We start from the raw sequence: 72089 nt of genomic DNA, 5'->3' as shown, positions 1-72089 counted from the left end.
CCCTGTGAGGGTGATGAGACACAGGCTGCCCAGAGAAGTTGTGGTTGCCCCAGCCCTGGCAGTATATGTCTATATATTTCTGTAACATGATCCATTTATCACTCATATTTTTCCTTTTAAGACACACAGATGCTTCATTTAAAAAAAAAAAAAAAAGCCAACAAAGCTCACGTTTGGTCATCATTTTTTTTGCACAAGAGAATTGCAGCCAACAGTTGAACTAGTATTATTTTTAAACATCTGTAATATCCATTTGTTAAGCTGAAGAATACGTTTCCATGAGTTGGATGCAACTATTTTTAGGATAGAAAATTGTCATTAATAAGTTTTAGGCCTTTTGAGCATGCTTCTATTCTGGCAACATGAGACCCTAGTTGTCGGTCAAACTGAATTTTTCACCCCAGTAATGAAGGTTGATTTTTTCCTTACGTATTTAGATAGACAACTGAAATGCTGCCATCTTGTCCTTGAGTGCAATCTGGTGGCTTGTAGCATAACTTGTGGTTTATGTTGTCCAGTCCTCTGCCATGACTTTGCTCCCTATCTATTCAATATTGCCTGTGACAAAACAAGCAGTGCTATTTCTGGCAGATGTGTGCTGGCTTTCCCTTATTCCCAGTCCAGTTAGAGTGACCAAACCCCCTGGTCCCTGACCTGCAGACCTTTCCACCATGCTTCAGAAACAACAGGACTAAATTTTGCTAAGAGCGTGTAAGTTATTCAGAGTATACAGTCACTCTTTTTTAGTATTATTTCTTTCTAGTTTCATGTCTTTTTAACCTAGTACAATTAATATTCTATTCCAACAAATGCATGACTAAAATGTTTCTTCCCACAGAATGACCTAAAAAATCAAACTCCTATATGACACATTTTATAACCAGTCTCTAGTTCATTCCTTTTGATATATGAACATGAAAGCTTTCAACAATAGTAAGTAGGACTTTATTTTGCTTCTGGATCCTTTAGTATCATAAAGCCAAGAAACAGATTTAAAATAGATTTTTTTTTTTTTTTAAAGCTAAAAATACAATATTATCTTTAGGACACTTTATGACTTCTCTGTTTTGACTTCATTCCTGATGCTTATCTCTATAAAAGCAATCAGATTATCACAGCAGTATTTACAGTTACATCTTCATATTTTATGTGAACAAGTCAGATACTATGTACTGGCAGTGAGGAACTACTGCTAGAAAACAGACAGTCATAGCTCTTTAATGAAGGACTCTTGCATCAACAAAGCATGAACTCATCCAGACTGAAAAAAGAATGCCTTACAATACTGTTTGCATGTAAAAAAACATTTTGCAGCATGCCCAAAGACAGACAATTGTTTGCACAAAGACTAATGACAAATTCCTAGAGAGAATGGTTATTCAATAACATATGTGACTGAAGTGAATGTGACATAACAAAGAACCTGAATGCTAACAGGATTGCCAAAAAATGCCTCAAAACAGATCAAAAGTGACAATGAGGATCAGAGCAATGGTGAAGGAGTCAGAGGCTCAGATGGTATTTTCATTAATCCTTCCATCAAGGGTCAAAGGATCAGACCAGGACAGATTCATCCTACAAATGAAAGTAAGGCTGTGCAGATGGTTCACCAGGAGGACGTTAGTTTCCTTGACTTTGAGAAGGCGTTCCATAAACAGTTGGTAGAGGGTGGTTTCTATGTCATGAAAAGGATTTACTCATCTTTGCATAACATGCACTGGCTTTACAAGAAGAGACTTTTCAGCTGCAACCAACTGGGAACAAAAAAGTGCAAAAATCTTGGTGAACTACCTTAAAGTAACAAGGATAAAATTATTCATAGCAGCATAGAAAGAAAATAAGTTTAATGAACTGGCTCACTATTATATGTTTATGATTCTGTGCACAGGCACAAGAAGATTCAGAAACAATCAGGAAGGGACGTTAAGTATTAATTCAAAATTAAACCAATGATTTGACTGACTCAACAGATGTTTGTTAGGAAGAGTGATGTGGTTAGAAGGAAAGATTTAGGAAATGTCGACATGCAAGAAACAAGCAAGTCCAAGCACTGGTGGAACATAGACCTTGTACAGTCTCTGATAATGATTAAAGCAATTGACATGTTCAGATGACTGAAACGCGGGATTTCTAAAAAAGGAGAGAAGAGGTGAGGAGAGGTGAGGAGAGGAGTGTGGAAAGGAGGGGAGGAGATGAAAGGGAATTAATAATAGTTGTCAAGGATTTGTCAGGAGCAAATTACGTAAAACCAGTCTAATTTATTTTTTTTTTTCTTGTGACAGAGTAACATACTTTATGGATACATCAGAAGCAGAAACTGTCATCTTTTTATTTAAGTAAGGCCTTTGACTCTGTCTCATATAACATGTTCATAAGCAAGTTAACAAAACATGTAGAGAATAAATTGCTTAAGGTAGGTGCAAAAATTAGTAGAAAGCTGTGTTCAGACAGTAGTTGTAGTTCTCTGTCTTAAAGAAGGAACTTACCAAAGCTGAAGGTATATATTCTGGTCCTGTAATATCAACGTTTTAATGAATGATTTAAATGAGAACATATGTTTTCTAGATTTAGCATAGACTCAGCAAGCTAGTGGGGTCTACACGCATTCATAGGACAGGATTGAAATTCAAAAGGATCCTCAAAAACTGAGTGAAAAAAAAAGAGGAAGAGGAATGAAAAAACGCAATGAAGTTTTAGAAGAGTTAAGTAGGAAGAGTCAGCTGAAAATAGAGAAAATAAAAACCCTCCTGGGCAGCAGTCCTACTGGCTAGTCTGGAGGCTGTAGTGAAATCATAAGGCGGACTTCAGTCAATAAGGTCGTAAAACAACCAAGCATAATTTGGAGATACATGACAGGACTGTAATTTATAACTACAGAATTAATTTCTCACCTTCTACCTCTACGCCATTATGGATGCATAGTGTAAAGTGATCTGTTTTAGGCAACAGGTTCACAGAACCATTTAGGCTAGAAAGGACCTCTCAAGGTCATCTAGTTGAATATCCAATACAACACTAGCTTTCAAGCTAGGTCAGATTGCTTATCATTCTGATCAGATGAGTTTTGAAAATCTCCAAGGAAGGAGGTTTCACAGTGTCTCAGAGCCCCTTATCAGTCCTTGAACACTGATTCCTGCTATCCAGTTAAAATTTCAATTGTAGCTACTTGTGTTCACTGACCACCTCAAAATAATTTGTCTCTCTCTTCTCTATACAGTGTTAGGTCATTAGCTAATGACAGCTAATTAGCTGAAGACAGATACTCGTTCCTATCTTCTCTGGGCTAAACAAACTCAGTTCCCTCAGCCTCCCCTTATTTATGTTGAGAGAGTGGGGAGAGGTGGGCTGTGGAAACAAGCAAATCTATAGAAATATTTTAAAGGAAAAATGTCAAAAAGTTCAGAGGAGAGCAATTGAGAATAATCATATGTCTAGAAAATGTGACCTGTGGGGAAAGATTAAAAGAATGGGTATTGCTTAGCTGAAAGATAAAACTCATAGGGGAACATGGTAGCAGTGTTAAAACTTGCGAAAAAAAGGTAGAAAAAGGGAGAGGAAAATACCATGTTCTCCACATCTCTGGCACTTAGAACAAGAGGCAAGGAATGTAAATTGCATAAGGGAGCACAAAATTAGACTGGGAAAAATCTTCCAATGGTAAGGAAGATGGAGTACCAGAACAGGTTGTCTAAGGAGATTGTCAAATATTCACCACTGACATAAACACATTTATATACCTGTTGTGAATGACCAATTTGTGGGGAAAAGTTTGATACCATGCAGCGTAAGAAATAGGGTAGATAGAGGTGGTATGTGAAAGGTAACAATGGTTAAAATGAAAATGGTTAAAATTAGAAACCATGACTTCTGGTTAGTGGAGCAGAACCTCACCAGAGGCCCATCAGGCAGCACAGCATTAAGAAACCATTGATCAGAGGAGCAGAAAGGTGCTGCTTGTCAGTATACTTCTTGTAGGTATGGGCTGACATGAGAAGAACAGGTGGCTCATGCTCTCGGTTGAGTTACATTCCACCTCGTTAATGGTGTGTTTATTCTGTTTTATTCTCCTCAGCAAAACCCTAAAAGTGAGACATGAAATCATGACGTACTTTCAAGGGAGATAAAGAAAAAGAATATGCCAAAAGATACTTTTAATTAGACCATCTGTATGATAAATATAATGGAAAGGATATGGCCCTCTGGAAAGAATTTGTGTTTATGACAAATAAAACTTTGGTCACTTCTGCGTTAAGCATCTAAAAAGGTTATCACATAAAACAAATGTCACAGTAATGTCTGTCAATAAACTAACTGAACTGATAGTAAACCAAACGCTCCTTTGGATATCAATCTGCCAATATTATGAGATCTTCTGCAGTAAAGGTGCATTAAATGCCATATATCTTACATAAAGCTTGCAAAGTTAAACGTTCTGTTTAAGCAGGCATATAACAACATATTATTGAAAGCAGATACTTGTATTTGACAGTAATCAGTTAAGATTAATGTACAAAGGCATATTCTTTTATTGCTATTATAAAGAGGAGTGTCAGTATCAGCAAAATGAAATTTCACATCTCTGTAAGTAGGGGTAGTTGACAACATACTGTAAGTTTTTTCTGTTATAGAGCTTCAGCTAACAGTAGTTGGGGAAAAAAATTGCCAGATTTTGATGTTTAAACTTGGATTTGATGTATAAATTTGGAAACATGATTGGTCTAGATTTCAAATACTGCAGGTGACTCATCAAGGATACATTTAAGCTCCAATTAATTTGCTTAAAATAAACATTTAAGAGTTATTAACAAGGTGAAGTATTTTCATCTTCACAGACTGCTATTAATTAATAAACCCATTAAAAGATATTCTAGGACTGAACACGTTTTCAAGAACTCTCAGTATTTCAGTCCTGATTAAGACTGTGCAAGGTTTTTTGAATCCCTTTTCCCTTTGTTTTGTTACCTTGCAGTAGCCAGAATACAAGAAAATGAACACAAGTTAACCAAAAATAGTAAGAAAAAAATTTCTTTCCCTTAAAAAACCAACAAAACAAACCATAAAAACCACCAAACAACTGTTTCCATCAGCTTCCCAGCAAAATGCCCCTCACTGTATGACCCCTTTGCTTTTTGGCATGAGTATGGTCTTGTTCCCTTTCAACTGTCAGCTAGATAATAAGTTCATTGTTATGGAAATAAGCTCATTGCTGGTAATATGCTCTGACTTCTGGTCACTTTACAGAATACAACTTAAATTTTAAAAATGGGTTTAATTGTGAGACAGAATTATAAAGCATGCCTAAAATGCAGATATCAAACAGATTGGTAAAAAGTGCAAGTATTGAGATGTTTGATTTAGGCATCTGGTGCCACTGTGTAGGATTTGTTAATTCCTGCTTTAAAGTACCATTTTCAGGCCATGTGAGGCATTTTTATGTAACTTTTTCTTTGTTTATAGATGAAAAGTAAATTCAAAGATGTTAGTAAGACCCACTCCTAGCAAGCAACGCTTTTCTCCTTGTTCTAAACAGCCAACGATAAGGTATCCTCAAAAACTGTGGAGGTGGCTGGGTAAGTCCTTTATGGCCCAATCTTTCTGATTGGTCTCACCTGAGATAGGAGTGTGATTGACATTGCGAAGATAGTGTCAGCACAAGTGCTAGAGAATCCCATGCTGGCAGATTACAGAGACTGAGATAAAAGATTCAGCACTGCACCTGCTGGTCATGCTTCTTTAGATGCAGCCCAGTATATGGTTGGCTTTTTGGGCTGTGAATGCAGACTAAAGATAGCTCATGTTAAGTTTCTCACCAATCTTCAAGACCTTCTCTGTGGGGCTGCTCTGAATCTCTTCTCTGCCCACCCTGTAGCTGTGACTGGGATTGCCCCAACCCAGGTGTAGGACCTTGAACTTGGCTTGGTTAAATTTCGTAAGGTTGGCACCAACCCACCTCTCAAGTGTGTCAAGGTCACTCTGGATGGCATTCCTTCTCCCCAGCACATCAACCGAATCACACAGCTTGGTGTCACTGGCAAACTTGGTGAGGGTGCACCCAATCCCCCTGTTCGTGTCACCAACAAAGATGTGAATAAGACTGGTCCCAACACCAACCCTTAAGTGATGACACTCATTATTGTTTTCCAACTGGACATTGAGCCTTTGACCAGAACTTTTTGCGTGCAGCCATCCTGCCCCTCTACTCCACTCTCGTGAGACCTCACTTGGAGTATTGTGTGCAGTTCTGGTGTCTTCAATATAAAAAGGACATGGAACTGTTGGAACAAGTCCAGAGGATGATCAGAGGACTAGAGCACCTCCCGTATGAAGATAGGCTGAGAAAGTTGGGGCTGTTCAGCCTGGAAAAGAGAGGGCTGCATGGAGACCTCATAGCAGCCTTCTAGTATCTGAAGGGGGGCCATAGGGATGCTGAGGATGGACTCTCCACTAGGGATTGTAGTGATAGGACAAAGGGTAACAGGTTCAAATTTAAACGGGAAGTTTAGACTGGATATAAGGAAGAAATTCTTTCCTGTTAGGGTGGTGAGGCACTGGAATAGGTTGCCCAAGGAGGTTGTGAATGCTCCATCCCTGGCAGTGTTCAAGGCCAGGTTAGACAGAGCCTTGGGTGATATGGTTTAATGTGAGGTGTCCCTGCCCATAGCAGGGGGGTTGGAACTAGCTGTTCTTAAGGTCCTTTACAATCCTAACTATTCTATGATTCCATGAAAATTTCTGATCAGAAATCCATGAAAAGGCACCCTGAACATCTTATCTGGTCATATAATAACTTTTCAATCAGCAGTTAAAACTTACTATTTTTTTAACCAACAATCTTCTGTCTCTGTTATGTTTGCTAGTAGTTTAGCAAATTTATTGGCAATAATATTAATTACAAATATGGCAAATTAATTAGAGTAATTCATTTTCAGGGACCCATGAATAAACTTATTACTCATCTAAATGGGTTTCCAACTTGAAGAACCCATGAACTTTGTGCAAACCATAACTTATGTTTCACTATCTTGGAAATGGATCCAGGTATCACAACCAGGTCATTTTAGTATGATGAGAAAAAAATGAAACCTCATCTTGCAGATATAACAGAAAAACTCATCAGAGCTAGAGCAGCAAAGGCCCATATCATCTGCAGGAATACATATAAGAAGCTCTGAATATTTATTTGAAGTAATTTGAGTTAAAACTACTGAATTCTACCTGAAGTTGCTGGTCCAAATTTGGTCCCACTACAGCTCCTTGAAAACCAAGCTACATTGCACAAAATTAGTTCTACACATTGCTTTCATTTTAATCGAGAAACTTTACGATAAACATGTTTTTTCTTTCATTGCATTAACTTTTTTATATATTTACTTTCATATATACCTCAGTATTTCTGTGACAGATGACTGGGAACAGTCAAGTCTGCAGTATCAGGGTTCACCAACAACAACAAAAAAACTTTTGGCCTTGTTCTACTAGCACTGCAGACTGGTCAGTGACAGCTACAGAGGAATGACTGGTGTGGTTGTTCATTCCTCTGAAATATGTTTCCCTTTATTTACATTGAGGATCAGACATCCTGAAAAATGCAATATGAAACTTTTTTTTCTTTAGGATTAAAAGGAATAAAAAACTTGAACCCATACTTAATTGTTTGATTTATGCTCTCCAAAACAAACCAAAAAAAACCCTGCTAGAATGTTAACTCAAAACTCAAAATATCTGTAAATGAAAAAAAGTATATCTCTTTGTAGATACACATGGTAAATTGTGTAACTTAGATTTTCTCTAATCAACCAAACTAACACTTTTCTGATTTCTTAAACTCAAAATATTAAAAAAAAACCTTGTGAAAACTATAAGCAAAATTTTGTAATAGTATGCAGTATGCAAAAGCCATATGCTGCACAGCAGTAGACGAAGTATATTTTGAATGAAGAGCACTGACTTTTCAGTATATTTGCACTTGGATTGTTTTGAGCTTAGACAACAAGGCATAACACTCTGGCCAAGGTCGTGACTTTAGACATGTGTGTGCAACTTCCATGAAAATTAATGAAAATAAAGCACAGACATCTAAAGTTAAAACTAGGTTTTAAAGTCCAGATGCAAAACTCACTGAAGCCGGTGGAAGTCTTGACTTAAATGAGCTTTGGATCAATGCCAAGAATTTACTTGTTAAACATTTCTCCAAGTAATGTTCCGGGTACAAAATAAGCATTTCTGTACTATTTTTTCTAATAAAGAATTACAAATGTAAACTGGGAGGATATTATTGTTGAGATGGAAGCAGCTTTGCATGGAATTTCATTTCCTTTAAGGAAAATACAGGCTTGGTTCTGCAGAAAGTGTCATTTCATTAGTTTCAAATACCAGCTATACACAAAACACTATCTGATGGCTGAAGAAACTGAGCCAAGAACACAGATCAAAGAGAGATCTGTTGAAGCTGTTATTTCAGACTCACAAAATGGTAACTGGAAGAATGCCAAAACCACAAAGCTACAATCAAACTATGAACTTCCCTAAGTTCAAGGTCACTTCAGCTGAGAGGTTCAACTGAGCCCAGCCCTGCAAGTAGCTCATTTGTTTCTCACACAGCATTTGGAGGTCTAGTGCAAGCAATTTGCCTTTTTAGGGACCTAATTGTAAGCACTGGTCCTTGCGTGATAACATGGATTGAGAACAGTGGCTGGAAAATCTATGGCTACACCCATACATCTTGTGTGTCTGTGGATGGTTGTGATTACATGTGTCAGCACAGCTGCATATTCTTTTTTTAAATACTTCCCTGTCTGCTGCCAGTGACTGTAAATTTAATGAGAGCACCTGCTGCCCTTTTGCCTAGTTAATTCTTAGTGATCTGCCTGAACTAAAGGAAATTTCAAAAAAGCCTCTGTTCTTCAGTAACAAACTGCCAGTCCATATCATGGCCTAAAGGGCCTTTGATTCATGCAATATTACGCTTACATTAAGCTCTGCTGGCAGCAGGCACATTTCCCTAAGTAGACTGGGGAGAAGGGAAAAGAAGCAGGAGGGAAGAGGGAGGAAAAGAAGGCAAGTGGTTGATGAGATCAAATAAAAGGAGATCAATAGCCTGAATATTGACAGCTGAGGGAGGTCTTTGTCCTTGACCTCTTACCCTGAGGCATTTATTCAGTATGTGTAAAAGCCCTGGCTATTAAAAAGTCACAATCTCCATTGACAAGCTACAGTATGGGATATTTTAATACCTTTTCCTTAAACAAAAATGTAGTAACTTCTTTATTCTGAATTTCAGATTTAGCTCATGTGTATCAGTAAAAGGAATGTTATACCATTTAAATAGTAACTTTATAGACTGAATGTAGTAATGCAAGCACCAATTATATTTGTGTAATTATTATGCAAATATTACTATGCATTTCCTTAAAACAGAAGCAATAAGTCAACAAGCTTCTGAGAAAATAGTTCTGGAAGAAAGAATTTATTGGGGTGGAAGAAGAAAGGCAGGCAGCTGAAGCGAATATAAACCAAAGAGCATTGCAAAGGGAAATAGATCAATTATATTCCCCTGGAAAATTATGTGATGCAAATGAAAAGTTACAGGCACATTAAAAAAACCCACTGAAATCTAAAACATAAGAAGTATCCAAAAAAAGATTTATGTGAAAGTAGAAACTGTGGAAGCACAAAGCATTATAAATAGAATATTTCATATCCCACAGTTTCTGAATCCCTCAAAATTTGTCTTTGAGGAATTGGGAGGTTCTGACTTCCACACTTCACTAATTTATGACCTACACATAAGGCATTTTGGTTCATAACTGGTAGGTAATATACAGGTTGTATATTACCTTGTGTATATACACACCAAGTAGTATCTCCACAAGAAGTAGTATCTCCACAAGTAGTATCTCACACACATTTAGTAGTAACTGAATATGGGTGCATATGCCTTAACTTTAAACATACGCAGGAGGATTTTCAGGACTGACTAGAGCCCAACTGAATGATCTGCACTGAGTATGGAACTCTACCAGCTACAGAAAGGTGAGAGAAACAGAGACAAAATAAAAAAAAATGTGTGAAAGGAAGCAGTAGAAAAATCATTCAGTGACTTGTTTTTACTTGCCTCAGGCTCATCTTTTATTTGATACAAACATCCATCATAAAAAGAAAATCCAAAGAAGCAGTTTATCCTTTGAACAAACTGTTAATCCTAAATTAACCATGTACTTAGATGATGTTATGTTGTATGCAACTTGAAACATAAACTTGAACATAAACTTCATGCCTGTTTCTGCATCTATTTTCAAGTATCTTTGTATAATAATAAGGTTTAAAAAGTTTTCTGAATAAAAGTTATAAAAAAAACCAAAATAGCACGAAACTCACAATTACAACACAAGACTTGACAACAATATAATTTTTTTGCCTTACGATGTTCATAGATGCTTTCCTTATTCTAATGTATGAATAAATTATTACCTACCTGGGCCAGTAACATGACAAATTTACCTCACACTCAGAACACAGGGATGCAAACATCCACAGCAGAACATTGTCTCATTTTTCATAGCACTCAAACACCTCTTTGACACAGAATAACTTGCGTACACACACAGAATAAAGTGCACATAAATATTGTGAGATTTTCAAGCTACTCTAAGGCATACTCTACTTGCACCAGTCCCAAATTTAAGACCCTGACAGTTGTGGGTTTTGTTTTGTTTTGTTTTTAAGAGGTGTGGGATTTTTCTTTTTAACAAAGTTTGCTGTAGAGTTAACTCTCTCTTCAAACCAGAGCCAACAGGACATTGCACATAGCCACAGGAGGGTGAGAAAGCTCAGACATGCCCTACCATCACTGCCCAGAAGAGTGTAATGAAATTACAGGAGTGGATGGATGTGTAAGGGGTAATTAGAAAGTGCAATAAATATGATCTAGTACCCACAGGTGCTATCATGCAAAACACTGTAAGTAGATGAGGGCCTAGATTTTAGAAACCTCCTTTTTACTTCAAGTAAAAGACTGAAAACCCTCTCTTACTTATATTAGGGACCAGTAGCAGCTTTGAGTGTCCTTGGCCCGTTTTCATAAGCAAGTGAATTGTGACACACACTTCTCAACTGATACTATAACAGATCCCTTTTCCTTGTATTGCACCAAAATTATCACTGATTTTAAGGGTTTCCTTTCTGAAGTAAACTGAGAATGTGGGTATCAATACTGGTCTCAGATACAGCAAAAAGTGACCATGAACACAATCAAAGAAAATACCTGCTTTGAGAGCTACACCCGTACATCCACCTGTAAATACTACATGCAGAGAAAAAACACCTGGACACACAGGAATGAGATGTTAGGTAGGTCAGATCTTGGTGTAGAAAAGAGCTTCCACAAAACATGTCACACAGCCTGATGTAAAGTTTTCTTTCTCTCTCCTCTTTACACTGACCTCTCCTATTATACCATGTCTGCTCAGCATCTTGTTTTACAATCATTCTTATACTATAGATGTAACATTCTGATGTTTGTGTTCTTTTATTTGACTCAGTGATACTAGCTGGGTGAAGCTCATCTGTGTAGGAGACAATGGTTTTGTTGAAGTCATCTCAAGACTGCCTTTCTTTTTGTCCAAACTGTCTTACTTCAGTACAGTGCCCTGTACACAACTGAATCACTGGCTGGAAGGAAGTCCACGTGCACCACAGTGACAAACATCTCTCCAGAGTGAGTGTCCTACTGCCATACTTCAGCAGTGTTTATAAGAATGATGCAATACAGGGACTGTTACAGAGTGGACGTTAAAAGAATCTTAAGTCTCTCTGCTGTCACTGTTGTTATCCTGTTGTGTTCACCATATAACATAGGTTTTACATGGTTCTATTTTCCAAAGTGCTAAACTTCTGGCATTTTTCCTTTTAAATAAAAAATGCTGCAATACCTGTCATAAAGTTACTGACCCCAGACTAATCTACTTTCTGTACACAGGCAGTCCTTTCTCATTGTTACTAGGTGACTAGATTTTATGTATACACTTTTTCTACTTCAATGAATAAAGTCCCAAAAGGCTAGGTAGCCACACACTTTGTAATTCAGCTAGGTGACAGATTGCAGAATTTATAGCTTGGTTCCTGCGTGGTGCAAAGTCACATGGTGCATATAGAATAAAGCTGAAAACCTGAGAGATTAAGAGACATCTAGTCTGTCTGATTTCATTAAAGAAACTCCAAGTATGTAGTAAACTCATTTAGATCCTATAAAAAGTATCTGCATCCATTAAAATTTTGCCTTGACTACTGGATGAAGTCTGATTTCTGTGCTTCCCAGCTATAGGTTTCTATTAATATGTACACACCCTCTTAAAATATGTCACTGAGAACTTGACTGACATTCAGTCCTTACTCAAAGCTAGTGGTAGCTCCATCACATTTGCACAACTGTCATCATTCACTCGAAATGGAACTCTGTAAACCATTAGTTAAGTAATCAAATTAGAAACCAGAAACCAAGAATTAGTCACAGCACCTAAACAGAAAGCCAATTAATAGGAACTTAATTCAAAGAAAGAAAAGAATACTAAGATAAATGATATACAAAAGCAAAACACTCATTAGGAAAACAGTTTATATCAACATCAGCATGTATTTACTACACACAGAAACATACAAAAAATATCCTTGTTGCAACACATTGCAAAGTTTACTTCACTTTCAGAGAAAAATTAAAAGATCAGTGCTCTTTCACAATATTCCTTTTCTACTAACACATTGCAGTATATAGTATATAATACAAACCTCACTTTCCCAGTAGTTTCAAGAGGTAGAACCTACCCTTTTCTAAATTACTGAAAAGAACCTGATTATTCAATTGAATCAGATTATCAACTAAAACAAAAAAATACCTCAAAGCAGGGAAATAATGTGAAACAGTTCAACCTCAACATTTTGAAAATTGGAACTCAGTCTTCAGAGGACTAAAGCTGACTTAACATTTTTGCCACAGTAGGTATGCATGCGAAACCAACAACCAGGCACATGTTCACATACACACATATACATTACACAAATTAAATTTCTCTTTCTAATGGAAGCCACTATCTTACGATGTATGTTCTATTTACATTACAAGGACTGATGTGTACAGCAGCTGTTCTCTATAGCACCAGACAAGCCTCAACTTCATTTTTCAGCGTATTTCACTGACAGTCAGGGGTTTAACCCCTGATCTGAAAAAAACTGTAGTCAAAACAGAATTGGTCATACCTTCTTCCCACTTGAACTGCCACTGGCATCTCTCCAAAGCATACGTTCCCAGTCTGAAAATTTATGCTGCAAATTGCTATGTAAACCAAGCCTGTCATGTAAGTTGTTGCAGCATGTACTTCCTGCATTTATGGCCTTTTGCTCTTCAAGATGTAAGCAACACCCAGCCACCCTGAAGAAGTTAATAGCTAAGGGGCTCTTCAACAGGCCAGAGAAAAGGGATATGGCATAGCTCTCTGCAAAGAAAATAATACATCTACTGGAGACTCAAAAATCCTTATTGATCCTTACAGTTCATAATGCAAGTCTTTATTCCATGTCCTTCCATCTTGTCCTAGTATTTCTTCCAGAATCAGAATATTCATACACATTTTATTAACTTAAAGGATAATTTCTAAATTTAAACTTAAGATATTTAAATTTTAAAACCTGAAAATTTATAAATTGTCTTTTAAATTTTTCCACTTTCAATTTTTTAAGTAATTTCCACAGAACAGAGGTTTGACCTGTAACAAAAGCTGACTATTTAATGGGTCATAATAGTCAACTAATGTGGATGAGGTTTTTGCTGTTAATTTTTCATACTTGCAATAATCACAAAATAATATGGAACAGAATTTATCAGCTACATGATCTGATCAAACAGAATTGTGTGAGAAAAAAATGATAAAATGCTGCTTGCAACAGCAATCAAAGAGCTTTGACTTTTTCTGACTGCCAAAGGACACCCTTCCAGTGGCTTCATTTTTTATGGACTTTGATTAATGATTTGGGGAGAAGTAAACACACTTTTCTGGGACTTAGATTATAAACAGCATCAAGTTCTGCAATTTTAAAAAGAAAGCTCCTTTTCAGATTACTAAAATTGCCTCTTCAAAAGGTGGTGTTACCACCTGAAAAATGTGGTGATGCTAAGACATTCTGACATCAAAAAAAAGAATTGCCACATATTTTTTCACTTCCAGTTTACGAGAGAACACTAGAACTACTAACCTGGGACTGCAGTTACAGATTCCGTTCATGTCTCTTTGGCTTTCCAAAAATGTGCATCTGCAACAGAAAATCCCACACTGCCATTCTTCCAATAGCATGCCATCCTGACTGAAAGCTTATTAAACAGACTCAGTTGTATCACAAAGAACAACTGGAATCCAAAGGATGTTTTCACAGTGTTATACAAAAACGTTTAGCTAGTGTAATGGACAACAATAGAAGCAATCAAAGAAAATCGCCATTGTCAACAATGAGAAATAATGTCTCTTAGCAACCAAGTGTCAATTACTCTTTGTTTGCTAACAAGCAACAAGATATTTAAGGCTGGTAGCTTTATTCAGTAATACATTATCAAAGACAGTAATAAAGAGCTCCAGTTTTAATCAGCTCTGGTTTCCAATCAAACATTTTGCAATTAATTTTATTAGTATTTTAGAACTAATTTACTTTGAGTAAGTTCTAAGTATGATTCCTTATTACCATGCATTAAATGGAATTGCAGTGTATAATAATTATTTATTTAAATAATAGAATCATTGGCATACAGATGATAATCCAAGCAAGAAAAAAACTTATTACCATTTATAATAAGATTAAACAAAAATTGTGTTGAAGAATAGATCCCAGGAGAACCCTTCAGCTATTTTAGGTGAAGTAGAAATAATATTGCTAATTAAGACAGTATACTGGCCGTCATAAAGATAATAGCTTCCTAGTGAAAAAATGAGTCTTCGCCTGATTGATAAAAATGATCTAACTTCAACCTACTGTATCTATTACCAAGTCACTGAAAACAGTTACCTTAATTAGATGCTCTGCTTACTTTCTTACCCCCTCCAACCCATGATCACCAAAGTGTTGAAATTATGTAATTTTTGAATAAAATATCTAATTTTGAATTTCTTTCTTCTTTCTTCCAAAAGAGGTTTTAACTGAACATGCCAGTAGGTGCTTTTCTTCCTGGTGGAGTGGCTGGAGTAAGGCAGAGATAGCTAAGCCCTGAAACCAGCTGGTCCGTTTACTCCATCTGTTATGCCTGTGCATGTTATGGAAAAGAAGGGTTTCTCATTCTCCCATTTCTTCATGGACAGCACAGGAGATTTTATTCAGAAGTCAAATATCGGAACAGCAATAGGTAAGGAATCAGAAGAACAGCAGAAGTCATGAGTGGGAAGAAGTGCTAATACTGGATGGACTCTGCAGGTTAAAACATCCACCATCCCTGACTGACTATGTGGGGGTACAGCTCCTATTCTGGAGGAGGCAGATACCCTAAGCGGTTCAACAGTTCCCAAACAAAGCTGTGTCAGCTGTAGAAGTCCATAGTACAGTGTGCATGCTAGTGAAGGCAAGGGGCTGGACTCGGCATCCCGTGGAACAGAGGCCACTGTACCATGGACATCCCACAGCAGCCATTCCCCATGTGTGCTGCAATGCCCCATCATTGCTACTGGATAAATATTCTTTCTTCCCTGCCTCAAGCCCCCAGAATGGTTACTCCTTTCCTTAGTTCAGACCTGATAGTTTGTTTTGTTAACATTTTCCCAGAGCATTGAGTCTTGTGGCTTCACTGTAACCATTAGACATTACAATGCCCATACTAACAAGCTGCAAGAAAGATAAATGGCAATGATAAAATTCAGTTTCTGGAGCTCAGATTTTACACTGCAAGAGTGGATTAGACCTTATTCTACCCTGAGAAAAACATAATTTAACATGGCATCAGTCAAAAATTACTTGGATTGCAAATTCTTCTTGCTCTTAATGTATAAAGAAGTGACTGTTTCAAGCTTTCACTTCTCCAGTAAGAACAAAATAAATAAATTAATAATACTTCATGTGTTGATTGCTTTCTTCTTAAATTTTATTAAGCATTCCCTTCAAAATTATATTAAAAGTACATTAAAAACGTTTTGGCACCTGTATGCCTACCCAACACACAGCACAAATGCTTTTGTGCTTTTTCCAACATATGACAGAGGGAAACCCAGTATACAATCAGTGGTATTATACATTTCTTTTAATTGTTCTGTTCACATGCCGTAGTCAATCTGGAGTTAACAATTCTAACATGTTCATTTAATCTTTTGTTTAAGAGGAAGTTAAGAAGGTTCTTTAATAGCACCAATTAAAGAGGTTGTTTGGCTCGATGACTGCAGAGGGACTGAAATGTCTTCAGTACAGGCTGTCTAACAGGACACAGCTAAATAACGAGTGATGCTGTCTCAGACAATCCATACTGAATAGTGTTAGCACCATGGACCTTGCTTGTACTATGGATTCTTGTAAGCTGCTTGCCATAGTAAGCCAAAATTTTGTGGTAGTGTTTTCATGGGAGTTTTTCCTAAGTGAAACTTGAGAAAATGATAAGGTTTCTGACCATGTAATGAATCAAATCAAGGACTTGACTGTGAGCCATGCGTTTTCAAACCACCCTCTGTGCCACCCTGAGATATGATCAAATTCATGATGCAAATTAAGACACTTGTTGCTTCTCATGTATAGAAGCAACCCTGTAATTATTTCCAGATTTCTAGGGAAAGAGTACCTCCCCCCTCCTCCATAGAAATTACACTGATCCAGTATTTAGCTCACAAGAGTAGTCAGTTTTGTATTAGTACAATATTATAACTCAGATCAGCATTTGTGGTCCAGATTAATACTCTTTAAGAAAGCATAAAGACTGCTTTTCAGTTTAATGAGATTTTGGATCAGATGCTGATGAGCTAAGGATTCCTACTATCCAAATCACACTGATCATTCTCTGCTCTTCCTGCTGACTCCTGTTGCATTATTTTTGCTTTAAGCCAGCTTCCATTGTTCAGCTGTTCTCTCAGCTATAGGGGGGTCCTGAACTTTTGACAATGAATGAGATGTGCCAAGCTAGGAGTAATTATTTTATTGACGTCACTTCAGCCTTCAACCCACTTTTAACCAGGCTTCTACTGTTTGAAACAGTAGGTCATCTGTAGCACATTATGCAAATATTAAAACTAGTCTTTTGCATAATACATAAGAACTCAGTTTGTGCATTAACTGATTTATCTGACTACACAGGAGCTATGAATGCTGATTTTTATTAGCTCTTCAAAACGTGTGCACATATATATGTATTTATATAGTCACAGAATGAAATTACTTCAAAAGTAGAAACAATCACTTGATATATGGTCTTTGTCGATTCCACTAGTAAATGGGGACTCCATTCACAAGAGATAAGCAGAATCTGGAAAATTTCTCCCTTTGCAATAAAGAAACAAATGAATGAAGACATGAATATCTTTTCAAGACACTCTGAAATTGTTATTATAAAATATAAAAAATGTGCAGATTGCCACCTATCATACAACCCTTCCTTCAATTAAGTCACTGCAAATTGAATTAAATCTCATTCACCTAATCTGTTGTTTTTTTCAGTATGGGAGAAGTGGAGGAAATTATGAAAAATTTCTTTTTATTTTAAATTCATTTCTTTAGATTTCAAGGAAAAATTATTTATTATTAAATATATATCATAAATTAATAGCAAAAATAACTAATGATTTCTAGGTTATGTATTAACAAAATCAGATATCACACTACATACAACTCATGCTTAATCAGATTCATTTAATTTGTTTTGTTAACCAAGAAGCATAACAAATTCACACATGACCTCCTAACTGTGAGCACAAGGCCACAAATTCAGCTCACCACCAAGAAAATCCATTTGCCAAAGATAGTAACTAAATGTTTTATTTAACTTGAGCCAAGAAGTTTACCGTAATGACAGGAAGGAAAGAAAAAGAAAACCAACAACAAAACAAAAAACCCAAACCAAAACAAAAAACCCCCAACCCACAAAACAAAAACCCCATAACACAATTCTTTCAGTCCTTTAAAAACACCAGTAGAATTCAAGGAGTCAAAAAAAAAAAAAAAAAATCAACACTGCCTCCATTTCTATGAGTTTTGTTAAGTAAGGATGTGTCTCTGAAGGTAGACAGCTGTAGCAAAATCTAAATGTAAATTTTTTGTATTCTATGAGTGAGAGATAATCACTACAGTGTCAGCAGCAACTACATAACTTCAGTCAAATACCTTATTAAAAATATTGCCCTGATTTGTGGTGGTATTGTTTGTAGAATTGGTTTGGAATGTGTTTTATTCTCTATGTACCACATTTGAATTTCACCAATAAAACCATGGTCATTTTTCAAGATTCAAAATATTCAGAATACAACAACCCAATTCAGCAGTGCTAGATGAGTCAGGAAATTGTCTTAAATTTGACATCCCCCAAAGAACTCTGTTTGAATAAATGATTAACTGTGATGACTGTGATAGAATAGCATAACAGCTCCTGTGCCTTGCAGTTATCTTGATTTTCATAGCAGTAACCAACCATTCCTATAGGACAGAAAAACAGTGTTGTATTTTTCAGTGTTTCTGCTTCATATGCTGTCTATAGTTAACCTTGTTGACTTTATTGACATGGAATCTTTTAAACATTCCACTCGAGAAGAAAATATGCAATAATCCTGTGGTACCTACACCTAGATTAGATAGTATGGTAGCTTTGCCAGGGGACAGAAACAGATGATTAGTAGTCATACAATACTGCTCTTAGTTGCACTATTTCAAGCGTGCGGCAAACTGGAAGAACTTCAGCACCACATCTGGACAGGTGACCTCATATGACAGTAAGATGGACCATGTACTTCACTTAGGTAGTGGCCACAGCTTGGCTCCGATGAGGTAGAAAAAAAAGAAAATTTTGAAGTGCATTTTAAAAATTAAATATTAAAAATAAAAAATCACTATATGTTTTTGAAGAGCGGCAGTCTTTTTTTCTGCCAGATCAGCTGATTTTATTTCTCTATTACCTAACACATATTTATGAGAAGATATTTTGCTTCAAACCCTATTACTGGTGTAGTCAACAAGAATTACCTCGAACAGAGCCAGCAGGGTTTTATTCAGGAAAATGTGTATGTGTGTTTCTCACAACACAAACTTTGTTGCCACAAAATAAGACATAGTAATGAGATAGCTGAGCATAAAGACTCCTCCTGTCTGAGTATAGTTGTTATTACAAATATTCTAAGGTTTCTATTGTCAGTATTGAGACAGATGTCCTTTGTTAAAGTTTACAGCCATGATTTTTCTAATTTATGGTTGATGTTTTTACCACTGTGCCCTTAGCTTCCTCAGAGCATCAGAACAAAAACTTGTTTCTTTGAAGAGCAGCATGAGAATTGAAAACAATCCAAGGTTTCACCATTAATTCAGCAGCATACAGGTAGTCTTATTACAAAAGCCTGATTTTTCTTATAATTGAAGTTATTCTGTTTCTTGTTGTTTTCTTTCATGCCTGCTGGCGCATAAACCATGATCTACCGAAGCCAGTATATTGTGTTCACATTCACTTCATTTTTTTCAATAATGTCCTTTAAGATACTTAGCTTTCTCTAGAAAGTCCTTCTTTAAGGGAGAGTGGGGAAAATGCACATCTTTTTGCCTAAACAAATTCGTACACAGTTCTGTAACATATATAGACACATACACCTTAATTTTAATTTAAGCAATTACAGAAAATATCTTTTCCAGCAATTTACTTTCATTCTTCTTACACTGAAGAAAACATTAACTAACCCTTTCACAGAAATTAAAAGTGTAAGAAGACTATGCAGACATACACAGATTTGGAAGTCATTAATATGCCAACCCAAAATTATACAGTTTTTTGGGATAGCAACCCTGAGAACAAGCAGCGCTATCAAGATTGACCTGTAACTCCACTACAAGGTCTGTAGCGAAACTACCTGTATTTTTAACCTGCTTCAAAGGTAACAACTTGTGTTTCCCCCCCCTCATATGAGAATATCATCACTATTAATTGTAATATTCCACAAGGAGCTGTTCTTTTGAGTGGTAGACTTTTGCTGCCATACACATCCTCAACAGCAACCTGTAGAAACTACAGACAACTTGGAGATCTTCAAAACTGATCAAAACTAAAAGCTGCTGTAGGCACATCCAGTGATTTCCCCAATGGAATACTGATCTTCTCTGATTCATAAGCTTGTTTTAGGGAGCATCACTGAACTGACATTAGTCATATAATTACAGTCGTCCTTTATAGATTTGTTCCCTCTTAAGAAATTGTGTTTAGTTATGAGAGTTTATACATGGTATAAAAGCTGCAACTTTTTTTTTTTTTTTTTTTTCATGAAATACCACTCGAGGTTCTTATAGTCTCTCAAAGTTTTCTTAAGTAATAGATGTATCAGCCTTAGGGCAAAATCAAGTTATTACAGGAAACAAGTTTGGATATGATTAAACTCTTTCAGGTCTTTTCTACTTAGTGTTAAGAGATTTCCCTGAAACACGTCATACCTACTAAAATCAGAATAAGTAATCTTTGGTTATATAATTAATTATTGTATCATAATACAAGAATAAGAAAACCTTTTTTTAACAAGTTTTCATTGACATTTCAGTAGCTTACTTGCAATTTTACTGTTCTTGTGATAGTACACACTTGCAAACATATTATGAAGGTTGTTTATGACTATACTCCCATTTTCCTCTGTTTTCCATACAAAAAGACTTTTCTAACACAATTACATTATTTAGGTAATACCAAATGCATTATGTCTCAGAACTACATACAGTGCAGACCTGCTAAAATCCTTTCCTACTCTTTAATGACTGGGAGAAAAATGGCTTTGAGTCTATGAATATGAAAAGCCCTTACTGTCACATGTATTTATAGAGGTTGAAAATACTTTGAGGCAATGAAAATGCCCAGGCTAACCCTTGTTTTAGGTGGCAATGCAGTGAGGCTAAATCTTGAACAGGACTGTGAAGGAAAATTAGCCCTCAGCATCCAGTCCAGGCTGCAGAGCACACCACTGCACAAATTGCAAGGGAGCTGGACTTCTCTGCAGACTATCTATACATCTTAACCTGCATTTCTGAGGGGTTTTGGGATCGCTTTGGCTGATGTGAAAGGATAAAGAGGCACTGGAGCTTGCAGACAATGAGCCTTCACTCTTCATCTTCTGGCTGGAAACAGAGTACAGAAATTGATCCTCCCCAAAAACCAACTTTGGTCCAGTGAGTCTTCACATCACTAGCATGCACCCTATTATCCAGCCTTGTAGATTTCAGTGGCTGAAGACTCAAATGAGACTCATGAAAATGCAATACTGTATCTGATATAATAATGCCTTAAAATTTTTAAAAGCAAGTATGACAATAAAAATAATTTGACGTTTTGAAAATATAATTGCAGAGAGCAATTATTTTCTACAAAGTATACCTCTTTTCTATTTCAAATTTTAGTTATCAATATTAACAGTTCATGTAATGTGGCAAAGTAATGGGTAAAACATTTAGTAAACTTAGGAAGAATGTAATCTAATAGAAGAAATATACACTGCCTTCTTAATAACTGTGTAATAATATTCTAAAATATCACAAATTAATCACCTTTCAAATAGGAGTCCTTCTTTGGGATGATTTTTTTAGGATAGCCAAATTCAGAATCACATTATGGTATTACAGGGAAGGAAATATCCACAGTAAAGTACCCCTGCAGGAAAAAGTCTGAAGGCACTTTTCTCCTCTAAGAAACTACTAGTACCAGCCATCCTGTCATAAGGAAGGCATCAACGTACTCATTAAAACCACACTATAAACCTGTGACCTAGAAAAGATATTTTGTACCCCAAATCTCATCTGTTTTCCTGAATGTATAAATAAGCCTAACCAAAAAGGACACAAAATATGGTTTTATACAAAAAATATTTTTTACAAACTTAGTAACCCAATCTTAATTCTTACCAAATGTTTCTCTCCTGTCAGAAAAACATTTTTCAATCTTGAATACATGAATATATCTAAAGTCTTATTTTCAATTGGGAATGAGATAATGAAAATATTTGTAAATGTCCCATCTGAATTTTTTTGGCATGAATAACAGCTGCTAAAACTTTGCCATTAAAACGAAACACCAGGCACCCTGATAATAAGGGTTTTTTTAAAAAGGAAGAGAACAAGGAAAAAATATTCTTTAGCCTTTTCCTGAGAAAAGTGAAAGCAATTATATTCATATGTAGCTCAGAGACCACATTATGATGTAAGCATAACCACATGTTCAGCAAGCACATCACAGGACAAATATGAATACACAAATAGTTGCTCCTAGTGAAAAATCTGCATGAGATTCAGTGAATTAAGTTTCTCCACATAAAATACGGTCAAAAAATTCCAAACAGCAAATAAGGAAAAAACTCATTTGCAAATAATTTGTGAATAAAATTAGAGTCTAAACATGTCAAATAAACCGTTGTGAAAATTGCTTGCTTGGGAGTGTAATTTAAACATTTACTACATTAGCAGTATTCAAACTATGGCAGTTTTATACACAGTGATTTTGTTTACAAAACATTCCTGATTACATGCTCAGTAAAACAGAATGAGAAATGCATGCTCCCTTCTCATTGGTGGTAATTTCCCTTCATTTACTTATTCCTTTCACCATCTACCTGTGAACTCAGGGGTGACTGAGGTGGGATGTTGCCACCCAGTGCACCCATTTTGCTAGCTTAAACTCTGACCCCCACTCCAAAGGTATGGCTTTCTTCAGTTAGTGTAAAAAATTCTGTTTAAGCTACCTTACTGCTTAGAAAATCTTCAAGAAAAGATAAAGCTTCAGGACTGTCTTCAGAAAAGCTGCAGATGTCATAGTATTACAGAAAGATTTGGGTTGGAAGAGACCTTAGAGCTCATCTAGTTCCAACCTGGCCTTGAACACTGCCAGGAATGGGGGACTCTCAGCTTCTCTCAGCAACCTGTGCCAGTGCATCATCAGCCTCACAGTAATGCCATAGGCTCAATATTTTTTGTTTTTAGAATTATTATTAAAGTATTTCAGCAGATGTTAACATACAATTTAGCTTTTTTTTCTAGAAATATTATGAATATTGTGTCTAAAAATATTATGAAAACTATGTCTACTCCTATCCGCACCTTATTCTTGCAGACATAATTTCTTACAACAGCTGTTTCAAATCTATTTAATATACATTTGAAAATATTTTGAATATAGCTTTCCAGTCTATATTTTGAATAAAAATTAGTATCTCTGTTTTCCCTGTTTCACTAGAGACATTCATAGCTGAGATTATCACCTCTAGGCAACACTCCACGATGAGAGACACCCTTCCAAGATACAGTTATAGGTCTGTAAAAGATCACAGCTCAACAGATGATCTTTCTTCTTCTATTTCTATCACTATTTTAATCAAAAGAAATTCAATTTATTAAGAATTACTTGTCCAAGTCCATCTGTAGTTCATACTTTGTATATTGCAAATAGCAAATGCTATCAGAAGAATTTTGACATAAGCAAGTGCAGAAGTGCTGCACCATCAGCACAACTTACCACCTTAAAATCCTCTAGAAATGCAGCCACATAGTCTCTCAACATACTATAAATGGGCTGATGGGTTAGAAAAAATTATTGTAGTACATGAAGACCTGTTCAGATGATACATAGATTACACCAAATTGCTGAAACTGGTACCTGAACAGGAAGGAGAGTAAATATCCATCCCAGGCCCAAGGTGAGCTTCTGAGGAGTGAAGAGATAGTGTTCCCATCAGCACTGCTCACCTGCTGGTGCTGACCCTGTCATACCTGCCACTTACTAGTGTCAGGCAGCCACTTACTTTGCGACTCCTTTTCCCTTAGGGACCTTTTATTTACACCTAGTTATCACTGCAGCCCTGCAGTTACATCTTCTCCCTGGCAGTTTCCTCAATGGATTGTATTTTCCAGTGTTCTGCAGGACAGGGTTCAGTGGAAAGCAGCTTCCAGTGTAATGGAGTGGACAGGGTTCACACTGCTGAGGGGCCAGACTCTTCTTAACAGTCACCCCCTTCACCTATCTCCACACAATCACAGCTCACTGCTGCAGGTACTGCCATATCTCCTTCCACACATGTATTAAGCCCTATATATTACAGTTCCAAGCTTTATACATGTAACAGTCAGACTAGAAAGCCTACATATGTAACAACCATATAAAAATATCTTTCCTGCTGCACAAATACCTCGAATCAGAAAAACATACTGAAATCACAACAAAATAAACCCCATATTTATTAAGTATTGCCTAGAAGTACCAAAGGGAGCAGTCTGTGCCACAGCAGCATAATATGGAACATGCAGAATATAGGGTGGAATCTGTCTTTTTGGAATTGAGGTGAAATCAAGTGATAAAGTAATGATAAAGTTGTTTAACAATTAATTTCATGCAGATTTATTCCCTGCTGCACATTTTAGATGTCACGTAGATTTTAAGTGTCCCTTCATCAGTCAAATAAGGCTGGAAAAATCACTAAGAAATTTCACTACTACAGGAATTTGGCAGCAGCATTATACATGGCATTAATCTGGTCACCAGCAGTGGTGTTTCTGGTTTTGTTACCCTCCCTGTACCTGCTCTTACTTCACTTTCTTTCTGAGCAAGTGGTCAATCCTCACTGCGTGGCAATTGTGCTTTCAGGCTGTTCTTTCCTGATTTATTTCCAAGCTTGGCTACGTGCAAACAATGGTAGATCACTTTTGCTGACTTGTGATTAGAGTCAAGAGCTGTTGTTGGGATCAGGGACTTTAGGTTCTCTGGAAACTCTTAATTGTTATTGGCAACACAACGCAAACAAGTGTTTAAACCTGAGCACAACCTTCAGTCTTGCAATGAGTTAAAAACATCAGAAATTAGTTTTGAGACAAAATAATAACCTTGGCTGTGAAGACCAAGGAGGACTAAGCATATCCTCATGTTTCAGCTGTGCACTTTATTGCTGTTAAGGTGGGCTTTAAGTCTTGGACAAGAGGAGAAAATCAACATTAATCCACTCATACTTGTAATGGAAGGATGTGTTTGCATAAGGTATCACTGGGTAGTGCAGGACTGAAGCCTGAGTTTGAAGACAGATGCTATAGTTTTGTTATGGAAACACTAGACCATAACAACATATCTGATATGGAAAAATCAATCACACTGATACTAGCTGGAAACTTCTTCTCATTGAGGAAAGAAAATAAAGTACTTCAAGCAGTTGTTAAAGAGAAGAGGTTTTATAATTATTTAATCATTTTAGAGGTCAAGCCAATTAAAATACCATTTGTCAATATTTTCTCTGAGATTTGTTTCCAGGAGCAGGGAAGAGGATATTTCCTCAGTGTTCATTGTCTTGACTTAAACAGTGACATACAGTGATAATAACTAACAACACTTCGAGCCCAGATGCACTATGTTTATTTCAGCTAGAAACCATGTCAGGTTTTTATTCGGAAACTAAGAAAGATTAAAAAAAAAATAAAAAAAAATTCATGCTGTTCCCTACAGCACAGCAACAGCTCTGTGTTCTCTGGATTGAGAAAAGGTATCTCAGAGAATATGTGATGTCAAATAAAGAGTAACCATGAAGTCTTACAGGTTCCATGTATGATGGATGCTGGTATCTTCAGTATGTCTTGCTACACTAGGCTGATTCATTACCAAAGCACCTACTGTTTGGCATAAATTGCCATTTCTTATAAAAAAAACAAACAGCCCTTGCTACGTGGTTATGTAACTTAACTGTTTCATTCATGGCAAGCCAGGTGTCAGTGACATTTACCTTGGATAACCTGTTCTGAAAGGGTGAAAATTTCCCTCAAAAACTGCAAGCAAGTTACACTGCATTTAAAAACACATTTAATCAACTCTGGGAGATAATCAACAGATCTTTGTCCATTTCACAGCTATGCTTCCCAGTTCAATACAAATAACCCAGATCTGTACAAATAATAGTAATTCTAATTTTGTTGGCATCAATAATCAACTGATGAAAATCATCAGTGAGAGACGCTGTTTAAATAGGATGATTTGCAGAGAGTTCTTCTATAATACTACTGAGTCTGAATTACAAATTACGAAAAGATAACAATCAGAATCATAGGATCCTAGATTCATAAAATCGCAGATTCATAAAATCATAGAATTGTAGTTTGGGTTGGAAGAAACCTTCAAAGGTAATTTAATCCAACCCCCTTGCAATAATCAGGGACATCTTCAACTAGATCAGATTGCTCAGAACTACATCCAGCCTCTCCTTGAACGTCTCCAGGGATGGCTCATCCACGACCTCTCTGTGCAACCTGTGGCAGTGTTTTACCACCTTCATTGTAAAAAATCTTTTCTTCACATCGAGCCCAATTATTCCCTGGTTTAGTTTAAAATCATTAACCCTCAACCTATAGCTACAGGCCCTGCTACAAAGTCTCTTCTCATCTTTCTCATAGGTTGCTTTTAAGAACTGAAAGGCTGAAATAAGGTCTCCCCAGAGCCTTCTTTTCTCCAGGCTGAACAGATCCAACTTTTTCAGCCTTTTCTCACAGCACAGGTGCTCCAGCACCCTGGTCATTTTTGTGGCCCTTCTCTGGACCCTCTCCAAGATGACCATATCTTTCCTGTGTTGATGACTCCAGAGCTGGATGCAGTACTCCAGGTGGGGTCTCACAACTGCAGACTAGAGGGGTAGCATCACCTCCCTCTACCTGCTGGCCACACTCCTTTGGATGCAGACCAAGATATGGCTGGATTTCTGGGCTGCAAATTCACATTGCTGGTTCATGTCCAATCTTTCATCCACCAGTACCCGCAAGTCCTCAGCTGTCTATCTCATACTCATCCTGGGAATGGGCTAAAGATGTCTGAGGATGGCCCAGCTCCTGTTTTCCCTAACACAAAAAATAGTAATTCTCAAAATTCACAGCTACTTGGGAATATATTTTGGTACAAAATGGTGGATTTGCAGTTTTCCTGTGAAAAACATTTGCATAAGCATATCTGGTAAACAGCAAATTCATGAATGCCCAAAGCTGCTATTCTTTCTGACTCCTGAAAATAGAGTACATTACACTACTAATGATTATACACCCAAAAGCAGTCTGAAAACATAATTACCCATGTTTTATCTATATATTGTGTTCTTTCCACTCCTTTTTCAGACAATCAGAGAGAACACTGCTAGCTAACATAATGTAAGCAACCAAACAGAAACCGTGAGTAGCAAGTAGTTAAAGCAAACAGATCACAGATCTTCCTCACTATTCAGTGCATATTCGCAACCTGCAAAGGAACTTAAGGATTAAAGTTTTTGTGATATTTTAAAAAGGATCATGGAAGATAAGATACTTAAGGGTCAATCTTTTAATGTCTTCATCACATTTCTCATCAATTGCAAAAAAAATTATAACTTCTGCATAATAATATGAAGCATTCAAAGCTGTTACATGTATATGTAAATGTCTTGTTTTACATACATGCATATATGCTCCTGTGAGTATCGGGTCAAACTCACTGACATTTTTTCCGTTTTCACTTATTTAAAATCTTTTCACTGGCTCCTGTCCTCAGTAACACATGTGTGAAGAGGACTGGGAAAAAGAAAAAAAAAAGAAAAAAAAAAGATGCACCATAGAGGCCAACTTTGTACTCTGAAACAGGTGTCATTGCCACTGAAGTCAATGGCAGCTGTGCATGGTTTTCCAAGTACAGAGTATGCATACTCAAGCAGCTAACACGTCTGAAGGACCGAGGCTGACAATCTTTACAGTGGAATGAGATAACCACACTTTCTTTGAATAAATTAGTTAGCTAAATGAACCCCATTTTTTTTGGACCTGTCTCTGAAGAGGAAAATAGGAACAACACTTCCTTTTAAAATGATGACAGTCTTTGTCCAAGGCTACATGAAGCAAGAAGGTGAATGCTGGGCACTTCTCTATAAACAGTTCAATCATTATCGAATTATTCTTTTTATTATTTAGAGTCAACTGTGTAGAAGAAATATTTAAAAATAAACATGATATTCCTGAGCTGTTGGTAAGAATGGTCCTCCACCTTTTGGCATTATTTGTATTTGTATCAGGCACTGAAACACAAAAAGATGTCGCATTTATTTATTTATTACCCTTTTTTTTTTCTTTTTTTTTACTTATATTTGCTTGCTAAGCAGGTTTTTCCTCAAGGTCTTATAAGCTTTATTTATTATTCAATTAGTTATTCATTTATTATTCATTTAATAAAGAAGAGAAAATTTAAATATTTATCCAGAGGATATCATATTTTTAAAATACTTTCTACAAGTGCCAGATACGCTAAATGTCTAAATCCTTTCTGAAAGAACCAATATGTTTATCTTCTCTGAAATCTCACTTTAAAATGGGTTAATAATTAAAACATTTTTCTCTAAGCCCGTTAATGGGATGAAATAGCTACTTGGAGAGAAACTGTGGACTGAGCTTCTTTCATTTCATCACGCTTTTGTTTTAATTGTAAAGAATTTTATTCTAGGTCTAAAAATATTAATCATTTCTGGGAAATCCTAACACAATGACAGACCTCACCATGCTAAATGTTTTACAAGAAAGCTGTTTCTAACCATAAGCTGCCACCATGAGCAAACAACTGGAGGCCAGCAGTGTTTTTGTTAGACTCTGACAAAGGAATCAATAAAAAGATACGAAAAAGGTTCAATCAGAACAGACATCACTAATATGAATGGCCTTTTGGGACCCACAGAAGCGTGGAACTGCTTTTCCATGTTAATTTCTCCTTGCTACCCTTGGGGTTATCACCTTCTTTGGCCCCTGTTAATTAAAAATGGCCTCCATTTAAAGTTCTTTGGCAGGCATTCACCTTGTGTCAGCCCATTTTGTTGGCTGCTGAGAGAGTAAACGAAAGGAAGGGGAATTCAGAAAATGCCACGTGAAACATTGCCGAAATCATTCCTCACAAATGCCATTTAATGCAAACATACAGATTTCTTTCTTCATCCTTTCAGATCCTGAGATGAACTCACACATGATTAGTAAAAGGCAGATTTTAAGTAACCATTAGGCAGCTCTCTCTTTTTATGAGGCTAGGGATACAGAAGTAGACCTGATTATATCTGTGTAAGTAATTGATTTTTCAGATGGGCAGACAAACAGGAAAAAAAAACCCAACCAAAACATATGCTTTTTATGCAATCAAATAAAACTCATGTACTATTTTTTCTTTATTTTCTATCTTACAAAAGTGAAAGGTACAACTCTACTGTCACTCCTCCCAGGCTGCTCATGTTTAATTTTACCCACAGGGAAACATTTCATTGCTAGCTAGTTCATAAGGAAAGCAAGAGCAATGAAATGACAGTTTCTAAGAATGGGAACGAACAGTAGTGGCTCTATTTTACTTAATAGTTCAGTGATTAGAGCATTTATACTGCATGGGTTCAATCTGACCTCTGTCTGAAGGCATTTTGATCCCTTCTGTCCCAGGAGACCACAAAGGTATTCAAAGATGGAAAGGGTTTCAGGCCATGGTACAGCTGTTATTTCCTTATGTATAAATAATTAAATACTCATTACACTAAGGACTCAGCCACCACTGCTAAGATTTCTTTCCTCTTTATTTTATGGAAAAGTGCAAGGTCTCCAACCAAGGGTACTGAGGAAGCCCTACCCATAATACCCTATAATGCCACAATTCAGGCACGCATAAATGGAAATGTACTTGTAAGCTCAGACTGAGCTTCAAAGCAGAGAGGGAGTGAAAACTCCACTCTTGAGGCTTCCAAGGCTCCACCAGATAAGGCTACAGCTGACGAACTAACCTGATCCATAGCCAGGCTCTGAAGAGCAGGCTGGGAAAGATGACCTCCAGCGGTCCCTAATATCTCTAGATCCCTGCAGGTCTCCTGTATTCCATAACGTCACTGGAAATGCCAGGCTGACCAAGAGTTTTGAAATACTTTTATGTTGCTATTTATCTCCAAATTTCATTTTAGAACATTTTCTCTACAACAATAGCCAAGGGGGCTATTTTGTCACCTTCCTTGCTTAAGAATCCAGTGAGTCTAAATCTTCCTTTTCTAAGACAAAGTAGCTCTCATTATTTTTGCTTCATTAATGTGTAGCACATAACTATCCTTTGAAAATTTGACACATTGTATTCTTGGTATCTATAAGACAAATATAATAGATCCAATCCTCATTTAATATACACATGGGAATCCCATCAGTGTCAGATTTACACCAAGAACATGATCTATTGTAATAAAATTTTGTATTTGACATCAGTCATCCATAGCACCTGTATTATGTTGCTGAGAGTGTCAAGAGTGTCAAGAAGATGATACTGGTAAATAATCATTGTCCTAAAAACTTATCCTTGCATTAAAAAAAGCTTTTTTGATAGGACTCATGATTTGATTTCAAATGCAGACATGGAGCAGTTTGTTGTTGTGAGATGGAGTTGTAATATCAGAGGTGAGTCAGCTGACCACAGCTCAGTGGCTATTATGCTTGCTTTTTATTATAATGTAAATGACACTTTTTATTCACTATGTGTGAATCAGATTAGTCAAAATAAGCAATAAGCATTTTCCTGAACCATTGTTAATTCTTAAAATCAAGGGGGGGGGGGGGGGTGGTAATATTTATTTATTTTTTTTTTTACCTTTCAGTGATTTTTTTTTTTCCTAGAAAACATTCCTGCCTCCTACCCACAGACTTATGGTCACAATGTTGAGTCATCTAGAAAGGAATAATCTAAACCTTCCCATTCAATATTTAACATAGACTATGAAAAAGAAATTTTCAAAGATGATTGCATACATTCATTCTGTAAAACCTGCATATAAAGGCAGGATCAACTGACTTTCCAAGTAAACTAAGAACTTACATGTCAATATAAGCACTTTCATTTGAAAATAAAGTCATTTGAATAATCAAGTATTTTAGCTTACCAGTTACTCTTTTGCGTACACATTTTATGCCTATTTTTTTAAATGTTGTGTTAGGGAAAATCAAGTGACGTAAGCAAAAAGGGAAAACTGGCTTGTAAATTAATATGAAAAGACTGAGGTTTGTATTTCCTGTTTTGGCTTCACTTCACTACGCGGGAGAATGAGAGATTCCACTTTTTTTTTCTTCTTTTCCTTGTTTTGTAGGTTTGGTTTTTTTCTTTGTTTTGGGTTTGGTTTTGTACTGGGGGGGGAGGGTGGTGGTTTTTTTGTTGAGTTTTTTTTTCAATGAAAATAAAAGACCTTCAAGAATGAAGGAGGCTGGCTGTGTAGAATGAAGAACAATTCCTTTTCAGTACGACTGTACACTGTACACTCAACTGATTGCTACTTTTTGATCTTCTTGATTAAGAACGCATTCAACCATGTAGCAGTTTGAAATTTCATCTGTTTGTGTGAGCTGTTGAAGTGGAACTATCTGGATTTGGCAAGAGACTCATGAGATTTTTTTCAAAGTAATTATAGTGAGCATGCATTACCTCCGTCCTATAGTATCTGTTCCTGGAAGGAAAGGTCCAGTAGTCTGGCATTTCCAAGAAAGGACTGGTAGCTGCTTTTGCATTGAGCTCTCATGTAAATGAAGAAAGCATTGTGGGAGCCCAAGCAAAATAAAACAGCTTTGAGGAGACAATCCTCTTCTTCAGCCAGTGAAAGACAAATCATGACCACTAGCAAATTTGTTGAATACTTGTCAAAATAGCTGAAGTAAATGTTAAAATTCTGTCATGGCATGCTTAGAAAAAGGTTGGGAGGACAATAAGTAAGAGGATGTGCATTTTCTGAAACACTCCCCCAGGTTGTTTACAGACAGCTACAGCTGTGAGGCAGCAAGACAAAACTGTAGTTAGTCTAACTGCAAAGTTGTGGCTGCAGCAGCACTTCCCTGTTGTCCCACAATCCTGATACAAATAGCAGAACAGAGTACAGCCCCAATACTCCAAGTACAATCTTCTCCTTTGTCTCTTTTTATCATAATGTCTGAGAAAAACGTTCAAGCATATTAAAAAACTCTGGCTCTTAAATGCTTTGAGGTTTGATTTTTTTTAAACCCTCTAATTCCTCACTATAAAGGCTAAAACAAAACAGTAGTAAAGGAAGTGACCCATCTATCTGTTAATATCTTGGTAAGCTTTGGGGTTTAGTTTGAGCAACAGCTAAAAGTTGATGCAGTGTTTATTTGAACTGACTTGCTGCAAAATCTCAGACATTTAGTTTGCTCTGATTATGAGGTAGAGCCTGTGCAGATCTGAGAGCATAAACACACACATTTGGTGCGTCTGTACTCTTCTTTGTGAGCAAATATATATGTGTCTGTTCAGTCAATATATTTATGTGCTAGAGACCACCACGTTTTTCTATCCTAACACAACTATGTGTTATTAAACTGCATTATAAAAACACACACTTTGAAGAAAGGTGTAGGTCTAAGAATTACCTCTGCCAAGCCTGGAAAGTACCTGAAAAGGCAGCTGCTGAGATTTGAACCCCATGTTATTTTATGTTTTATAAATTCTAATAATGCAATATTTGCTGTGTGAAACCCACAGCACTGCATCAAGAACTGTTTATAATTTTAAATATGTGTCTGCAGGATCCTCTATATTTTAAATGAATGTTCCCCATCAAAGCTCACAAAAGCAAGTAATATACATCATCAGCAATCACACATCAAACCAAGTTAAATGTTTGACTTTGCATTCACTGCAAGATAAGTAAATAGTTCTAATGTTAACAAATAGACAAAACCCCTTTCCTTACTCAGAAAGGTAAATAAGGTTATATTAGCTCTAAATAAATGGCAATAATGCATAGGATGAATCCTGTTTTATTTTTACCTTCACAAATTTAATATTTTATTATAGTAGAAGGGGGCAGAACAGTTAACTCATCCTCTTCTAACAACCAGTTTCTTTGTCTAATTTCCATTAATTTATTCAGCAGCTAAAAAAGCTTGAAATGACCTTCTCTATCATGAAGAATGAATTTTTTATTTTTTTTTCCCCTAGCCTTAGCTGTCAGAGTGATTAGAATTTTAATTAATAAAGCAGTGAGGAGGGAGGAAATTCATGGAAAAAAGCACATGAAAGATTCACCAGAGCAAGGGAGACAAAGAGGCATCAGAGGCAGCGTCACAGCTTGCTTGTTTCAGCAGCAATTGCAGGGCCATGCTCGAGTCTACAGCATTAACACAGCATTGTCCTTTAGACCTCTGACAACACCAGGCTTCTGGGCTATTAGAAAACATTTTTATCAGTTGTCACTCAGAGTAAGACAAGGTTTTTTAAGCACTCCTACTAGGAGCTGCTCCACTGCTGAGCTCATTTTGGCATTTTGATCTGCTCTGCAGGATTCTGAGCTCAGAACTCAAGCTGCAAATGCAAGATTGTCAATGATACAAACTGCTACCATCCAACTATTACGCCAATTAATATTGCAATTATGTATCAGCATCTGAAAATCAGTATCTGATTTTCATAAAACAAAGAAAAACTCTAAATGCCAAAGGGTTGATGGGGAAGAGAAACAGCAGAAATCTTTCAGTGAACAATGCTGTATATTTTGATTTGCAATAAAAAAGTGTGTTTTAACAGTAGAAGCGCTGTGACTGGTTGTTCAGCTGTCTGTGATCTGCATGGGAATTTTGCCTTGACATTGTGCCTTAATGCCACAGTTCAGCACAAGAGGTAGCATGGACTGGGAGAAACCTCTTAAAGGCTAATGAGCCAGCCTTTGGGTTTGCACGTGGCTGCATCACACCTAGGATCTGGTGACCCACAGATCCTGCTTACTCCTCACCTTGAGAGCCTTCCCAGGTTATCCTCACCCTCTCTTCACTTACATCCAATGTTTCTGCGTAAGTCTTGCTACTGCAATGCAAAAAGGCCAGCTGCTGAAAGAGACCCCCACCTCCTGGTGCACTGGTCCTCACTAGGTCTGTCAGCCCTATCCCTGCTACTACTATCACTGGTGTCGCTTGTATTATAAGAGCAAATTCAATTGACAATTAAGATCAGCAGCACACTGTGCATGGCAAGGTACATGCATGTTATAAATGCAGGGATGAATATGTGCTATTATCTATTCAACAGCAAGACACCTCAGGAACTGAGGTGCTGAGTGGCAGAGGGAAATTGAATCCTATTCCAGTGTCTGAGCATCAAATTTCTTCTTTCTAAACTCATATCCTCTCAACCCAGTCCTTGTACTCAAAGATGTTTTCATCAGCTGAAAGCAAAATAATTTTCTGTCTCTACAGGGTCTGATCCTCACTCACATGACTGATTTCCTTCATGTGAATCCAAGCTTTTGGCAGATAACAACAGATAAATAACCAGAGACCTAAAACATTTTAAGAGGATTATCAATCCCTACCACTGATGTCTTAAAACAACTGTGTGTGTAATCCTGTTTCACCAGTTATTGCAGAGGTTAGTCATTCACAAAATGTTCACTGGGAACTTTTGAACACTTTGTTTGACAGGTATTTTACTTATATTCCACAATCAGCCTTAGTTATTATTCTACCTAAAATAAAAGACAAGAATTACAACAGCCAGCTTCTCACAGAGAATAGTTGTCCAATCTCTACCAAATGTTTCGTAGGGTATCAGATTGGCGCGCTGACATTTTGTATGGTAACATAACACATATCATATTTGTAATTAAAGGAAATCAATCCATTGAGAATTTTTGGTTTCAAGTAATTATAGGTCTGTGCAAGATCCAAACAAAAGTGGTGAAAAAGTAATTGAGTAAGTAACGCAACAATACAGATAAGCCCCAAAAATGAGGTTCAAAGCACTGACCTGAGTTGTACAGTTGTATATACTCGTAAGAAGCCAGTAATTACAGCTTAAAGTCAATTGCCAGCTGTTTTAAAGCACAGCATTAAAAATAGCATTGTAATTGCTACCTCCCAGTCCTGGCTCCTAAAATAGCAGACAAGAAACAGAGGACTAAAATCCAGACCTTTAAAAATAGCTCACAATTTTTTCCTTTGATTGCTTGCCTGCTCTGAAATCATTTCTATTTTATAGCACATTTAGTGACAAGGAAGATTTTGTGCAATGCTTTTACCACTATGATGATCTCGTTCGAAAATATCATTATGAAAACCAGATGCATTTACAGAAATTCTAGGGGAGCTAATGTTTGAGACTTGCCTCCAGCTGAGAGCACCCAGTGGGTACAAAAGGAGAAAGAGGTAATGGAAGGCACAAGGAATCATTTTCTTCTCCCTCATGACTGGGCAGATCTGCAAATACACCAGATGATAAGTGTAGCTGTTGATGCAACATATGTTGGAATAGAGAATCATCTTCTACTCCTTCCAGTCTGGAACTTTAATTCACATCTCTGGGTGTCATCACATCCCTATTGTCCCACTAGACTTAAATCCCTAAATCCCAGAAGTCTTACTAGCAAAATCAAGTACCTGCAAGGATTAACCCAATCTGTACTTTCACAATGGTAATGGCATTTAGAATTCCAAAAATAAACAGGAATTTGATTTATGCTTCTTCAGCCACAGAGAATGATTTCATATATATTTTAAAAGTTGCCTCAGGACTTTTCTTCTAAAAATAATGTGGATATCCTGCAGAGGGAAATCCCTTCTTCAGTATTAACCTATGCCTTCCCAAGCATGATATTTTTGCATTTCAGGCATAGGATGAAGGCATTCAGAGGGGATTAAAGTTCAATAAATGGAAACAGAAGATGTAACACCAAAAGTTGAGTATGTTCCTATCCAGGCTTATCTTCAATGCCTTGACAAATCTGTGGAGTACACAAGGAAAAGAAGCTGAGTTAGCTCTTCTGGATGCATTTACAGTAATAAACTGTGTAAAGACAAACGGTGCTATGTCAGTTCTGAGACTTCACAACATCCCCCAGAATGATTCAAACAGCAGTGTACAAAAGAAGAAACACCTAAACAGCACCAGCACTTCTGATTTTACTGCCAGTCACAGTATTTCATATATTCCAAACACCTGGAACAAAGAAATTTCAGGAGTGTCCTTTTAAGAGGCTTTTTTTTATCTTTTTTTTTTCTTAAATATACATCTCTTTCTGGACCTCACAACTGTGAAAAATATTCAAAAACAGAAAAGAATTGTGTCCTGGGTTCAGCAGCAGCAGTCACTTTCTCCTCAATAGCTGCTGCAGTGCTGTGGTTTTGACTTTCAGCCTGGGAACAATGCTAATAACACCAATGCTTTTAGCTGCTGCTCAGTAATGTTTACTCTTAACAAGGACTTTCTCAGTCTCATGCTCTGCCAGGGAGCAGGGGAAGCCAGGAGGAAGCAGAGACAGGACACCTGACCCAAACTAACCAAAGGGGTATTCCATACCACAACACTTCATGCCCACTGTATAAACTGGGGGCAGCTACCTGGAAGGGTGAGATCACTCCTCAGTTGGGCTGGGTATCAGTCAGCGGGTGGTGAGAGATTTTATTCTCTTCCCTTGTTATTTCCCTTATCATTATTATCATTGGTGGTAGCAGCAGTGGTTTGTGTTATACCTTAATTACTGGACTGTTCTTATCTCAACTCATGGGAGTTACATTCTTTTGATTCTCCTCCCCATCCCTCTGGGAGCTGGGGGAGGGCAGGGAGGGAGGGAGCGAGCGACTGCGTGGTCCTGGGTTGCCGGCTGGGCTTAAACCACGACAAATTGTCATTCTCAAAGCGCAGACCTGGGAGGAGGGGAAAGAAAGAATGAGAAAGAAAAAAAAGCAGGGGGAAAAGCACAAACCAAGCTAAGTAAAAATTACAGTCCCATGGCTGGATCTTTTTCTTTCTTGCATGACTAAAAGATGGCAAATCTGAATTCATTATTTCAAAAGTACAGAATAATGTGATGAGAGAAAAGTGGAAAAAATTGAGAGAAAAAGTTAATGACCTACAAATATCTCCTGCCATGGTACTTCAGACTAAGGATTTGTATTCAAAATAAGGAATTTTCCTCATTTTGTATTGAGATGTCTATGGAAGGGTTATTCCTAACCCCCTTTTAGAGTAGAGTTTTTCAAGCTCACATGTCCCCTCAACTTATATCCCTAAGTTTTTTTTTCAATGCAGTCATCTTAACAGGTTAGGAAAAAGCACTGATGTCAATACATAGGGAAGATCTCCCGAAGGCTAATAGAAAACAAAATTGTTTCAAAATTGTTCATGTCTCAGACTTATGCCTCTCTGCACAGATATAACCAGCATAAAATATCTCAAGTTGAGATCATGAGCTTTGCAATGCATTTTGTTGAAATAGATCTTTACACAGCGTGTCAGAAGATAGGAGACAGATATTCTATATTTTCCACACTAATCTTCAAATAAACCACATGAGTTTTATGAGTGTTTCTTAGTGAGAAAGAAAATGGCGTAGCTAAAAAGTCTGAAAACTACAGAGTAATTGTAGTTTTGTTTGCAAGCTAAAATTAGGCTCCTCTTTTCTCCTATCAGTTGAGAAAACTTGTCTGGAAAGGTTCTACCAGAGGGAGCTTTTGCTTCACTTTTCCCTCTGCTGCTCCTGTCTCACATGGGGCTGTCTACAGCAATAGTGCCTGAGTGATCTGTATTCCATTTTCTAAAGAAAACATAACACAAATGCTGCTCCTGGGTTACTCATTTGACTCCTATAATACAAAATGTGAGAGAACATCCCCTAATGCTATTCAAATCATATTCTTGCAATTTTCAAGTGTCAAGTGCTTTCCGTTTTGTTTCATGGAAAAGACATGTTTTCACATGCTGACTTCAAGCAAATTCTGTAGCATGACAGCATACAGTGTTTCACATGTCAGACAAATATGTTTTCTAGAGGGCAATAAGAAATTTTAAGTTCTTACTTTGTGGTTAGATACCGAAGCTCTTACTCAGGAAAAATGGTCACTTAGCTAGCACTCAGTTTACAGAGACTAAGGCTAGAAGGGACCATTAGGTCTTTTTAAATTTCATTTACTTAGCTTTGTATTGAGCTCATTAACTTACATTTGGTTAGAGTATAATTTGTATTTGGCCAAACTGTATTTTCTAATAAGTTTTTGCTGCACATGGAGTAACGCATGAAAAATTCACCAGTGATTCCAAGAGTTTAACAGCCTCCCTGTTAGAAAAGAAAATCAGTGTCCCTTATTTTCAAATGTAACTGACCTGGCTTTGACTTCCAGCCACTACCGCTTTTTGTTCTCATCTCTGCTATGGGAAACAACCCTTCATTACTCATTTTTTTCCCCTCAGTGGGAGTACTTAAACTGTATCATCAAGCCACCTTTAAATCTCCTTTCTGTGAATTACACAGGCTGAGCTTGAAGCTTAACACATGAATTTATATTCCTCCAAAATGTTGTTTATTTTCCACACTTTCTCCAATGTTTAAAGATCCTTTCTAAAACATACGTACTAGAATTGGACACAGTATTCTAGGAACATTTTCACCAGGCGTTTCTTGCAGATAAAGACATTTCTTCTCTCCCTTGTTTACACTTGCAAGGGTCATACCATCCTTTTTGGCACTAGTATTGAACTGGAACCCCCCATCAGAGATCCTTATAAAGAAAAACAATTCTGCTTCCTATAAAAATGTTCCACAGACTTTGTACAATTTTGCATGTATGACTTTGCAGTTGGCTGTTTTGCTAGCATTTGGTGCCATAAAATAACACACATCTTCTATGAGAGGCAATTTTCTTCTCTTGGTAATACATTTTTGTACCACATTGGCTACAAGAGGGAAGTGTAAAACAGAGCACGTAGTGGCCATAGCAGAGGACCATTATGATCTAACAGTACTTCTGACAGTGGTTAATCTGGATTATTTATTAAAAACAGTACTTTGAAAGTGTGACACTCAGTGAAGACATGGAAAGTGAAGGAAAGGGGAAAATGTTAGTTCCTTCAAATCTCTTCTGAAGTCTCCACAGAAACAGAAATCATATTTAGACATATCTGCATTTTGTATTTCTACAATATGCAACATAATCAGCTCCTAACATCCTGGTTTATGCCTCAAAGAAGGCTGCACAAAATCAATCCAACTGCACACAAATAGGCACTGAGTGTAAATTTGAGGTGCATTTGTGTAGCAGTGACACCAAGAAATGTTCAACAGATTAGTCCTGGGTCATAATAGATTTGCTCTTTTCTGGAGTGGCTGTAATAATAACACAAGGAATATACTTAATATTTATGCAACATGCACTTTGCCTTCTCATAGATGATGCCTCATTTTCTTCAAAACCAACAGAATTTCCAGTGTACCTGTGTAAATTATGAAAAACAGAATCACAGTTAATACTGTATAGCTGTAGTCAAAGAGAGCTGAGTATAAAAACTGGCCAGTGGGTAAGAGCAAAGGGCTAAATAAATGAGGAGAACCATATAGTCTAGAAGAAACATAAAAAGGAAAAAGCTACATGCCCAGTTCTCAACAGCATAGTGGTGTGACACATCAGCTGTGACACATTAGAATCTAGAAGTTATTGTTTTGTTTATACTTACTGCAGTCAGTAACTGAATTTCAGTCTCATACCTTTGTCTTAAGGATCACCAACCTCTGCCTGATCAAGCATGAAGACAAATGAGCCAAAACTGGAAAGTGCTTTTGGAGCATTTCAGAAATGCTAGTCTTGACTGTGCAAGAAAATACATCACCCTTTCATATAGAAATGTGTCAAAAGAGTCTGTGGTGCACAACATGTGAGAAATAACTGGGTCCCTTGATTTCTTTCAACACACCACATCTGAGTTTTCTGTAATAAATAATATGAAGAGAAAATGAATGAGCGAGAGGATTTGCATTCTTCAAATAATTCCTAACTGAGGACATAGGGTACTTCACAGATATTTCCCTAAAAGCTAAACCCCATTTTTCCAGAGATATCTGCTAGAACGAAATTTGCAAATATTCATCAAGATGGTAGCAAAATAAAACTAAAAAAAAAAGAAAAAAAGGTTTTATACGAAATAACCATGCAAGTCTCAGTCTCTGACACAGTTTGGGCAATGGTACCTGCACAGTCACAGTGACTCAATTGTTTTTGGCAACTGTTTAGAAAAAGAGGATCAAATGTTTCCAAAGAAGGTTAAGAACTGTACCTTTTTAAGTGGATCAAATATAAGTCACTTGCCATCCTATACTTATGTTTTCTGTTTGAATATGTCAACATAGTGAGAGGTGGCCAAAGTATATTTGATGGGCACCAACACACACATATTCTTTGTGTGGAATGGAAATGGAAAATTCAGAATTGTTCCCTGAACCCAGCTGTTAAGGCTATCTGTTTTATTGATTAAGAAGTAGAAGATGTCAAAATGGAGAGATACTGCAGCACTTGCAGAGTACTGTATGTTCAACAGGATACAAGAAAAGGGAAAATTGATATAAATAAAGCAAGGGACATGTATAGAGGATACTTTGCTTTTTCTTACACACCAAGAAATAAAAAGTGGTGAAAAACATTTCCAGTAATATAGCACATTGGAGACATTTTTTTTTCCTCCTGAATTCCACATCTTGCTAACTTGTACTTTTTCTGAGAAAAAAACAAGGTGTGTGCAGCTGTCTCCACAATTGCAGTTGTCAGCAAATGGAAAGGGTGACTTGAACAGGCAGTACAACCTGGCTGAGTAGGTGGGCCCTGAGTAATTCTAGTTTATCAAGGCTGACTTCCTCTCCTCCCCCTTCTCTTCAGAATGCTCTTCCATCTGTCTTACCAGTGAAATCAGACTCCCCACATGTCCTTCTTCCCACCTTCTCCAGATTCACAGCTTCATTCCCCTCATTTTTTCTCCTATTACCAGCAACCCACTTCTGTAACACTAGCTCCTCTAATACACACTACCTCATTTTTTCCTTAGCTCTTCAGGACTGAAAAAGAGGTCTACTCAATCCTCCACCTAAATAATGGGAGCACGTAAGCTTTAAGTGCTCCTTTTGGCTGACCAGACATCTCAGCGGCAGTGACAAGTTGCAGGTGATAGCATTTCCCAGGGAGCATAGCCCATGTGGAGTAGGGTGTGAGCTGCCATTGCATAGGTACAGAAGGATCTGTTAAACCAAATGAATGACTTGTGCAGAACGTGGTGGTACTTTCATTGTTTTTGAAGAAAAAACTTACTTCGGGCTTTGAAGTGCCTCTCATAGCAAGTAGAGGAAAAGATGGCAAGTGGCATACCAATCCAAACATTGGTAAAGTGGTCAATTTTGTAGGCTATGAGGATAGATAATGCAGTTTCCAAAAAAAAAAGCAAGTAGTAGGAGCTATAAAATGGTCACTATGTTAGTTATTATTAAAACTACAATCTTGGTCTTTACCCTCCCTCAGAGCAGTATTCATAGCACATCATATTTTAAAGCCTAAAATGCACTTATCTCACACCTCTGAATCTGGCACCAAGTAAATAAGTAAGGAATGAAAAAATAATGCCAACAGAAAGTTGCCTAACTGAATTCTTGGGACAATGAAGTGTTAACAGGTGTGGTGATGTGTTAAGCAGCATGCAGAAAAAATTCCTGTGCTTGCTAATGAGATGACAGTTGCTTGTTATGCAAACTGTCCTAGTAAAATCATTTTTGCCTGGTACCTATGCCTTTGGGCTCAGATCCAATCAACCTGAGAGCTGCAACATGTCGTTCAAAATGACATTCATCAATATAGACAACTATTTGAGATCTATATGCATAGAAATCCCCAGTACTTGTTACCATTAAGATAAAAGCAAGTTTTCATCAGAGTAAGTCTGGGACATGCAAGCTTCTCTAGCAAGAAAAGAGTGGGGACTGAGGAGAACTGCAAGCTCCACTACTGGGAAATATAGACTAATTAAAATAAAACCTCAGTTCAGTGTATTTCTGTAGTTTAAAACGACATTGATCTTTTCCAATTAAGTGAGTGCTAATAAATTTACATATTAAATTGTGATTAGCTAAAAGAGAAGTGGAACAATATAGGCTTGTCTGTGATTTTTTTCCCAGACCACAGCCTTCCCTTTTACTTATTGGAAGGAGAAAGAAAAGGAGAGAAAGAAAAGGAAGCAAGGAAGGAAGAACAATTATCCTATAATTATTCCTCCTGTTTTATTTTTTTGTTTGTTTTTGAAATATATTACGCTTTTTGCATCTTAAAGAAATCTAAAAGAAATTAAATCTACTCCCAATGTATGTATTAACATATCAACAACTGAAACCATTGAAATCAATAAAAAAGTATGATACATTAACCTTTAGAGCACTGGAGTTCAATATGAAGACTGCCTGAGTGCTTCTGTGTTTGATCAGCTCATTTAAACCAGTATGCAATGTAAGTTAATTGGCTGTTTCAAAGGAGTGCAGAGAGATTTTCATGATTTAAAAAAATACTTAATTTTCATTATTATTATTGCAGCAAGCTAAAAAATCTCCTTTCATTGTTTCCATGTGCTCTTACTAAGAATAATAATACAGAAGGTATATTGTACTGCAAAATATGCTTTAAATGACAATCATTTTCCATCTTTTTTTTTTCTTGCTGCAAAGGAATGAGGAGAAATCATGCACAGTAAATAGACAAAGCATACTACCACACAATCCCCAGCATACACAAACTCTGGATATTTTGAGAAAAAGTGATTTCTGATAAGATGCTTCCTGGAAAATTATCTTCCACAGCATGGAAGGAAGGCAATTTATATTCAGTGTTAATAACAATAATATTAAAAAATATAGCTTTTAGCCAAAAGGAGGCTATTCCCTGCATATTTTGAAAGAGGCTGGATATATTCAAATTAATTATAAGAAAGACTGAAAAAGATGGTATGCATAAAGATAGAGTTTTCTTTTTCCTGAGACCTTCAACAATATTTCATCTTTAAAAATAATTTAGTATCACTTCAGCAAAGAGTTACTAAGAATTCGTAATAGGAAATAAATACCACAGTATTATGGTAAACCGTATTTCCCATTCATTTTTAAGATTCAATACTGTCACTAAAACAATGTGGTTTGCTTAACATTATGCTTGCCTGTGACAACTCTTGTTTTTTAAACTGTAAAGGTGAAGTAGCTGAGGGGAGTTATTTACAGTATGCATGTAACCACAGTTATTTTTAAAGGGAGGGAAGGCACAGAACACATACACAATGAGAAAAATATATGTTCCTATCTTTCTGAACTCAAGTTGACCTGTATTGGTGTGCTGACACAGCATAATTATGATGAACAGCCCCATTATAGAATACAGAAAGCTTCCTGGAGCTGTGCTGTTTTACTGAATATCTGTACAATAACAATTGGAAAATCACCTTCATAATTAAAAAAAAAAAGATATAATAATCTGTCATTAGAATCAATAACTGTTTTATTATTTATAATGTATGAAGTGCTAAGATAAACCTCTTGAGGAATAAATTTAGTGGTCTGTCAATACAATCCGATCTTACTATCTTGCTAATGTGCACAAAATATTAAAATATAGAATACTGATACATATAAGATTTATGATAAATGTAAGGTAGGGAGAAATCTAGGCTAAGTCTTCATGTTGCTCAGCTGAGGTCAGAAAAATTAATATTCTTAACTATGTCTGTGACAGAAGCTTAAAAGAGAAACCTTCTGAATTAAAAGACCCACTTCTCTATTTACCCTAGCCTTTTTTTTTTTTTTTTTAACAGATATATTCTATGAAATCTAGGGCATCTAAAAAAAAAATAAATTAATAAGACTTTTTAAATTTTATGTATGTGACTAAGATCAACAAAATGGTCTGCAGCAATTATTTGAAAACTGTTTTGTTTTCAATTTACTTCAAATTCCCTGTTTGCCTTCAAGATTTAACCATGAAATAACAGAGGAAATATAGATCTGAAACAAGTACAAATTTATACCCCAAAAATAAAATTAGAAAGCAAATATATGGACAGCTCTGCTTTCCATCACATTTTCTTCTGTGGAACATATTACCTTACCCAGGGGCTTCAAACAGAAAAAGCAGAAAAAATGTTGCTAGTGAGATTAGCTATAAGGCTACCCAGCTTTAACACAACCTCTATCGTATATGTCAGGTTTTCAGAGATACTTCTTTTGTAACACACTGTGACTTCACACCTCCATTAGGACCTTAAGTCTGTTGCAGTTAATACAAAAAATCTGGAATTTTCCTAATGATCTGTCAGAGGATGGTGAAGTTCTGAGAAATTGAATGTTCTATGAAAAAAAATAAAATTAATTCAATGTCTTACAGCTGTCTACAAAGGGGACACAAGAACAGGAGTCTTTAGGAAAAACTTCAGAGATTATGGGTTTCATTCAGCTCCACAAGTCGTACAAAATCTGAAAGTTACCTAAAATCAGAATTATCTTTGGCATACAGCAAAACGTCAAAAAGAACAAACATTAGTCCCACATCTGTAAGAAATATCAGGAAAAGTAACAACTGGGAATAACCAGTTTAAAGAACCTGTCAACATTGTCATGGTTTTATAGGCTGCATGTCCAATTCAAACCACATATTTTCTGAGACTCCACAAATTCAAGACAGCTAAACTGTTTCTCCTCAAAATGATCCTAAAAACCAAGACCATATGAAATTGTCCAGATTAATTAAAGACCTCAAAAGTACTTCCTTCATTACCACACCACTCTGGAAGTTCTGTGGTAATTACTTATTTCCTATTAGCTTTCTTTTAATGTCTGTGACTTGTTTTCATTTAGAATACAGTGTTTTTAGGACACAGACTGGATTGCTTTATTCATCTGCAGTGTAGTCACATCAATTATCTTATACATGTTTTTAAGTAAAATATTCATCCAATAAGCAGGAACTTTCTGGGCAAGGATTACACTATTTTCTGTTTCTTGCCCATTCTGGAAAATGCATTAAAATTATATGTCATAATTAAATTCAGAAGCAAGGATAACTTTTAACTCTATATATTGAAAATCTCATTTTCATGCATGCGATGTATTCCCCTCATTAGTAATTATAGTATAGGAAGTTCAAGTAGAACTATGTATATCATTCTGTCTGCCAAAAGCCCTCTGGTAAATCTTTGTTCTTTTGACATGAAATCCTAACTCAGTCCTAACAAGTCTAAATACATTATTTGGCTGGAAGCATACCGTAAACTCTCATCTGCTTTCAGAATAGTATCGTACGTCTTTCTTGAGCTTCCTTATAAAAATCTTTAAGTATACTACACCATACAGTACCAAATTTACAATTCAAAGTCATGTAGTAAAATCATAATAAAGCTGATTTTAAGAGTTTTTGCAGTTTCTTTCTCTAAATTATTTTGAAACTCACAGTTAATCATAATATCTTCTTGCAATGTGGCTTAGGTTACCACATTTTGAATTTATACTGGCCTGACAATGACACTTATAACAATTTCACCATTGTTTTCAAGTCAGTTCACATCTGGTATGAGCTAAGTCCCCTTTCTTAACTTACTTTTTTACAAACATGCCCTTTTAGGTTTACATCCAAGGCATGGGATTGCTCAGACTTGAGTTGTTGGTGTTTTTTTTTTTTTTGCTTTTCATTTGTATGAGATTGTGTCATCAATGAAGAAACAGAAGAATATTAAGTAGGACAATGTAATTTTTCTAAACATACAACAAAGAGCTATTAACTATGATGGGTGTTTGGAAGAACTTCTGTACTGCTACTGCTCTCCCACAGCTCACTTGTCAGTTTACAGAAAGACACTGCTATCTTCTCAACATGCACATGATAAAAGTCTGACAATAAGAAGCTGGCTTCTCCCACAGACATATGCCAGGACAAAAAATTGACATATTTCAATAGTCATTGACAAGTTTCCATCCTACATCCAAAAATGTGGTGGGTTTTCTTGCATTAAAGATTCTAGTTGAACTTTACTTATGTAGAAAATTGGCAACTTGTAAGATAAGCAACACCAGAAATTTTGTAGCCCATGAGCTTTTAATTTAGTCCTCTGCTGGATGATTATGAATAGAGACAGAAATCTTACAGATGAATAAATTCCTGAAAATGCAGTGTAGGTAATTTGAAAGTATGACTAATTTTAATCCCCTTCTCATCTGACAAAAAAAAAAGATAACAGAGTAGATGAAAAGTTTGAAAACTGTATTTTCTTTTTGAAAGGAAAATACTGTTCAGCCTGAAAGTAAAATTCATTTAAATTATTTCCTCATCTCAGTTTGAACAGGGGAAATATTTCGTTTCAGTTAAACAAAACACTCAAACAGGAATTAATAATACTGTCATAGAAATAAGTTACTTTTTGACAACATGTTTTTCATTGCTGTTGCACATTAGACTACTGGTAGTTGAAGATGAAAGATGAAGACGAGACTACAGTCTTTTTTTTTTTTTATCAATTTCTGTATAAAAATAACATAGAATTAGCTATTAGGCCTCGTTTATTACCACCAAGCCTTTTTATCCTGTTGTTCAGTACTTTTCCAACCTGCACATAGATACAACCTTCAATCTCATTGGCCACTGTGAAACTCTCCAGGTAAATAGTCCAATCACAATGCTACAGACCTTCTCACAACCCCCACATCCTCTGGCCTTCAACTGAGATTCCTGCCACATCTACATCCTGGCCCATCTTCCCAAGGCTTGCTTGTTTACCTTCCCTGTCATTCAAAGTTCCAACTCATCACCCCAGGGCATCTCAAAGCACCAAGGCCTCAGAGCTCATTCCTAAACTCTTTTTCATGCAAATTTTATCACCTTCATTGGCCATAATTAGGTGTTGTGCTTTTTGTTTGGGTTTTTTTTCAAATAAAATTCACTGTATTTGCAGAATTACTGACTCTTTTATCACTTTTTTCTCTCAATAAAAATTTCCTATTTTACTTGGTTGTTACACAAGGTACTTGAATATAGTGCTTTCAAGGCACATCTGGACACTGCAGGTCATCCGAATTAATTTGTCAAGAGCAAAGATAGAGAGAGCAATGATCTCAAAGGTCAAGTAACAGGAATGCTAGTTTACCCTAAGAAAGGACACAGCAATTTTTCCCACCTGAGTGTGATTGAAAAGAGGGGAAAAAAAGAACAGCTCAATACCTTGTCATCTTGCAGAGAAGTATCTTCTCTGTACCCGTAAGGTTCCTTCTTGTAAGATACCTTTAAAAATCCATACTAACACAACCAAAACCAATTAGCAGACCTGCAGATACACTGTGTTTGTACACAGAAAAAAAAATAAAAAAACATCATGGTTACAGTAATAGTAACAGTGGCTCCTTTTAAAGCTTTTCTTCAACATATCTGTTGAGCTACATATCAGGAAGTCCTGAAGGAGCTGACAGATGAAGTTGCTAAGCCACTGTCCATCATATTTGAAAAATCATAGCAGTCAGGTGAAGTTCCTGATGACTGTAATAAAGGAAACGAAACCCCCATTATCAAGCAGGTGAAAATGGAGCAACTGGTGAACCACAACTAATCAGTTGCACTCCTTTGCCTGACAGGATCACAGAGCAGATTCTCCTCGAAACCATGCTAAGGCACATGAAACAAACCAAGGTGGTTGGTGACAGCCAAAGTGGCTTCATTAAGGGCAAATCATACCTGCACAATTTGGTGGTCTGCTACAGCAGGTCTACAGAACTGATGGATAGGAGCAGTAGTTGATGTCATCTGCCTGGACTTGTGCAAAGTGTTAGACACTGTCCCACACGATATCCTTGTCACTAAACTGGAGAGACATGAATCTGGGGGGTGGACCACTCAGTGGATAAAGAATTTCCTGGATGACTGCATGCAAAGAGTTGCGGTCAACAGCTTAATGTCCAGCTGGAGACCAGTAATGAGTGATGCCTCTCAGGGGGTGGTGTTGGGGCTGATCTTAGTCAATATATTTTGTCAGCGAGATTGGCAGTGGGGCTGAGTGTGCCTGCAGCACATTTGCTGATGACACCAAGCTCATTAGCACTGTGATATTGAGTTGAGTGTCTTGTGGTCAACATGATGGAGGGAAGGAATGGGATCCAGAGGGACCTTCATACATTTGAGAGGTGGGTAGATGCCAGCCTCCTGAAGTTCAGTAAAGCCAAGTGCAAGGTCCTGCACCTGGGCTGGGGCAATCCCACACACAGCTACAAGTTGGGCAGAGAAGAGATACACAGCAGCCTTGTGGAGAAGGACTTAGGGGTGTTGGTTGATGAAAAGCTTAACATGAGCCAGCTTTAATGTGTGCTTGCAACTCAGATACCAACTGCCTGCTGGGCTCTAGCAAAAGGAGTATGACCAGCAGGTCAAAGGAGATGATCCTGCCCTTCTACTCTGCTCTTGTGAGACCCTGCTTGGAGAAGAGGGGCAGTTCTGGTATCCTTAGAATAAGAAGGACACGGAGCTGTTGAAACAAGTCCAAAGGAGGGCCAAGAGGGTGAACAGGGGTCTTGAACACCTGTATGAAGACAGGGTGAGAAAGTTGGGGCTGTTCAGCCTGGAGAAGAGAATCTGTGTGGAGACCTCATAGCAGCCTTCCAGTATTTGAAAGGGGCCTACAAGGATGCTGGAGAAGGACTCTTCATCAAGGACTGTAGCAACAGAACGAGGGGTAATGGCTTCAGACTTAAACTGGAAATTCAGGTTAGACATAAGGAAGAAGTTCTTTATTGTGAGGGTGGTGAGGCACTGGAACAGGCTGCTCAAAGAAGTGATAAAGGCTTCATCCCTGGCAGTGTTCAAGGCCAGATTGGATAGAGCTTTGGGTAACATGGTCCAGTGTGAAGGACCCCTGCCTGTGGCACGGGATTGGAACTAAATGCTTTTAAGGTCCTTTCCAACCCAAACCAGTCTATGATTCTATGATCTGTGCTACTGTCATTAGACCCATCTCAACATATGTGTAAACTTTTATAGTGCACCTGTCAAAACACACAACTCTCTGTAGAAATTGCCCTAACTTGAAACCTTCTAGAAACTATAAAGGAATCAAAACCCAAACAATTTTGAACCCAATATGCTTTCATTGTAATATCATGCCAAAATGACAGAAAAAAGCAACAAACCAACCAATGCTATTCTGCCTCTGTCATGCGATTCAAGACATGTTTCTGCCCTGTCATTAAGCTGTATGAAATGCAGTCATAGACTAAGTCATGTGTAAAAAAAAAAAAATAAAAAAATCATTCTGTTACCCTGGGGTCAGTTTTGGTTTATGGTGAGCTCTCACAGTGTTTTCTAAGCAATGAAGGCAGATACTGAAATGATGGGAAAGGAGGTTGCTCCACAGACAGCAGGCTGTGGGGAAAGAGGAGCATTTATCAAGTCAGGAAAAGCAAGAGTTAGGACCCCTAACTGAGTTCTTTCCAGCATGGACTAACTCTCTAAAAAGAAATTCTTGGTCAAACCAAGAAAAGGAAACTAACTATTAGGAAATATGATGAAAAACCTGCTGTTCTGCATCTCTATGTCATAAAGGAGAAGCAAAGGAAGCAAAATGAATCTAACACCAGTAGACTTCGAATGACTCTATAACCTCTGCATTCTTGTGTCTTCTGGCTGGTATTAGAAAAAAAAAGTCTCCTTTTCAAAATGAGATAAGTTTCTTAATGAACTTGGCTGGAATCAGGCTCTCCTAAGGATTCTGGCTGAACCTAGGTGTAGTTTAGAGAGAAGTGGAAACTACTGTGCACACAAAATATACAGTTTCATTCAATTTGTAGTTCAATAACAAGAAGGAAGATCATCTCACCTGTGCACGTTGTTCTATATCTTGAAAAATACTTTATTTTTTGTAATAGATTAGATAGATACAATTTCTTGCAGTCTTCTGGAACTAGCCAAATTTCTGACATCAAGGATGCATCTGTACAACTAAGGGAAAAAACAAACTCATCCATCATTTCCAACACGTAGTACCAAATGGAAACAAATGTACTGAGACCCCTGAGATAGCCACATGCAGAAGCAATCTCTGAAAACAGTTAAACAGCTACTGTGGGACATTGCATTTACATAAGAAAAAAAAGTACCTCAAATTCCTGTGATAGTGACTTTTATGATTAAGATTTTGTTCAATTATAGGACAAGAAACCTTGCCCTTTTCTCAGTCTACAAACAAAAAGGGAAGCTGAATAAGGAAGCTGGGCTGAGCATTTGAAATATTCTTCAGCATATTAATTCAGTGTACCATTTGACATACAGGTAGAAAAACATTTCATAATTTTTTTTTTTTTTGTCAGTTTCTAAAAATCACTTTTTGCCCTTAACACTCCAATGAACAGGTTTTGCTTTTTGGTTGCTGTCTAAATTCACCCAAGAGGAATTAAATTTATTTGCTTACTAATAAACCAACTGAATAGTTAATATGAAAACTGGTGAGTTAACATGCCATTGATGGATATGGTTCATAAGAATTTGTCATAAAATCATAGAATCATAGAATAGTTAGTGTTGGAAAAGACCTTAATATTATCAAGTTCCAATCCCCTGCCATGGGCAGGGACACCTCACACTAAACCATGCCACCCAAGGCTCTGTCCAACCTGGCCTTGAACACTGCCAGGGATGGAGCATTCACAACCTTTCTGGGCAACCTATTCCAGTGCCTCACCACCCTAACAGTAAAGAACTTCCTCCTTATATCCAATCTACACTTCCCCTGTTTAGGTTTTAACACGTTACCCTTTGTCCTGTCACTACAGTCGTTAATGAAGAGTCCCTCCCCAACACCCCTATAGGCCCCCTTTAGATACTGGAAGGCTGCTATGAGGTCTTCACACAGCCTTCTCTTCTCCAGGCTGAACAGCCTCAGCTTTCTCAGCCTATCATCACATGGGAGGTGCTCCAGTCCCCTGATAATCCTCATGGCCCTCCTCTGGACTTGTTCCAACAGTTCCATGTCCTTTTTATGTTGAGGACACCAGAACTGCACACAATACTCCAAGTGAGATCTCACAAGGGTAGAGTAGAGGGACAGGATCACCTCTTTCAACCTGCTGGTCATGCTCCTTTTGATGCAGCCCAGGATATGGTTGGCTTTTTGGGCTGCAAGTGCACAGTGCCAGCTCACGTTCACTTTTTTATCTGCCAACACCCCCAAGTCCTTCTCCACAGGGCTGCTCTGGATCTCCTCTCTGCCCTGCCTGTAGCTGTGCCTGGGATTGCTCTGACCCAGGTGTAGGACCTTGCACTTGGCATGGTTAAACTTCATAGGGTTGGCATCAGCCCACCTTACAAGCATATCAAGGTCCCTCTGGATGGCATTCCTTCCCTCCAGCGTATCAATCGAACCACACAGCTTGGTGTCATCAGCAGACTTGCTGAGGGCGGACTCAATCCCACTGTCCATGTCACCGACAAAGATGTTGAAGAAGACTGGTCCCAACACCAATTCCTGAGGGACACCACTCATTACTGGTCTCCAGCTGGACACTGAGCCATTGACCACAACTCTTTGCGTGTGGCCATCCAGTCAGTTCTTTACCCACCGAATGGTCCACCTATCAAATTGATGTCTCTCCAATTTAGAGACAAGGATGTCGTGTGGGACAGTGTTGAACGCTTTCCACAAGTTCAGGTAAATGACATCAACTGCTCTACCCCTGTCCATCAGTTCTGTAGCCCCATCACAGGAGGCCACCAAATTGGTGAGGCAAGATTTCTCCCTAGTGAAGCCATGCTGGCTGTCACCAAGCACCTTGTTGTTTTTCATGTGCCTTAGCATGCCTTCCAGGAAAATCTGCTCCAAGATTTTGCCAGGCACAGAGGTGAGACTGACTGGTCTGTAATTCCCCAGGTCATCCATTTTCCCCTTCTTGGAAATGGGAATTATATTTCCCTTTTTCCAGTTGTCAGGAACTTCACCTGACTGCCATGATTTTTCAAATATGATGGACAATGGCTTAGCAACTTAATTTGCCAGTTCCTGCAGGACCCGCAGATGGTTTTCATCAGGTCCCATGGACTTGTGCATGTTCAGATTCTTAAGATGGTCTTGAACCACATCCTCTTCTACAGTGGGCCTAAGGTCTTCATTCTCACAGTTCCCGCATCTGCCTTCCGAGACTTGGGTGGTGCGGTTAGAGCCTTTGCCAGTGAAGACTGAGAGAAAGAGGTCATTAGGAACCTCAGCCTTGTCCAAATCCTCTGTAGCCAGTTCTCCCGAGAGCTTCCAGAAGAGGCCTATGCTGTCCCTAGTCTGTTTTTTATTTGCTATGTATCTATAGAATCCCTTGCTATCCCTAATATCCCTAGCCAAGTTTAATTCTAACTGGGCCTTAGCTTTCCTAACCTGGTCCCTAGCTTCCTGGACAACATCCCTGTACTCTTCCCAGGCTGCCTGTCCTTGCTTCCACTTTTTATAAGACTCTTTTTTCCTTTGAATTTTCCTCAGCAGCTCCTTATCCATCCATGGAGGTCTCCTGGCCCTCCTGCTGCACTTCCTTCTAGCTGGGATGCAACACTCCTGAGATTTTAATAAAAGATCCTTGAATATCAACCAGCATCCTTGGGCCACCCTGCCCTCTAGAGCTATATCCCATGTAACCTTACTAAGCAGGTACCTGAAGAGGCCAAAGTCTGCTCTCCTGAAGTCCAGAGCAGTGAGCTTGCTGCACACTCACTGTCCTGAGGATCTGGAACTCGAGCATCTCATGATCGTTGCAACTAAGGCTGCCCTTGAGTATCACATTTCCAACCAGCCCTTTGCTGTTGGTGAGCACGAGGTCAAGCATGGCACCTCTCCTTGTCGGTTCCTCTATTACTTGCAGAAGGAAGTTGCCTTCCACACAATTGAGGAACCTCCTGGATTGCTTGTGCCGGGCCTTTCTGTCCCTCCAACAGGGTGGTTGAAGTTTCCCATGAGAGCAAGGGTCTGCAAGCATGAGGCTGTTCCTATCTGTGGAGTGCTTCATTTGCATTTCTCCTTGATCAGGCAGTCTGTAACAGATCCCCACAGTAATGCCTCCCATTGCTGTTTTCCCTTCAACCCTGACCCAGAAACTCTCTGTTAATTGCTCACCTGTCCCCAGACAGAGTTCCATACTCTCCAGCCTATCCCTAACATAAATAACAACTCCCCCCCCAAACCTGCTGGACCTCTCTTTTCTAAAGTCACTTATGTTGGAATCATGATGCTCAATTAGCATCATGAATGTGTTAATGAACTAATCAATCACTCACATGTATTTAAAGCCCACAAATATAACAACAGTATTTTATCTTTAAAAGGTAACTCCAACAATATCCAATGGTCCATCAGAAACAGGCAGAAGTATTAGATTTATCTTAAAATTAATTTTAAAAGTACAAAGGTAATAGGAAAAAATTTAAACTTTCATACTGAAACTGACAAACCGCATTGTTACTCAGTTCTGTTTTAAAAATAGTAACAAGTTTCTTCTCACCTCTAAATGTAAATCTTGCTAACACAAGAGTTATATTTTTAAGAAGTAACAGTCAGTATGCATTTGCACTTTTACCGTGCATCACATTTGGTGGTCATGTACTTCCTAAACCCATACTGTGGAAATGGAGTACTGCAGCCAGCAGCAAGTAGATGGAGGGGTCTTAGGGTGTAGGCAGCAAAGACTTCCATAGTCGAGAATAATCTATGTGTCTAATCAAAGTATGGTATCAGCAGTTATCTTTGTCATGATTTCTTACTTTAAAAATTTCATTCAAATTTTAGCTTTCTGCTTTAAAAATCAAAACCTACTCCTACTTCTCAGGAAAGCTTTTGATGTATTAGTCACATTCTTCATAAATTTTCATCCCTCTTTCTTTACAGCATAGTCAAAAATTCAGCCAAGCACAACAAAAATAGAATGTGCCTCTTAGTTTTATATTCTCATAAAACCTAAACTGTGAACCTTGGTTCCTAATCCTAGACACCTTACTTTCCTTTACAAAATCAATTTGATGGTTTTAACTGAATACATCTCTGGTGCTACAAACTTGTCAACTTCACAGAATTGCTATCATAACTGAGTTCAATTGGCAATTTTTAACCTCAGAAATAGCTCAAACAGGTCTAGTATGATAACTGAACTACCTCTCATACTGTCCTTTACAGTTATTTCAAACCAACATTGACCAAGGTCACCAGCAAGGTCACACAAAATCCTTGTGTACCAAACACCCTTCTAATCACCCTGTGAGTAGTGGATAAACCACAGAAGACTGGTTTTCTTCTTTTTAGTACTGAATTTTGGCAAACATTAACATTGGTGAATGAATTTCTATTTGAGGGAAAAAAGTGCAAAATAGCTGTCAAAGGGAAGTCTAGATGAGCAAATGCTACTAAGGTGCAAGTATTAAACCAGACATGCAACAGTACAAATTATATACTAAAAAAAAAACCAAACCAACAAACAGGATGCAGTGTAGGTTCTGAAAAAAAACATTAAGTTCATCTAGAAAGATTAAATAGAGGTTCTTTATTCTTCCTAGTTTGTATACCAAATTCCAGTGTGCTGAATAATAAACACATTCATATTTTAAACGCAACAGCTGCCAATCATCCTAGCTGTTTTGAAAATGCCAGAGAAAAAATGTTGTCTTTTTTTTACAGAAAGCTTCCTAACAAACATGTTCTTTCAGTGATACTTTGATATAACTACTAGAAATGCATGGCAAGAAATAAGAAAATTCCTCTAAATTAGTCACTTGTTTTACCCAGAAACAAGTTATTGATTGTCTTGGTAAATAGGAACTGAATCTATGTTGTTGTATATCATACAGGAATAAAAATACCTTCAAATCTGAAATCTTCCACATCTATCTCCATATGCCCCAACTTGTCCAACATCAGCAGACTACATTCTGGGATTACATCTCCTGTATTTCCATAATTTTACAATTCACTGTAGCAGTAGAAAGGACAAAAAAAGTACAAATAAAATACTCATAGAATCACAGAATCATGTATCTTACAAAATGTCAGGAAAAACATTTATTGTATTTCTGACAGAATTCCTATTCACTTATGCTTATCTAACTGGCATCATTGGCACAAAGCCTTCCCACAGCATGTCTTAATTTTGTTTCCACATTAGCCTTAAAAGTGCAATGAGGAAGGGTATTTAACCTAATAACAGAGGTAGAGTTTGTCTGAACCCAGAGACAATTCACTGACTACAGTTCTTCACAGCTTCACGTTTCCCTTCTGTATATTTCCATTTTTTTTCTACTTGAGTGCTTTAAGTCTACAGCAGCAAATACTGGGCAAAGAAAGCCTTTAGTTATGGGTCTTTGGGCATGCTATGGAGCATCAAAAAGGTTTCTAAGAAGTATTGCAGAAAAAGGTCAGCTATGCAATCCTGCCATGTGGGTAGTGTATATAGCCTCTTATTTCACCCAACATAAAAAAAGTGCTGTTAGCACTTTACAAGGTCCCACTCAAATTTTACATATCAGTTATTGGGAGGGTTTTGGCTGCTCAGAAAACAACTTTTCAAAAACTTTTTTTCGACCTATTTCAAAGAACATGATTAAGGGGAATATGACTCTGATTTTCAAGTACAAAGTTCTTACAGCTACACCATTTAACAGAATATTTTTAAGCTACATTTTTCTTGATTAGTATTAGCCACTTTCTTTTTTCTGTCTGTGATGCATTGATAGCCATTTTCTTTAAAACATGCCAAATGTGTCCAAATTGAAGTGTCTGAAAAACTGAAGTATACCTGTGTTGAACAGCAATGTATTAGAACTTGGCAGTGAAATTATTTGCTGACTAACTTCTTGGTATTTTCCATAGTAAAAATGACATGACAAATACAGACATAGATTTCTGTGCTGGTCAGAATAGGATAAGCCTTAGGTTAGCTGCTTTCTTTTTCTGTTACTTCTTATTTTGTAATGCCCCTGAGCTTCTAGCATTCATTTAATGAATTCAGTAAATAACTCTTTACTATCAGAATTATGTATTTCATATATGTAATAAAATTAAATTTATAACAGCATTATCTAGATTGCACTTTAGTTATTTTATTAATATAAAAATGGTTAAAATAATCAAATTAATCATTTAAATGAATGAGGAACGCATATTTTTCACAAAGAAAACATTGTAGTCAATGTGTGCATTAATACATGAAACCCTTCATCACAATTTACATATTAATGCTTCTGCATGAGCATATCAAAAATAATGGAATTTAATGAGGAAGTTAGTGTAAACAAAGTGATATTGAATTAGCAAGTTATTTGACACAGCCATAAACTAATAAGAGATTTAAATATGTAGGCCTCCCCATTCCAACATAGAACAATAGTTTGATGTAGCTGTTGAGAGCAAGAAAGGAAACATACTACTAGTGCCAGAAGCAAAGTGTAACTAGCTAAACACAGCTTCAAAGCCAGATTTGTACTTGACAATTTTAAAATATTTGTGACCAAAAGAGAATTAAAACACGGAAATAAAAAAGATATTCAGAAAACAGATAAATAAGTACAGGCTATGGAGGCATGGGAGAAGACTTCTGGCTAAATAACACTAAATCATGCCAGCTTTCTGTGACCGGCAATGTAGAAATCAATGTCAGAATACCATGCAATATAGTCAGGGGTAGGGGACCAAAACAACTGCAGAAGAGTTTGAGGACAGCTTCCAGGGAATAAGAAAGGTCTCAAAATCCAGACTGAAAAAAGCCTGAAAAACTCAGTTACTTGACAGCACCTGCCCTGGAGAGTGCTCTGTTTGCCTGGAGGCAAAGCAGAAAAGAGGTTCTGAGCTGACCCATTGCTCTGGTAATCCTGGAGCAAGCTAAATGCTTAGATGCTCACCAAAAATCTTTTTCTGAAGTAGACAAAATAACAGCATCTTTTGCTCTCTCTAGGATGCCATGCTGGAGGAATATAGCTGATACCCACTATTTCTCTACCCCAGACACATCAAGCACAGTGTCTGAGCAAGCAGTGCTCATGCATGCCCATTCAGTCTCTTCAGTCTTCTCAGATTGACAGGTTGAATCTGGCCCTCCAAAAGTTTCAAAGGTATAGTATACATGTAGAATTTTGCCCATATTAATACGGTACAAAGACCTACAGACATAACAGTTTGATTTGGGGCATGAGGTTGGGGCAATGACAGCAGAAGGCACTGATCAGAGACCATATTTCATAAGTAAACATATATATGAGTGTGCATTTATATATATAGTGACAGGGCAAGGGGGAATGACTTTAAGCTGAAAAATGGTAGATTTAGATTTGATATAAGGAAGAAGTTCTTTACTGTGAGGGTATGAATTATTTAGTGTAAGGTACTGGAACAGGTTGCACAGAAAACCTATGACTGCCCCATCCCTGGCAGTGTTCAAGGCCAGGTTGGATGGGGCTTGGAGCAACCTGGTATAGTGGAAGGTCTCCCTGTCCATAGCAGGGAGTTAGAAGTGAATGAGCGCTAAGGTCCCTTCGACCCAAACCATTCTATGATGTGTCTATATATATATATATATATATATATATATATATACACATATATATACACAGTTGCTAGAAGGTGGATAGGATGAAAGGTGTTATCAGGGACACTAATACACTATATCAGGTCTTTTTGTGGAAAGTTGTACTTATTATAAGACTTTTGTTATATTTATTATTTTATAGAAACTACTTTGCATTTTAGGACTAGTAGCACCAGTGAAAAAGAAGCAAGAAGAATCAAAGGAAATGGTGATTTCCTTTGGCTATAGACAATTTGCCAAGGGGACAAAGTTTTGACTTGCACATCAGGACCTAAACATAGGGAAAAGTTATGCTAGCTGAGATAATCACAAGATACAAAAACAACCTGAATTTTATAGGTAGACTGACTACAAATGAGAACATAAATTCAGTATTTCTATTTACCAAGTTAAAATAATGAACTTTTTCATGTTTATGTAGTTCTCTCTTGCAAGTGCAATTAAATACTGATTTCTTTAGAGCCTAATAACTCACATATAGGGCAACCCTTAGCCTTCATTGCCTGACTACCATTAGGGTTGTTTATAAGCATTAATTTTGGAAGAATTTCAATATTAAGACCTTTTTTTCATTCCTATTAAATTTTAAAATTATATTCATTAAATATATATATATAAATGTGATATATATATGATGTGATATCTATATAGAACTGGTTTTTGTTTATTTCTCATATACCTTAACAGGTCAGCAAAACTATTTTAAAAACACATTTTTGGAGTCCTTTCTTTTTCCTGAAACCTGAACGTCTACCTGTCTTGGTGTATAGCTCCTGCTATAGGAATTGATGTATGACCTAATCAGAAAAAGTGAATGTCTGAGACACTAGTAGCATTTGTTTACAAAACATGCATTAAGCATACACATTCCTGGGAAACTGGAAGAAATCTAATGGCTTGTCTGACCTTTGACAAGTCAGAACTTGTGAAACACTGATCTTAAGCTCCATGCAGCTATGTAACTGTGTGTCTGCATAATGGATGCTGAAGTATTTCTCCTCAAGAGCAAAATCCTGTTTATCTTTCTCATTCAAACAATCAACATAACTGCTCAGTTAAATAAAATCAGAAATATTGTTTTTGCATTACAACTGATAAAATCTATGTGAAAATTCATCAGTTTAACAGTGTCATTAGAATCTTACTTAGTCAGGTTTATCAGGCATCCTTGTGAAACATTAACATTTTTTCTAAATACTTTGCTAAAACCTGTATTGCAGTAAATGTCCAGTGAATTATGTATTTTATCTTATACCAAAGCATATTGACACACAGCATGTGTCCTGTGGAATTTATATATGTGAAAGGAAAATATCTCCAGCATCTTTTGCTATCCATGTGATAGCAAAGATTGAGAAAATGGCTGGTCAGACAGGGTGAAAATGAGGAATAAAACCTTGTCCATCTGCTCAGAGGGACTGCTAGTCAGTGTTGTTTGATTTATTTAATTTTTTTTTTTTTTTTAATTCTGAGAAAACTATTACCTGTGCAATACATTACAGACTGACACACACAGTGAGGTACATTCAAGTACATATAAACATGTCTTTTTGGCTGTGATGTGTTGTCTGCAACTTCCCTGTTGTAAGCAGAAAAGCAAACACACCATTATCACATCCAGAGAGAAAAAATAAACCCCACAGTCAACAGTAGCTAGAAAATCAGTTCATAATTTTTCACGTACTGAACAGAAAAAATATCAACACTGTACCAGACCTTTATCTTCCACATACGTGATATATATTACACATGATGCTTTACCTGCATGATACCCTCCCATCAGGGCAAATACAAAAATTGATTAATGATTAGTATAATAAATCCATTATCTGTTATGATCTCATGTGTATGGCATAAGAATTTGCTTTCAGATGTTGCCAAGGGTAAAATAAATCATTGATAAAATAGGTAGTTGCTCAATAATGGTCTGGTCATAGCTAAAAAGCAATTGATCTGTAGGTTTACCCTGTTTATTCTTCCAAGAATAATCATCCAGAAATGACAAAGTGTGATACAAGCTATTCCTTCCATGATAGATAATGTAACTGTGGAATAACCAATTAAACTTAAGAGTTTTAAATCGACACTTTGCTATACCTTTAAGATAAAGCTTTCTTTGGATAGTAGCACAACATTAACAGGCATATTTACAATTAGTATGTCGATGCTGTGAATACTGCAGCATAATTAATGGGATTCATAATATTGCCAGAATAGCAGCCTGTTGTCACTTGCAAATGTTGCTCTCCTTTTCAATGTTGCCTCAATAATTCATTTTAATACAGATGAGATTAAAGCTAACAAAATATTTGTATTTAATGAAGCACTTAATTTGATGGAATATCCTATTACAACTCCTTTTTTTGCTTTTATGTCATGATAAAACAGTTAAAAAAATTAAAACCTCACAAAAGAGAATACTTTTCAATTTTTTCAGTAAAAAAAATAGCCTCACATAAAATCCTAAGAATATAAAGAATAAGTTTTGACCAAGAAGGTGAGGAAATAGCGGTTTTCTAAAATTCCTATTACAATCTGTATGTTAAACATGATTTGAATTAAAAACACTCTATTTAATGTATGATGATGACATGGAAATTTATTCAGCAATAAGCTCTGAAAATCTAAAATAATAAGTAAAAAAAGAATTTTCTTATTTGGGACAGCTTTTCAGATTTTTCTGTGGAGACGCTCTCAACCATAGGATCACTGAGTGGTGGTAGTGATCTTGCCATGAAGAAACTGCACAGAGGTGATTTTCAGGCTGGCATTTGCAAAGTTGTTGGTCAGAGCTCAGACCTCTCAAGAGTGAAGACTTTATGCCGTGGTCTGAAAAGAAGGAAAAGCTTTTAAACTGGGAGGAAATGTAAAGTCTTTGAAAGGGACTAACAAAAATCAATAAGGTTACTTCACATTGCCCATAATTAGCATAAATTCACAACATCCTATACCTCTATGACTATGCCTTGATAATGACAGCTGTAGGAATCTGGAAAAAGTGGGCTTTATAATAATAAATATTTTTAAAAAGAGAGAAAAAAAGAAACTGAAAATTACATGAACTAGGCTTCTTTACCTGTTGAAAGTATGTATGCATTATAATTTCTGCTATTAAGAAATTTTGCACTTTATCTCAAGTTACTTATTATAACTTAGAAGCTTGTAAATAAGTCTTCCCACTGTGGCATGCTTCCTCCATTTACTAAGCAATTAACTAGTTTCCACTCCTTTTTTGTATAGTATCACTATATATTAGCATGATTTAGCAAGATTTCTACCCAAATGGTTTCAATTGGTGTTTCAAATTAACATACCCATGGGGTTTACATCTCTATTGGTGTACTGATATTTCCAGTACCAGGACAGGTCTTTTCTACATTCTATATGTAAGCAAAACTCCTATAAAAGGTTTTTCTTTATAATAGCTGTAGGAAAGAATCAGGTGCCAGAACAAACCCAGGAGAAAATCCGTCTATTGTTACTTGGACTCAAGTAGCACTGGAAGAGAAAATGAGGAGACTTCACACTCTATAGAAGTGTCACATGAAACTTCAAAAACTGTCTACATGTTTTGCAAGACTGACACAACAAGAAATTATAATTCTACCTAATTTTTGTCATTTAATAATAAAACCATCTTCTCTAGAAACAGTCATTGCAGTGTTTACAGTGAAACAGCACCAAGTGTAAGTGTACAGATGCTGATGTTGAGGAAGACCCAATGCTACATGACGTCAATGAGCGCTGCAGGGCATGCCACATACATTTCAAGTAAACCTACACTGATTGATGCTATTAGTCTCTCTTCCAGCTGTTTGCATGCAGGAAAATGCTCACTTAGAAAATTTCACTAAGTGATATTATTGGTGATTTTGCAAGTTACATGCAATTGTTCTTACTCTATAGACAGTATATCACCTCCATTAAAATAATACTGAAATTATATTAAAGTGAAGGCTTTAAGGAGACTCTTCTGTAGCTCAAATGGGAAGTATCTACTTTCACTTTTACAGAAGGAAACAAATTTTACACTCCTGTATATGTACAAAATCTCAGTCATGATCATTACTTTAAAAGCACAATATGGGTGGTGGAGTTACAATTTTTCTTTTTCCAGATTTTAGGCATTAATAAACTCTTGCAAGAGCATGTTCTTAATTACAATTACAAATACTGTCTATAGAGTAAGAACAAGAGCACTCTTCCACAGAATAAAAAATGCTTTCTAAAATCTTTGCAATTTTTACCATCATGCTTCTTTTCTATATGTAACTATCAGGAAGGCAGCAATATAATGAAACAGAACAGAGTACTGTATCTTGGAAACAGGGACTAAGAAAAGAAATGTATGGAAAAGAAAACATTTTAACACTGTGACTGATTCAGTTCAGAGAAAGAAATAGTCATTTTGAAATAAAGCGACTATATTGGACTGCAGAAACTTGTATAACAATTTCAAAAATAAAAAATTAGGAAAAAAATCACATCTCAGGGTTTAATGGAATTTTATCTGTAAGTGAAAGAAAGTGAAAACTCTCCTTCTTTTCAGGAAAAAAGTGTCCTGCTGCTCAATCAAATATTTTCCCCTATTCTTTGTGCCTGAAACTTTTCCCAATGATCCAGCCTAGTCAATTTCACCTTTGAAACTACATGCAAAACTACTTTTGCACAACATGCTTTTTGTGACTGGTAAGACCTGCGTATTTGAAAAAAAAAAAAAGTATGTTGAGTTGTAAAATCAGAATTTATATGTCCTCTGCACTACATTCACTCACACACAAATGCCTCAAGTTGAAAAGAGCAGATGAGACCTATCTGGCAAAGATGAGAAGAAGTAATGATATTACATGTACTTTCTGATTATATACTTACATACATAAACTTACGTTAAAACACAGAGATACCACCTGCATCTGGGAAAGCAGAGGATATTTTGGAGACTTTGCCATATTTTTAATCCCTCTGGGCGTAAGAATTTGTTTAAAGTGTACAGAAAGATTTCTATGATCTTTTAGAGCTTTAAGAAATCTTTTAAAGATTTAAGAAATGCAAATCTCATACACTATAAGTACAACATTCGCAGCTCCCAGTGCCATTACCTGAGGTCATTTACCAATCACACCTGGTTTCTTGAATATACGTTTGTCTTTCATAGGCCAAAGGTGTTAAAAAAAACACATGTTTAAGATCAGGATGTACATTACAGATATTTTCATTTTTCACAAGTCCAGTAGAACCATTCAGCTGAGCAGTGCAAATCAGACTCTTTGGGGTATAAGGCATCCTCCTTTCACTGCTCAATACACATCCTTCAAAATTATACAGAAATTTCAAATTCAAGGGCAAAGGAACTCAGGTTAGATTTCCTTCTCACTTTTAGAAGTATATGTGGTCTTTCCTTCAGAGCAATTTTCCAACCTTTCTCTGGTTGTCAGGGATCCTTCTCACATAGACTTCAGCATTGAATTGTATTGCTATGAAAAAATTCTCTTTTCCCCAGGCACTATTTTGACCCAAGAATACAGAGAGTAAGTAATCACTGAGTAACACAGGTTACATTCAAAGTGCCTGTCTGTTAATGAAAGTGACAGGGCAATCTTGTAGCTAACAAAGGTTTGGAACTTATATTCAATACAACCACTTAGATACTGTGTCCAGTTTTGGAGTCCTCAGTACAGGGAAAACATCAAAATACCAGAGTGAGCTCAGCAGAGGGTCAACAAAATAGTCAGGACTGGAGCATCCACCCTGTGATGAGAGGCTGAAAGACCACAGCTGGTTCAGCCTGGAGAGATGCAGCTCTAGGGTCACCTAACAGCAGCCCCTAGTATCTGTGAGGTTCTGACTGGGACGTAGAGTGAGGCTTTTCCCAGTGGGTCACAGTGGGAGGGTGATGGACATAGGAGTCGGGGATTTGCCATAAGGAAAAGTTTTCCTTAGATTAAATTAATAACAAAGACTGTCTGAAATATTAGCCTGCATTAATATTTTGGGTTTGGGTTTTCTTTTAGAAAGATTTTTTTTCATTCTTTTTTATAAACTGTGAAAATGTTTTTCAGAAAACCCTCTAGATACAGGCCTATAAAAGGTCATTAACCATTTGATATTACAGATATAAATAGTGTCTTAAAATATGCATATGCAGATTTTATCACAAAATAAAATCTTCTCTATATTGCAATTTAGCATATATGTGATGAGAGAATTGTTACTTGATAGATAATTGAAATTTAATAAACACAATAAAACATAATTGAAACACAATATAAAACAGAACATAATTTAATTTAAATTGGAAGAGTCCTACAAAAATCATCCAGTCCAGTCGCCTGATCTATGACTGGTTACAGCATGTTATTAAGGGCATTGTCCAAATGGCTCTTAAACACTTGACAAGAATTACAAAGACTAACTAGAAGGCTAAATTAAGGATAAAATTTGTGATAAAAAAAAAAAGAAATTCCCGTGAGAGAAAGATCTCTTGGGCTAAACTGGGACATAGTATACCCCCACTGAGATCACGAGGGAATTGCTCCTAACTCTAGTACAAGACTAGACATGTCTCTGGACAGAAGACAGATCTTATTGCTTAAGACTTTTAAAACTGTTATATATGATACACAAGGAAACTGGCACTAGAAAAAAATGTTCATTGACAAAGAGATTTGCCTGAATGGTTGTTAGCAATTTTAGTTTTCTGCCTGTACAGCACACATCGGGGAGTACGAAACTAGAAAATAACTCCCAAGGCAACTTGTGTTTGGGAGGTCAGCCATAAACTGACTTGTGGAACTTTTAAAGACAGTTAATGGAAAACTAAGATGGAATAAAAAATGGTGGACATTTGTCATGAAAACTGTTGGCATCAGAAATGCAAAATAACTTCATTTTTGTCCTACAAATAGAGTTTGCTAGCCCTAGCTTGACTTTCTGAAAAGACATGACTGCAAGAGTAATAAAAAGCACTTCTGTCTGTATCTTAAATTATTGGTCTCTCCCCTGACAACTATAAGCTTTTGGCTTGTCTGCTTAACAGTGTTATGACTGTTTCAAATAGCTTGTGCACAGACCACAGAAATCTCTCAGAATAAAAGATACTGTATTTACTTCATGTGACTGCTGCAGATCTGATTGCAAACCCATTTATAAATGTCTTCTCTGAGCAGCTGTAAATTTAGGTCAGCAGAACATTTATGGCTGGCTACATCAATCATGTAAAGCTTCAGCTGCTTCTCCCTGGAATCATATTTACTTGATTTCTTCACATGAATGAAACATTTGAAAAATAAGAGGTTTGGTGCTAAAATGGATAAAAGTAGCCAGCCATGATTAGCATCAGCTTGTCGTTGAAACCACAGTCACTGATTACTTTTAAAGGTAATTCTTTTAACACACTTAATATTAGGCCCATTACAAAGCTGTAATTTTAAAATTTTCCTTGCTTCTGCCATGAGAAAAGAGATCTTTTCCTTTCCAAACCACTGAAGTTGTGAGCAAAAGATCTCTGGGTTTGATGACTGTGGTTGAAGCAATCAAAATTATAAATACTCACATTATCTGACCATATTTACAAAAGACTGTGATGGTCCTTTTTAACACTGAGAGGCCACCATGTGTTGTAGTACTCTTTGTGAGTCTCTCTCCTTGATTAGTCAGTGCTCTTTGTAATAACCCTAACAACACTGAAGGTATGTTGTGGGAAAATGCTGTCAAGCAAAAAGCTAAGCTAATCTCATCTATCTGTCACTTTTAATACATATATTTACTTTTTCAGTTATCTAAATAGGATACTGGCAGATTTAAATCATAATACTTCTTCAAACATTTTCATACTTGAATAAAATAATATTTTCAATTTAAAATAGCATTAATGAAATCATTAGGAAGTGACCAGCCTAGCTGCTCAATTTAAATTCAAGGCATAGACTAGCACAGATAATCATTAGCCATACCTAATTAAACAAGGCATATGTAACTCAGACACTGAGCAAGAAAGCAAAACATAGCTTGGTACACATACCAATAGCTTTGTGTGTGTACGTACATATCCAAGTGCAATCAGAAACCATTGAAATTTACTGTATTGAGTCAGAAGAAATTGAATGTTAGCATCTTTTATTTCCCCTTTAGTCGCAAATCTCAAAGAACCTTTAATGATGTAGTTACTACTCGCATATCTGTAACATAGAGATCACATGCAGAAGCAGCTAGAATGAAAACTTATAAAATAATGCTATGTCACAGCTTTTATTCTTTTTTGCACAGATGTAGAATCACAGATATAGCGTGTATTTCATATAGAGAAATTACTTTTTTCTTTTTAGACAAATAATGGTTTTTACACATAAAAGTTTTCCATCAGTGGCCCTGCTAAAATATTTTCATAAATAATGTCACACATCCTGATTTTATCACAAAAAAAAAAAAAAAAGAAGACAATTATGCATTGGATACACAGGTTCATTCACCTTTAAAAGCCACTGCCATGTTATACTGAATCATCTGGTAGGGTCAACATTCTTCTAAGTTAATTACAGCTATTTAACAATAACAATAAGTGTAGTAGCCTACAGTGTACTTTGTGCTGCCTGCATGGAAATGTTGCTATTTCAGACGGCTGTTATGCAATTCATTTCAAAACACGTGCCTTATACTTTACTACCCTCTTATTATTCAAGACATGCTTGCAATTCATAGAAGACTGAGCTAAGACCAACAGACCCATACTGAGCACTGATTTTATAATGTACATCAAGACAAATGTCAATAATGAGCATATGAGGAAAAAAATCTAACATCTTTTATTCCTCTAGGGTTGCTAAATTTTACATACAGCTAAATGTACAGCAGACTTTAAATGTGATTAGAGCACTTGCCCACTGCTAATGTTTCTCAGTAATAAGAACCTTATGAAAAGTTAAGATACAAAACACGTACAGGGAGTTACTCATCTGTAAACCTCTCTTCCCACACCTCCAACACCAGAGGGACCACATTTGAAAAAGTTCCTGCCTTATTTCACACTGGAAGGACTTCTATCACTTATATTTTTCAATATTATTATTAAAATAACCAACATAGGCTTATTTAATGAGTAAAACTTAAATTAAAAAATCAAGCTGCTAGGTGGCCTAAAATTTTGCAGAAAATATTCTAAATATGCTATCAAACAAACAAAAATATATTAAGATTCTCAAATACTCATTAGGATTTCTGTAAAACTATTCAAACAGGAATACCATTCTCACTTATTTTTCAATAGTGAGAAGGCCAAGAACTCAGTGAAAGCCTTATCATGCAGTCATCACCAATCAGAGCTCTGTCAAACCTGCCATGCCTAAGCCTAATATATGCTAACATATCCATATGACTTTTTGGTGTGAAAATGTCTCACACACATTCCATGTAGATGTGCCCTTATGATTCACACTGCATTTTGGAGATACTCTTAGATTCAATGGTTAAGCATAAGTAGTGTTGTTCAATGCTCTGAGATTACTCAGGCGCGCACATTGGAAGAAAATATGGGGAACCTTATACAGATAATGAGAGAAAACGGAATCTGGGTTCAAAAAGCCCTCTCTGAGTTTTGTCCTGAAATGTATTCATGTACATATGTGCTTATACCTGACAGCTTTCACAGAACCCCACATTTCTCCAGCCATCTACCCAACTGCACAAAGCAAGCTGTTATAGGATTTTTTCCAGAAAAAGGTAGTTAGTCAGGAATTATGCACAGGCATACTTGCATTGTTCTGATTAATGTACTCCACTATAACAAAACCAGAATTCTTTTTTTATGCAGACAGAGCCTTACACATTATTTTAAAAAGTCTATAGGAAAATCGAGCAATAAAATTAGAAACTGTACATCATTAGGAGTAGTTCTCAGATATTTTCTATTTTTAGCCTTTTTTTTTTTTAGATGTAGAGAAACTAAGTAAGTAATTCCACAGCAAGAAAGCACAAGGACAGCATAAAATTAGCTTGAAACAAACTTACACACTGCAAGTTCAGCCAAAGAGACAACTTTTTTTAACATATTTTTGCAAAAAAAAACAAAACGTGACTGTTACAGTGGTTCATTCTTTGTCACCAGAAAGTGTCGCTGATGAATGCTATACATAGCAAACAGAAAGCTCTTCAAGGGAGGATCTTCACCCTAAATCAATTACTTAGAAAACCACCTTCAAAAGGATGTTCTTGCTTGCATTTCTCAGACCCAGATAAATATGCTAAAAGGCCTCCCACTCTTTACTGGTGTATCTAAAATATATGTATGTACATTTAGTATGTATTATATATATTAATATAGCGTTTAACATCTTGCTTTGCGGAGGCAGCTGAGGTTTTTGGGCTGGAAGTCAGCTTGAAGAAGACAGTAGTCCTCTACCAACCTGCACCCCAAGAAGATCATCACCATCCCCATATTACCATTGGTGAGTCAGACCTTAAGACAGTTCAGCAGTTCAGCTATCTGGGAAGCATCATTTCCTCGGATGCCATGATCGACAAAGAGATAGACAACAGAATAGCAAAGGCATACAGAGCCTTTGGAAAACTCCGTAAAAGAGTCTGGTGTAATAAGCACCTGAAGAAAAGTACAAAGGTCAGTGTCTACAGAGCCATTGTATTGTCTACTCTTTTATATGGGTCTGAATCATGGGTCATCTACCGTCATCACCTGCGACTCCTGGAACGCTTTCATCAGCGCTGCCTCCATACAATTCTAAACATCCATTGGACTGACTATGTGTCTAATGTCACTGTCCTCGAACAGGCAGGGGTCACCAGCATCGAGGCCATATTGCTGAAATTACAGCTGCGCTGGGCAGGGCACGTCTCTAGAATGAAGGATCACCGCCTCCCCAAGATCGTGTTTTATGGTGAACTTGCCACCGGTAGCCGCAAGAGAGGTGCCCCAAAGAAGAGATATAAGGACTCCCTGAAACAATACCTTAGCCTTGGCCATATTGACTACCATCAGTGGTCCACCTTGGCCTCCAATCGGGAGACTTGGAGGCACACCATACATAATGCCGCTGACTCCTTTGAGAGTTCACGAAGAACTAGTCTCGAGGAGAAAAGACAACGCAGGAAGAATCCTGCCCCACCTGTTCCACCCAAGGAGACCTTCTGCTGTGCTTTTTGTAGCCGGATTTGCCTATCCCACATTGGCCTTCTTAGTCATCAGCGCGCTTGTAGTAAGCGTGGGTAAAGCCCTTCCCAAATCTTCGTTCGCGAAGTCAAGCCAAGATGATGATGATTATATATATTAATATATGCATCTCTAAAATTTACTGTAAGTTTAATGACTACAGCTAACAAATATTTCCTGCTTGCCAAGATCACTTCATAGGTCACCCACACCTAAGAAATCATTCTGACATTATTACATGCATAAATTGTCTGTTGACCTTTCTATAGAAAATTAGACTTTATTTTAAAAGAAAGATACTTAGGATTAAGATATAATTGTTTTAAGTAGCTTATTTTAGAAAAAATGGTGAAACAACACATAGCTATATGAAGCTACATTCTTGTCAATACTATTTTGGAGTTACACATGATTTATACTCCAGCATCAAAATGTCACTATCACAGGGCTACAATGATTTCCTGATCAGGTACAGATGGGATGAATTTTTTCACAATTACCCTACCAAACCTGTACATGCATTAAGTGATCCAAAGAATTGACATACAAAAATGTGGGCCAATCTTCAAATCAAAATCTATGATTCTAATGTAAGAAATCCCTACAAATCTCTTGAAAGGCTCAGAGATAGTCAACTATTTTTACCTGTTTTCCCCATGATAAAGTCTGAGAATGGATGCCGGTTGGAAATGGAATGGGATTGTTTTTGATCCCAATATCAAAATACCTTGTAGGAACACAATTTTGAGCATAAATAATAAAAATTTTTTATACCTTGTAGGAACACAATTTTGAGCATAAACCATAAGTCTTTTTAAGTGCATATTATATATGCCTTATTACCCAATTTAATTGCACTTAGTTAATTTTATAGATGAGCATGTATTTCATTGTTTCATTCTGTCATATACTGTGCTTAAGGAAGCAACAGTGACTCAAATACCTATGCACAGTGAACCACTCTTTTATTTCACAAGTCCAATAGTTTCTCTCTTGCTTACCAAAAGGAAGTGTTCAGTTTTATCAGCACAGGAGGAAGATGCTAATGTCTGCTTCTGACTGCACTTGAGATCACAGTTCTCTTAACAAGCATTTACTTTTAAACAGAAAAGGTTTTCTATCAGATTAAACAATTCTTCCAGCATGACATGATTTCACAAATGTTCATGTAATCTTCAGAACCTTAGTTACTTATCTCAAATCTGTGACTGTTGTTTCAATAAAGATTTTATCTGAAAAAAGACTGTTTTTCAGCAAACCTTTTGCAATTAACTTTTTAAATATATAAAAAATGTCTCATAGTAAATAAGATTTTTGCTATAATATCTTGCAATGGAATTTAAAAGTGTTTTTGTAATGAAGTATCTGTGTTTATGGGAAAAGACACTAGGATCTGGTAGCTACATGCAAAGCTCAGAGAAATATACAAAGACATTTTCAGCTTGGTGGTGGGAAAGGAGAAGGAGAGAAGAGAGGAAATACCTTTGTTTTTCCAGACTATACCACACTTTCCTTTCTCCTGTGCCCACCCCAAAGTCTGTCTGTATTTTGACTTTGACTTTGGATTTTTTACACATATGTATCAGCCCCGAGAACATCTTTTCAGGTTGGAAGGATGTTAAATCCTAGTTCATCCAAACAAAAAGCTTCCTAGCACTTTTTCTCATGTACGAAAAACTCACAAGCCACCATCTACAGCTCAAGAATAGCTCACAAAGAGAAGGAAAATATTCCTTTAACCCACCTTCTTCTACTTTTGTTCCATCCTCATTTATTAAGTATATATGACGACCTTCATTCACCTTCACTTCATTCCTTCTCACCAGGCATTTCATTCAAGTTGTCAACTCATTGTACCACCAAAAGGAAAGGAAATAATTGCTTTTGTGTTAGGCTGGACAGTCAAAGTGGAGTGTAAATAAAAGGACAAAAGATAACTCATTACTTGTGACACACAGTATATATAGTTTTAAATCAAATGACTTTTCACACTTAAATGTAAAAAGTTATATTTCAGTGGTTCTTTTCCTCTTTTAAAAAAAGTTTTTCAGAAGTCTCACAGATCTATGATGATTATGAAACATGTAAATTATTTGAAGTCTAAATTTGAATATTTAAAATAGATTTTAAAACAGATTTTAAAACAACTGTCGAATAAATGAAAAATAAAAACTGTGTACATATTAATTTGCATGCTTTCAAACAACTGGCAGTAGTTGTATCAAAAGAATGAAGATAGTAGTATTTCATTAGTATTGGTGGAAAGCTTTATGCACAGCTTACAATTCAATAAGCACATGCTTTTTTTCTTACTTTTAATGATTCAAATTACATCCCTTCTATACTGCCACTTTAAAATGTGCAGAAAGACAGAAAAACTCCTCTTATATAAACTACATTTATTATTTTGATTTCAAGCTACTCTTTAAACTATTTTTCCAACTCAGCAATGTATTTATACCCAGATCACTTAGTCTGCCTGGGGTATAGAAGGAAGTTCTGGCAAGTGAGAAAGGATAGTAAGAAATGTTTTTGCTAAGGCATAAAACTTTGAAATTTCTAACACACCATTGCTATAAGCTGTCCTTTCTTATATTCCTCTTATGAAGATCTTCCTTGCTCTTGACATTTATGAGACTACAGTCTACACTACCCAAACAGTTTAAAAAGTCACAAAGAATGTACTGAATACAGACTGATTTGAAGATAACAATGTGTAATTTTACACAATAAGAAACATGAGTTAAAAATATATGTTAATGCTTTTTCTGCTCTGGTTCTACTGAAATACAATGAAAAATTGGATGGTGCATCACTGAGGACCTGGTGCATATTTCAGAGTTACCTTACACTGTCATGACAATGAGCAACTACTGGTCTGTTGCATATGTCTGTGCTTTTTAACTACATTCTCCTTTTTTCCGTTTCTCTCTTACATGCTCAGAAAGCTTCTCCTGTTCCCCAGGAAGCTGGATCCAATCTGAGTTCAAGTTATCTCAAATCTCACTCCGAATAAAAACAAAATAGAATTCTTATAGAATATTTCATTTGGGGAGATCTTTGTGGAGTGAAGGTCAGTGAACATAATGGTTAGGGTCTAAGAGAGGAGAAATTTCTGCTTGTAGTAAGCTTGTGAAATTACTTAAATTTTGACTACTTTTTCCCCTGAAGCCTGCATAAAATGATAATGGATGTGCTCATGCAGTCTGCTATGACAGAAGAATTTCTTTTCTTTCCTTCCCTGCATCAGATGTATTCATTAAAGCAAGTTCTTTTTTAAGCGTTATTGCTTTTTCAGTCGTGACAGAAACAGAGGTTGTGCTATACAGCTCTATTTTGTGTTTAACAAACTGTATAACCAGACCTGTTATTGTGTGTTTCTCTGTCTTCAA

This window comes from Neopsephotus bourkii, unplaced genomic scaffold (assembly GCF_033783945.1).
Source record: "Neopsephotus bourkii isolate Nb327-2 ecotype Australia unplaced genomic scaffold, CSIRO-AGI_Nbou_v1 NB_256, whole genome shotgun sequence".
NCBI classification, from domain to species: domain Eukaryota; kingdom Metazoa; phylum Chordata; class Aves; order Psittaciformes; family Psittacidae; genus Neopsephotus; species Neopsephotus bourkii.
Note: the sequence above shows the minus strand (reverse complement) of the source record.